The sequence below is a fragment of the Quercus lobata genome, chromosome 9 (genome assembly GCF_001633185.2).
Source record: "Quercus lobata isolate SW786 chromosome 9, ValleyOak3.0 Primary Assembly, whole genome shotgun sequence".
In the NCBI taxonomy this organism is placed as follows: domain Eukaryota; kingdom Viridiplantae; phylum Streptophyta; class Magnoliopsida; order Fagales; family Fagaceae; genus Quercus; species Quercus lobata.
This window is the reverse complement of record NC_044912.1, coordinates 35,688,854-35,757,150: the sequence shown is the minus strand read 5'-3', so window position 1 is coordinate 35,757,150 and position 68,297 is coordinate 35,688,854. Positions and strand designations below refer to the sequence as shown.

At 35.1% G+C, this 68,297-nt stretch overlaps 3 protein-coding genes across 3 annotated transcripts; all 3 read left to right on the top strand.

Annotated features, from left to right (window-relative positions):
• The first annotated feature begins 9,057 nt into the window (after positions 1-9,057).
• Positions 9,058-10,861, top strand: LOC115960622 (inorganic phosphate transporter 1-4-like). Its single transcript, XM_031079559.1, has one exon. It carries the CDS (start codon positions 9,124-9,126, stop codon positions 10,693-10,695), a length of 1,572 nt encoding a protein of 523 aa, XP_030935419.1. The 5' UTR covers positions 9,058-9,123; the 3' UTR covers positions 10,696-10,861.
• An 11,102-nt stretch (positions 10,862-21,963) lies between these two features.
• Positions 21,964-23,613, top strand: LOC115961658. Its single transcript, XM_031080596.1, has 4 exons — positions 21,964-22,459; positions 22,733-23,142; positions 23,200-23,415; positions 23,473-23,613. Exons 1-4 carry the CDS (start codon positions 21,964-21,966, stop codon positions 23,611-23,613), a joined length of 1,263 nt encoding a protein of 420 aa, XP_030936456.1.
• A 39,823-nt stretch (positions 23,614-63,436) lies between these two features.
• On the top strand, positions 63,437-66,145 carry LOC115960900. Its single transcript, XM_031079903.1, has 3 exons — positions 63,437-64,703; positions 65,432-65,660; positions 65,776-66,145. The coding sequence occupies exons 1-3, from the start codon at positions 63,718-63,720 to the stop codon at positions 65,938-65,940; spliced, it is 1,380 nt and encodes a 459-aa protein (XP_030935763.1). The 5' UTR covers positions 63,437-63,717; the 3' UTR covers positions 65,941-66,145.
• The last annotated feature ends 2,152 nt before the right edge of the window (positions 66,146-68,297 follow it).

The window sequence follows — 68,297 nt, the reverse complement described above, 5'->3', positions numbered from 1 at the left end:
AGTTTCTGTTACTGAGGCCCTCTATCGCTGAAGTGATAGATAATAGCGAAGATTTCCAGCAGTAGAAAATCTCCAGCAATAAGAGGGGTTTCTACTGCTGAGGCCCTTGGTTGCTGGAATAATAAATAATCGAGCAGATCTCCAGCTGCAAAAGGGGTTTCTACTGTTGAGGCCCTTTGTGGCTGGAATGACAAATAATTGCGAAGATCTCTAGTGAAAATAGGGGATTCTGTTGTTAAGGCCCTCTATAGCTGGAAGAAGATCTCCAACGGTAAGAGGGGTTTTTGCTATTAAGACCCTCTGTGGCTGGAATGACAGATAATAGTGAATATCTCTTGTGGCAAAAAGGGATTTTGTGGATAATGCCCTCTAAGGCTGGAATGACAGATAATGGTGATGATCTCTAGCGGTGAGAAGTGTTCCTGCTGCTGAGGCCCTCTATGGCTGGAATGACAGATAATAGCGAAGATCTTTAGCGATAAGAGGGGTTTCTGTTGCTGAGGCCCTCTGTTGCTAGAATGACAGATAATAGCAAAGATCTCCAGCAGTAATAGGGGTTTCTGCTGTTGAGGTCCTCTGTGATTGGAATGACTGATAATAGCTGAGATCTTCAGCATTAAGAGGGGTTTCTGCAGTTAAGGCCCTTTGTGGCTGGAATGACAGATAATAGCAAAAATCTCCAATGATAAGAGGGTTTTCTACTATTGAGGCCCTTTATGGCTAGAATGATGAAAGAGCTTCTTTTATAGGGTCAATAATATCGTAACAAGCATGTTGTAGCCTTGGAGTTGCTTGAATGGTAGAGAGAGACATGTGGAATATCATCTTCTTGAATAAATATGAGGTAATATTGTTGTGACTCAGTGTCGTGAGTTGCTAGATCAAGAGATTTTGAGTATTTGGAGTTGAGTTCCCCTTTATGATATGTGATTCTAGACTTTGGAGGCATGATATGGCGATACATGCAACTCCCCAGCAGAGTCGCAAAATGTTTGAGGGCCTTTTTTCGTTGCTCAGCCACATGTTGTCCATTAGAGGGGTGACCTTGCTAGACCCGAATATGTTTGGAGAGTTGCATCTGGAACTCAACATCGGGCCACGTAGTCCAATGGTTACCGGCGTATTTTTAGGCCTACAAAATGGGTAAAGCCCAAAGGCAAAGAATCATGATAATGGTTAAATAATAAATAATGTGTGTTTGATATGATAACTTTGATTAATAGTTGTAATAGTAGTTGAAATAAAATAATATGTATTTAAAGGTGAAATAATCATGTATTCAATAATGTAAATTTAGAGATATGGAAGCAGAGTCACTTATCTTTGTATGGTTTGTAGCTACAGCTATATAGCATCAGTGAGTTGATATCATTCCAGCAAAATGACTCCAATGATAGAGAGGTAGTATGCCATGATAACTTCAAGATTGAAAGGGAAAAAATGGGTGCAACTAGAGGGAGAGAGAGAGTACATCCAACTGTGTGTAGAGGCTGGTTAAGTTCGTCCCCTTTATCATGCACTTAAATGAATTTCCCCTTGACAATGCTCTTTTTGTTATTGGGAAGCTATGAATAGTATTGCCTTCCATGGGAAAGGCTTTTGTAAGATAGGTTTGTGCCTTCCATGAGAAGGATTTTATGTGAGATAGATTTGTACCTTCTATGAGAAGGGCTTTGATATGAGATCTTGGTGCCTTCTAGGAAAAGGGTTAAAGCATTAGAAGTTTGTCTTTCATGAGATGGGCTTTTATGAGAGAGGTGGAGAAGAGTATTGAGATGCGTTTATGGGCAATAAAACAATAGAATTTCAAAGTGAAGGAGTGTGAGAGAGGATTTTAGAAGAGTTGTGATATGTTATATGTAATGGTGTAGTAAGTGTGTATGAGATTATGTAAGAAAAATGGAGAAAGAGGTGTTTAGAGATATGGATAGCAAGATAGATGTATTTTTTGAATATAGAGAGTGAGAGAATGAGTATGAGAGAGTAATGGTGTTGTAATCAATGTAATGTGTTTAGCAATGCTGCTGGAATTTTCTACTAGATGATGGGTAAAGGCTTATGAAGGGCAGTTATGAGCTAAGGGCTGAAGAGTTTAGTTCCTAATTTGGAAACTAAAAACTCAGAAGTTCAAAACTTCATTAAGAGCTTAAGAAGATAATTAGGGAGAGAGAGAATAGAGAAGTTTATGAGAAAGTTGTTCCTCTCTATTGGTGTGTTGATGAGGGGTTCTATTTATAGCTGAGTTTAAGGTATTATTTAACAAAGAATCTCAGCCAAAATCTGTCCCAATTAGCAATAAATCTTTAGAAAACTATTCCTAGAATTTGGCCAAAAATGGTATATTTAGCTTTAAGGTGTTCTTACTGTTTTGGGTAATAGGGTGGAGGAAAGAGTAACAAAAAAGGAAAGTATTTTAGCAAGAAAAAGATAGTTTCTTTAGTTGATTTTGGTATTTAGCCAAATAAGGAAATTCAACAATGTTAAGGTTGCTAGGTCAGCTGTCATAGTTGTTTTGAAAAAGTTGTCCCAACTATCAGGAAAGGCTATCATAGCTATCATAAGATAGCTATTACTTGGGGCAGAAGTAGATGAGGTTAGTTGGATGATGTCAAGCTGCTGGACAGAATATTTAGCATTTATTTCATGGGTTTGGCTAAAAATGATAAGATCTCTTTTAAGGGTATCTTGCCATTTTGGGTATAGCAGCTAGCTGCTAGGATTTGAGCATTCAATGGCCGGTGATGTCAGTTTCAGCCAGGTGTCAAGTGCTGAACACACTACTAGTGTTCTGCTAGAAATGTTTCCCTTTTTAGGTGTTTGTATTTTTGGTCCAAGATTCTATTACAACACATTTTTAGTAAGTAATAGAATGACTGATTGATAGTTAATGAAGCTTTAGAAATCTAGTCAAAGTCTCATTGTGTTGTGACTTAATCTTACTGAGCAAGAAAAACATTTAATGTTCTACTTTAGCAGCTAGCAGAAGAATATTTGGTCTGATTATGGCAGATGGCAGTTGGGTATTAGAGATATCATGAATATTTTATATATTTGGAGATTAAAGATAGCCAATCAGATTAGGTCATATGTTTGAGTTGGATTTTATCTAAAAGTAGCAATGTAGTTTATGTGAAATAATATGATTGGGTTTCCAAATTCATATAGGAACAACTAAAGATTGAATGAATAGTTATTTGTTCAGCATTTAGATGGTTGAAGTTTTTGAGTGTTTGTCATATGATGAATATTAAATTTTAGGAAAAGAGCAATGAAGAGTTTTATCATCTTAAGTGCTATACGATAAGAGAGGCTTACCATATCTTACATGCTACACACAGACTCATCAAAGTTCAGGGAGTTGGAGAAGACACGCTAAGCAACATGTTTCTTTTATCAACTTTAAACCACTGAAGTTTTACTGAATATACCTCTTGGCCCTCCAAACTACGACTCCCAAAGTTTCCCCAACGAGACTCATAAGCTTAGATCATAAGTCGAAGATGAGATAACGTACCTTGGGTTTTGTTGTCATTTTGTGTAAATATGGGCTTTTTGTTGGAAAAGCTACTTTCCATGAATATGAGAGAAGTAATATGGACCGTGAGTTTTGATTCATTGCTTGAGCCCGATTCATATGTTGATGTTGATGATATCATGGGTTATGATCCCAACTGATGAAGAGGAAATGTGGACCATGAATCTGCCTCTTGAAGTAAAGATCTCGTGGGCCATCACTACAACAAAATGTAACTATAGTAACAAATTTTAGTGAGGAAAATTTTTTTGTCACAAAAAAGTACCATTTAGTGAAGAAATTTATATTTTGTCACCATATATAAAAAAATAGTAACATTTAGTGACGAAATTTAGATTTTGTCACTATAAGGTGTGATAAATTCAGGGCGCCAAACAAAAGTGGAGGCGGGAAACCAAATTGATCTATAGTGATGAATTTTTTTCGTCGCTAAAAGTTTAAGTTTTTTGTGATGAATAATTTCGTCACTAAAAGGTGCTACTGGTCATGCTATTAGTGTTGAAACCCGTTTCGTCACTGAATGTCACATTCAGTGACGAAAATAAATCATCGCTGAATGGAAAACGGTGGCCCTTAGTTTTATTTTTTGCGACGAACTCGACTTCATCACTAAAGGCATAAAACAGTGACAAAATCAAATCATCACTAAAGGTGAGGTATATATATAACACTTTAGCTCCTTTTTTTTTTTTTTTTTCACACATCAGGCCCTTAATCCGAAACTCTCTCAAGTTGTCCCTCACACTCTCTCAAGCTAGCCGATGCCAACCGAGCTCGACGACACCGACCCAAGCTTCCGCCGGCGACACCGACCTCAAACCCATTAAACCCATCGCGACGCTTCAACACCGATTTCTCCGTTTGGCGATGCTTCAACACCGATTTCTCCGTTTCGCGACAATTCAGACGCCGATCATGACGCTTCAGCTCCATCCGGCGATGCTTCAGTTTGCTCCATCTGGCGACGCTTCAGTTTGATCCATCCGGCGACGCTTCAATTCGCTCCATCCGGCGACGCTTCAGTTCACGACGCTGTCGTTGACGCTTCATTTTGCAACGCTTCTGGTGACCCTTCGCCTTCCACCCAGCCAGCGACCCTTCGCCTCCTAAACATGTAATGGGTATTTTTCTTTTTTTTCCCTTTTGAGTTAATTTTTTTTGTTAATTTTTGTTTAATGATTCTAAATGCTCAATGTTAATTTTTCTGCCTTGTCTGTGGTGTTCGTGTGAGAAATCTAGTTTTTTTTTTTTTTTTTTTTTTTTTTTTTTTTTTTTTTTTTTTTTTTTTTTTGGGATTTGTTCTCTGTTTGTCTAAGTTGTGAATCCCATATAGAAACCGTTCTCATTTTGTACAGATTGTTTTGGATGAGGCCTATGCTATTGTTGTTTGTGAACTGGAATGGTGGTTGTGGTTGTGGAATGGTGATTGTTATAGCATTTTGTTGACTTTGATGGTACCCTTTTTGGGTTAGCTGAAATTGTTGTGAAATGTTTTTGGGTCTCAGTTTTGGGTCTTCACTTTGATAAAGCCAGAGATGTTTACTCTAAACTTATTAGAGCTTTGGGTCTTCAAATGGGTAATATTTGGTGTAATATTTGAGCTGTGTTTAGATTCTGAGAAATTTTTGTTTGGTTTAGGTGAGGAATTTGATTGAGAAATGATGATAGGTAGTTGTCGTTGTGAATAAGAGGAGAAATTATATGGGTTCTGAGAAAAAAATTGTTTGCTATGATGCTTGTGTTAGAATTATGGGAAAATTTTGTGGTTTAGTTAGTTATTTATTTATTTGATTTCTCTCTGTTTTATGGTTTAGTTAGTTATTTATTTTTTTGATTTCTCTCTGTTTTATGGTTTAGTTAGTTATTTTAGATTATTGTCTGTGTTCCTCAATTTTCAATTTTATTTCTCTTTCTGCAGGAAAGCATTTCAACAGTAAGTGTCCCTTTGGCAACAACTAGTGATTGATCACTCCTGGCCTGGTGTCTTCGCTTCTTCTTTTTATTATGAGAGGATCATTTTCAAGAGTGAAGTATTTATAAATTTAACTTTTCTTTTGCAGGCTAAATACACATTGTTTGCAATAACTTTGGATTTTTTCTGAAAGTTGTAAGCTTAGCTTGAGAAAAGTAAGTAAATTTTAGTTAAAAACTTATAAAACTTTATACTTATGATGTTGGAAATTGGATTTGTGGTGGTATGTTTTGTTGGAGCAAGCGGGTGGCTTGCATGGTGTTATAAGGTGGTTTAAATACATATTGGGAGTGTTTTTTAAATTCTTGCAAATGTGAATGAGTATTGTTAATTATATGTGATGAATATTACTTTATTAGATTTCAATACTTGTAAACTCTATACTTGTGATGTTGGAAATTGGATTTGTGGTGGTATGTTGTGTTAGAGCAAGCAGGTGGCTTGCATGGTGTTATAAGGTGGTTTAAATACATATTGGGAGTGTTTTTTAAATTCTTGCAAATGTGAATAAGTATAGTTAATTAGATGTGATGAATATTACTTTATTAGATTTCAATCTTGTAAACTCTATACTTGTGATGTTGGAAATTGAATTTGTGATGGTATGTTGTATTGGAGCAAGCGGGTTGCTTGCATAGTGTTATAAGGTGGTTTAAATATATATTGGGAGTGTTTTTTAAATTCTTGCAAATGTAAATGAGTATTGTTAATTACATGTGATGAATATTACTTTATTAGATTTCAATACTTGTAAACTTTATACTTGTGATGTTGGAAATTAAATTTGTGGTGATATGTTGTGTTGGAGCAAGCGGGGCTTGCATGGTGTTATAAGGTGGTTTAAATACATATTGGGAGTGTTTTTTAAATTATTGCAAATGTGAATGAGTATTGTTAATTAGATGTGATGGATATTACTTTATTAGATTTCAATACTTGTAAACTCTATACTTGTGATGTTGGAAATTGGATTTGTGGTGGGTTGTGTTGGAGCAAGCAGGTGGCTTGCATGGTGTTATAAGGTGGTTTAAATTCATATTGGAATTTTTTTTAGTTTCTTGCAGATGTGAATGGATCTTATTGATTAGATATGATAAATATTACTTTAATTGATTTCAATAGCTTATAGCCTTAGACTTAGATGTTAGAATACATTATGCATGAGTTGTCCTTATTTTACTAAAGTAGTATTCATCTTGTAATTGTAGTCAAACATGGATAAAAGTTGGATGACAATGGATAAGACACCTGATGACAGATTAAGACACCCGATGGTAGATAAAAGTTGGATGACATTAAGAGTTGTGATTTTAATTTATTGGTGTGGTTACTTTTAATGCATTGTTAGAAATGTTTCTTATAACATAGATAATGCTTTTACTTTACGATTTTAACGAAGTATTGTTTTTATATTTGTGCAGATTTCTTATTGGTGGTTTTTAGGGGATTTACTTTTGGCATTACTTGAAAACATATGAGGACATCTTCCGTTAGTTCTAAAATAGGGTTTAGGTAGAGTTATTGTATGTATTGCAAACAATTATTGTCTGGAAGGAGTTTGAATTTGATACTTGTTTTATTTTTTACTTGTGGAATGTATGGATCTTGTTTTATAAATGTGTTGTTGAAATAAATGTGTTATTCAAATGTGAGGTTTTAATAATGTAATGACAGGTTACAGGTTAATATCAAAGCCATGAAAAAAATAAAAACAGAAAATAAGTTTTAGTGACGAATTTTTTCGTCACAAATATAGCAACAAAAAATTGTTTTAGTGACGAAATGTTTTAGTGACGAAAATTTCGTCACTAAATATAGCAAAATTTTGTAAGAAATGGTTTTTGTGACGAAAATTTTCGTCACTATATGTGCTTGGATTTTCTTAAAAATAGTTTTAGTGACGAATTTTTTCGTTACTATATGTACCCGAACATAGTTTTAGTAACGAAATTATTTGTCACTAAATATGATTCAGTAAACTAAAGTGTTTTTAGTGACGAAATATTTTCGTTATTGAATAGTGTTTTTAGTGAGGAAAACATTTAGTGACGAAACGTTTTCGTCACTAAAAGTTTTTTTTTTTTTTTTTTTAAATCAAATCGAACTTTTAGTGACGAAATTTTTCGTCACCAGGACTTTTAGTGACGTGGTTACAGTGACGAAATGAGTTTCGTCACTAAAGGTCCTTAGTGACGAAAAACTGGACTTTTAGTGACGAATTTTTTCATCACTGAAAATACATTTTGTTGTAGTTCATGTTTGCCCAATCCATGTATTTGAATTAGATATGAGCTTATTTTGGACTTTAAAGAGATTTGCCAAAAAACTCAATAATATGTTGATGTGGCGTGAGTTGCCAATAAAGTAGTGTCATGTGGGGCAAAAAAAAAGTCCTCAACAATGGGTAAATAGAGTTAGAGAAAGAGAGAGAGATCTTGAGACAAATTTATTTTGAAAAAAAAAAAAAAGCTGATAAATTTATTTAAGAGTAGTTTTGTAAACTTATATATTTTTATAAAGCAGACAATAGTATAAATGATGTTTCCTTAGAAAGATTGACTTTTCAAATAGGACAGATAAATTGGGACAGAGAGAGTACTCATAGTTGAGATGGCAAAAGTTTATGAAGTACAAAATATCAAACATCTTCCGTTTTATATTATATAGATATATCATATAAATAGAATATAGATTATTATAGATTTAAGGAATTTCACAAATTCATTATATTATGAATGTAATCATTATATTATGTATATACAATATTATGATAGTTAGTATAAAGTATAAAGTTTTAACTGTTTTTCTAGTTGTTATAATAATTTTATAATAGGTAATTAATTGTTTGTAATAATTTGTGTGTAACAAATACCATCATTCTATAATATTTGAATTTTTTTTTCTTTACAGGAAATGTTTTATTAATAATTAATAGTAAAAATAAGAATAATAAAAATGACTCCACAAGTTTTAAGTGCTTGTGTGATTTGGAGAGTAAGGATCGGATTTCAAGTTTTTAGAATAAAGTTTCACACATATATACACTTAGATTAAGATAGAGTAGAGTTTCTATCTTGTATAAAAATAAATAAATAAATAATAATTAATAATAATAAAAGTAACCTAATTATTATTGTTATACATGAACGTTGTGTCAGTAAGGATTTTTTTACTTTCTTTTTTGAACTTGGTCAATCAAGATTTTTAGTGAGACTATTTTTTTTGGAGACTTAAATAATTAAAATTAGATTCAGAGGGTGACAGGGTGTAGCTTATAGATGATTTTAAAAAAAATTTAAAATTTAAAATTTATTTATCAAGTAAACCATTTTCTTTTTTAAAAACTAGAAAAGGATAGAGAAAACTAATTTAAAATTGATAAACTTAAAAATTTAAATGATATATTCTCGGAAGTCAAGTAACTTAGAAGTTTATTCTTAGATATACTCCACAGTCAAGTAGATTTCTACTAACTCTTTTTATTCTCAGTGATTCACGTATTCTGTTAAGATTTTAAACACTCTGCCTTGGTTTCATTTCTCATATAAACAAACACACACCTCCCAACTAGTCTCAGATTCAAAGTAATTTCAGAGAAAACTTTTGAGTCACAGCCATGGCCAGAGACCAACTTCAAGTTCTTAGCCTTGTGGATCAAGCAAAAACTCAGCTATACCACTTTACTGCAGTGGTAATAGCTGGGATGGGGTTCTTTACTGATTCCTATGATCTCTTCTGCATTTCTCTTGTCACCAAGCTTCTTGGTCGCTTATATTACCAGGTTGAAGGTTCATCAAAACCCGGTAGTCTTCCTCCTAATGTTGCTTCTGCTGTAAATGGAGTCGCATTCTGTGGAACTTTAGCTGGGCAACTCTTCTTCGGGTGGCTTGGTGACAAGATGGGTCGAAAGCGAGTCTATGGCATAACTTTGATGCTTATGGTTGGTTGCTCTATTGCATCGGGTCTTTCCTTTGGTCACTCACCTGAGGCAGTGGTGGCTACGCTATGCTTCTTCAGGTTTTGGCTTGGGTTTGGTATTGGTGGAGATTATCCACTCTCTGCAACAATCATGGCTGAGTACTCTAACAAGAAAACTAGGGGTTCTTTTATAGCTGCAGTATTTGCCATGCAAGGGTTTGGAATTCTTGCTGGTGGTGCTGTGGCTATATTAGTCTCTTTCGTCTTTCGGAATTTTTTCCATCCCCCACCTTTTGCTGTAAGCGCCATTGGATCTGTTCCTCCTCAGGCTGATTATGTGTGGAGGATTATTCTTATGTTTGGTGCAGTTCCGGCCGGATTGACGTATTATTGGCGCATGAAGATGCCAGAGACTCCTCGTTACACTGCATTGGTTGCTAAGGATGAAACAAAAGCTTGCCAAGACATGGCTAAGGTGTTGCAGATTGAAATTCAAGAAGCAAAAGATGAGCAGATAGTGATTACCCAAGAAAGAAACACTTTCGGATTGTGGTCTAAAGAGTTTCGTAGTCGACATGGGCTTCACTTGTTGGGAACAACAACCACTTGGTTCTTGCTTGACATTGCTTATTATAGTCAGAATTTGTTCCAAAAGGACATTTTCAGTGCAGTTGGTTGGATTCCTAATGCGAAATACATGAGTGCCATTGATGAGGTTTACATGATTGCAAGGGCTCAAACACTCATTGCTCTTTGTGGCACAGTACCTGGTTATTGGGCCACAGTCCTTCTCATCGATCGTATTGGACGGTTTGCCATTCAGTTAATTGGGTTTTTCTGCATGACAGGTTTCATGTTAGCTCTTGCAATTCCTTACCAGCACTGGAAAAGTCAGGCTAATCCTATCGGCTTTGTGGTCATGTATGGCCTAACCTTCTTCTTTGCCAATTTCGGGCCTAATAGCACCACATTCATTGTGCCAGCAGAAATTTTCCCAGCAAGGCTTCGATCAACTTGTCATGGTATCTCGGCAGCTTCGGGCAAGGCGGGTGCAATAGTTGGAGCTTTCGGGTTCTTATATGCCTCACAGAACCAGGACAAATCAAAGGCTGATCCAGGCTACCCTGCTGGGATTGGTATGAGAAATTCTCTCCTTGCGCTTGCTGTGATTTGTGGGTTTGGTTTCTTTTTCACATTGTTAGTGCCGGATGCCAAGGGGAAATCGCTGGAGGAGATGTCAAAGGAGATTGATGAAGAAGGTGAAGAGTAATTCTAGCTGTTTCTGGTTATCACATAAATTTATTATGTTTTCTTAATTAGTAGTTCAACAAGTACATACCTTGCTTGTTTTGTTTATTTTGTTTCTTTATCATCGGAGGATGCTTACTTTGTTTTTCATGCTGTAATGGATGGTTATTCAGTTAATCATTTTTTTATGTTGTATTTTGCCATTTGAGATTAATTGCATGAATGGTTATGAATTCATTATATCTGGTTACTTTTATTAATGAAACATTTTCGGAAGCTGGGAAACACACACGTACTGTTTTCAAGCCTTGTAACAAGGGAGCTTCAAAGCTAGCATATCCCTAGCTCTCCAAATTAAAGCTCTAACATGTAAAGTGTGGCTCGAGGAAACCCCTCCTGGCTTGTAGAATGTGCTCTAACTACTCATTTACTGAGATATTAATTTTGTGTACATCGTGTGTTTGCTATCAGGGTTGGCTTCATATAATTTGAGGCATTTTTTTAAAAAAAAAAAAAATTCAAAAACCATTCTTCAAAATGCAATATTATTCAAAAGTTTTTGTATAAATAGATAGGATTTGCTAACATTTCTTTTTTCAAATTACAATCAATAATTTGTTAATTTTTGAAATTTGAAATTTGGAGTTTTAATTTTGTTACTTTTGAAAACAAAGTGTTTCGATCATGACAATCACTAATTTGCTAACATCTCTTTTTCAAATGATAATCACTAATTTGTTACTTTTTTGAAATTTGGGTTTTTAATTTTTATACTTTTTGAATTCCCTAAACTATATAAGGTTTGAAATGTACTCCCACTGTCCTAATTTGTTTGTCTTATTTTTAAAATCAAACTTTTTAAAATAATATTATTTATTATCTTATCTGTCTTTAAAAAATGTATAAATTTTCAAAACTACCCTTAAATAAATTTATCAAAAAATAGGAATATTAAATCTTAAATTACAAGCACAAAAATCTACTCCTTACCAGTATTAGCATTTTTGAAATTACACCGCACAAATTGTAACTTATCCTCTTGATCAAATTTGAAAAATCTACAACACAATACAAAAACTATTGGGTATTGGCTCCAAGCAATTTTGGATTACTTCAAATACAAATTCTTGTTTATCTTTTTAATTAATATTGATTTTTTAAAATATTTGTTGGTTATCTTTTCAAATGGTTTTGGAAATAAAGTAGAGGCATTATAGGAACATTAGTAAATTAATTAATTCTAATTTTAGAAACAGTACAATATTTTGAAACATCCTAAAATGGAATAGAGGACGAACAAAGTGGGACGGAGGGAGTAATTTTTTCTTATTTTTCACCAAAAAATTAATTTAATATTTCAATCGACTTTTGTTTTAGAAGAATATTTCAATTGACTTAGATTTTTATAGTCCCATGATAAAACAAAACAAGAAAAAAAAAAAAATTTGCAGACCCAATAATTTAGGAGCCTTCTTAGAGGTGGGAGAAAAAATGTACACTGTACAACTCACTTATTTACTTCTTTTTATTTTTTAACAATTATTGTAGTAAAAATTTGGGACCTTTTTAATTCTAGAAAAAAAATTTGGGTCCTTCTATATATTTATTTATGGGTAATGGGGGCCATGGGAGCTTTGATAGTCTATAGTACTTACCAAAAAAAAAAAAAGAGAGAGGATATTTTTCACTCTTTTTGCTGACTAAAAGTGACCTATCTCTACTCCCATTTGTATTATCTTTTCATTTCAAAAGATAGTTTTTAGTGCCTGCAAATATATATATCTCCCTTCAAAGAATGTCTTTAATACAGGTGACAATGGTTCACACCGTGGCCTTAGAGATAAATCTTTTACCTCAAACAAATATAAGAGATCATGCATGATCGCCTCTTTTTCATAAAAGGATGATCACCTTAAGCATATACAATAATTGCTAAAAGGGATGATTTCTTTTCGCCTTTTCGAGAATCCTACGGAATGATTAATGTTTATATGTCAAAAATTGTTCGGATTATTATCAGTTGGAAGCACGGAAGTTGAGAAAGAATAATGGTTAACAGAAAGTAAGCAACCAAAAAAGTGTGAAGCGCAATAAATTACATCTATGATCTATTCCTGCAACTATATATACTTCCGGGATAAGGAATTGCTCAAACTCTTATTAAATTTTATCAATCATAACTTAAAATTGTACTCTTTAACATCATGTTTTAGGACTAGGATTTTCTAAATTACCACACTAAATTATACTATTGATTACATTTTACACCTTAAAATTTTTGAATACATATTTTACACTCTAAACTATGATCCTTATTACACTTTACACCCGAGTCACCTGACATCAAGTTTGTTGTTAACTTGTATGGAAAAATATGGTACCATGTAAAAAGTCTTTATTGCCTCTCATCTCAATGCCTTTAAAATAAATGAGAAATTACATATTATCACCCTAAATTTACTCATAATTACATTTTGCACTTTAAATTTTGAATTTTAATTCAAGTTAATAGTAAACTTAACATTGGAATGTAAAGTGCAAAACGTCCATTCGAAGAGTTTATGGTACAAAGTATAATACAGATATAATTTAGGGTGATAAAGTATAATTTCTCCAATTTTTTAGAACAATTTCATCATTGAATTTTTAAAATTTTATCCATCTACTTTAAAATGAGTTGATTGGATTTAAACAATTATCAATAATTAAAATAAATATCAAAATAGTTATAATAACAATTTAAAAAAAAAAATGGATGATAATAAAATCTTATCGTTTCAAAATAAATGATAAGATTTTTATAAACTCTACGATTGAACTTGCCCTAGAAACTCTAGAAATCTTTATTGTTTCACATTTTTAGAGTCACCATTTGTTTTGACAAAAAAAAAAAATATATATATATATATAAATTCGTTTCTAGGAATCTTTATTGTTTCACTTTTTTAGAGTTACCATTTGTTTTGAAAATATATATATATATATATATATATAAATATATATATTTTCTAGAAAACTGACTTGTTTTTTTGGTGTTTATTTCCAATATTACAAATGAGTTAGTAAATGTTGTTTAGTATTTGGTATGCATAGAAAGTCAATAATTTTTTTAACAATCCAAACAGTTATAGGGATCAAAAGTTTCATTTATAACATAAATATAATGCAAACCGTGTACTTAATCAAACTAAAATAATTCACAGTCCTTAAAAAAAGAAATACAAGAATTATTAATCATCCAAAGACAATAAAGGAGAAAAGTCAGCGGTGGCAGCCAGCAGTGACGGCAACAGCTTTCCTCAAAGCACTTTTCCAAACATTAAACCAAGCAAGTTTGACTCTTACATTTTAAATTCTACTCTAATTACTTTTGCAAGCTCAATTTTAAGTCTTTCTTCAGAAGACATATTATCCCGATGAAAATACTACAATAAACATATTTCAAAAATATTAGAGAATATCAAATCCCTTCAGATCTTAAAAAGGATGAGTAAATTAATGTGAAATCAACATAAAATATTGTTTAATGCAGGTATCAATAAGGTTTTTATTTATTTATTTTTTGACGTAGAGGCATCAATAAGTTTTATTGGGCTTCTTTGAAAAAACAGGTTCATATTGGGCTTTGTTTAAGAACATGCACTTTCCAAAGGATGGGATGAAAAAAAAAATGCTGCATAGTTGATAACAATAATATAAGGTTGAGTTGATTCTCAACAAATATATATATATATATATATATATATATTAATAGTTTGCATTTAGCTTTTTTGACGTATGAATTATGAAAGCATGCAAGAAATAAACCTCAAAAAGGTCCTTTGTATTTGGATGCTAATTGTGTTACTGCAGTACAAGTCATTTGCTTCTTAATTTTAAAAACTAGTCATTAATCCGTGCAATGTACGGAAAAATTAATAACTAAGTTCTAAAATAGTGTTATTTATTTATTTTTAATAATGTTAAATAATACATGAGTATTTATAAAAGTTCAAATATCTTAAAACACTATACTAATATGAGAAATTCGATTGCTTTATTCTACCCAAATACAAAGTTAAAAACAACATCTAACTTTGTATAACTTATTTGTACCTTTAGTAAACAACCTCAAACTACTAGTAGGCATCTTACGTCTATTATCAGTTGCATCCTTTCTTTCATGAACTTTAAGGTCTCTATCATTTTTTTAACATAATCCCTTCTATTATTTAATCTATTTGCAAAATCCTGGTAATCCTGGTTGTTTATTCCTTGTTCTTGTCATCATCAATGTTGCTTAAAAAATCACATTTAGGAGTATCATTTGTAAAGTCATATATGGTGCAATTAGTAAATAGTAGAAAGGGAGCACAACATGCAAACACAAGAATGCTTAACATATCTTTATATAAACTACATCCATTTAAATAAATAAATAAATAACATATTAAAAGAAAAACATTAAGGACCTTGAACTTGGTGAACTAAAGTTATAATGTTATTACATATAATGTTATTCATTAGCCCTGTCTCAGTCTTGTGTGCACTGCAAGCATCCAATTGTTCAGTAGTAGAAACTCCATCTCGTGTAAACCAGGCATTATAAAAGTATACATCCTCAGTCTCGTGCCCTTTGAAAGGTAAGAGAAATGCAAAAGAAACTCACCAATGCAACCCTTTTCACCTTAACTATCAAAAGAATAAAAGTTAGACAACCTTAAACTAAACTCTCTCAATCAAAAAAGGGGAAACATCGATGTGATATTCCTTTTTGTTAAAAGGAGAATAAACAGAATAAATATTCCAAAGTAAAAATTAACCTCAAAGATTCCATGCCATTGATAAGTAGTATAATTAGTCTAGTTCATCACCAATCAAAATGAAAAGCCATCTTTCTCCTTAAAATTCATAAGCTGCAATAAAGGAGTTGTTATACATTCTCTAAATCCTGTATATTATAATCTATTGTATATTGGAAAGAGATATATTCTCCTGGAGATTCAAGATATGATGAGAGGGAAAACTATTATCAAATTTGATGGAAATGAAAAAGAATATCATAACATTCTTAGGTAAAACTAAAACATACAGTTTTTTGGATAGAAATTTCATGGTGTAAAATTTCATCAACAAATTCAGAACTATTGATTCAGAACTTAACGATAATCATTCATGTTGACTTCTAAAAGTTCTACAAAATGACAATGTTAAAATAGCAAAAAAAGAAGCAATGTCAATAAAAAAAATGTTCAACCTTAAACGAATTACCATTTGAAACAAAAATAAGATCATCACTATACTTATACTCCTATAACTGAAAATCTCCAAAACAAAGTAAGCCTAGAGTCATATTTATTTCAATATTTTTTTTTTTTTTTTTTTTTTTGCATCAGTGTCAGATTGCTAACCTTGCTATAAAAGATAGATGAAGAAAAAATAAAATTGAAGTCATATGGACTTACCCCTCCATGTGCAAGAGCAATGGCTGTGATAGTTGCAGTTGACCACATATATGAGACGAATAACTTTTCATTAAGCAATACCCATCAAGGTTTGCAGCAAATTGAAGAAATTTCGTTCAACATGAAGCAAGAACCATCCAAAATTACAATGAAAGAAGTCCTCAACTCAGAGATAAATAGCAGTACAGAAACCCCACTTACTTTGCTTTGAAATAATCTTTCATTAAGACCAAGCCATATGTAAGTGATAGTAACACCAAAGGCCAACTGAGCATAAAATATACCAAACAAATGAGGGTTCCTTTTTCATGAAAAATGTTACTTAAGGCTTCCAATTCAAACAAACATTTGGCACTAAAGAACAATACTTTTTACCAGCCAAATTACTTTTGACTACCTAATTGAAATATGTGAATAAAATACACAAAAGAGAAAATAAATGAAACACATTTATTTTGCTTTCTAATGATTTACAATCAGAAAACAAAATTGTTGGAAGCAAGCCACAATACATGTAAATAGGGAAAATATAAAGAACATAAGAGAAACTATACTTAACATAGAATTGCACATTTCCATCATAATGCAAATCACCTTACTGAATTGTTTATCAAATCCATTATTTCACTATGTTCGAAGTAAAGACATATATAGTCTCTAAAACATAAAATAGGTCAAATTACAACAAATCCATTATTTTTTCTCTATTTTTTTTTCTTTTTTGGTTCTAAATTGATGAATCAGAGAGAATATGGTATTATTTGAGTTCAATAGGTTCAATTATAGGCTTCTAAATATTTTCAAGTTATTTTGGATTTGAATTGTAACATGGAACTAATAAATTTGGGAGAATTGGATTATGCAGTAGACTCTAGCTTCATTATTTTCCTCCAATTTTCATGATATTATGCAAATTTGAAAGTAATTTTAAGGTATAGGATTCAGAGAACTTTGCTTCATATTACATGAATGATATTATAGGTGGGTTATATGGTAATTTCAAAGTAAATTTAGCATTTGATGGATTAAACCTTCATTGCAACAAATTTGCTTGTAGTTTGTCTTAAATGAGTAATTTCAAGATGATATTTTTCTTCCTTATTTTTGGATTTTGGTAGCAAAATTTGACCCTATCTGGATTTTATTGGTTAATAAACATTCTTTCATCTAAAGAAGAGATTTAATATCAATTCATGTGTGTATGCATGTATTTTTCACGGTACTATTCTACATACCCATAAAAATTAGATAAAGAAGTAATAAAAACAATGGTAAACTTGAGATCAAATAATAATTAAACAAAACATAAAACCAAGCTTGACCATAACCCAGAAACTTAAATTAAATCCAAACACAAACAAATGACTCACAAAAACATCAAGGGCATGCCAAGGATGCTTGTCTAATAAAAGGACTGGAAATATCATTACTGTCCCAAAAGATGAGCATCAAGTATAGTATAAACCTTATCTTGTATTATTCATTCAAGCCATCACCTTTTTTTGGGTGCAAAACTCCTTACACAAAACACAACAAAGGGGGAAATAAAGAATTGCTAACTCTGACTTACCGCATCTTGCTCACTCAATTCAACAACAGATTCTGGCTTCATTCCTGTAGCCAAAAGCTCAATCCAGTAGCAGCCCAAATAAATCTTATCATAAAACATAAAACTAAAATTGACCCTAGTATGTTATCAATCCAATGAATCAAACCCATATAAGCCATTCAAACAATCAAATCCAACACAGTGGTTACTTTCATACTTTAAAAATAATCACTTTTCCACTAAGTAACCCCTGAACATATAACTGAAATTAATAAAACCCACTACGGACTCCAAACCCATCAATCTAAACTAATCATTCAAAAGAAACACTCCTAAACGAAACCCTAAATCATATTTAACAACCAAAAGAAGGCTGGTTTTGTATTTATCGGGTTTTGGAAAAGATTTTTTTTGCATTTTTTTTTTTTTTTTGGGTTCCAGAAAAGTTTTTTTTTTTGTTTTTTTTTTTTTAAATATTATGCTGACGTGGAAAATTGTGGGAGTTTAAAAGCTTCGGTTATATATATATATATATATATATATATATAGATAAATAATATTTTATTTCTCAATTATTTTGACTTCAATAAGTTCCTTTCCCAATCTGTGATAACTTTCTTTGTTACTCCGATCGAAATTCTTTTTAAAATTTTCTTTGTTTGACATATTTGCAAATTAAACTATTAATTATCTCTTGACAATGAATAACTTCTCCTGAAAAAGAAGAAAGGTTAATTTAAAAAATTTCACGTAATTTTGCAGAACTAGCTAAAATAGTATTATGTACATTGAGTCATTGACAAGTATTGATAGATGCCAATCATATAGCATATCAATTGTGATTAATTTGTGCCTCATCTATATATTTGTACTAGCTTGTAATCTTGTGTATATGTATGGATATATTTAAAAATATACAATTAGATGCATAGTATAATTTCTACTTAAGTTAAGTACAGTTCATGGTCATTCTTATATTTTGTAATAAGAATATTCTTTGGAAGAAAATGAAAATTGTTCATGCTTGTTTATTTTATTTTAGGAAAAAAAAATATTTGTTACTTCTTAACTTAATTTTGTTAATTAATGTGGTATAATAAATTTATTTCATTTGTGCATTTTTCAAATAAGATATGAGCTACCGATTTTTAAAATGTGGTATAATCTCATTTCATTTCATTTCACTTGTTTTTAGACTACTGCAGTTTGGTCTTTGTTGTAGTATTATTTTATTATGTTTACTTTATCACTTTGGATGTTATGTCTTAGAGTTAGATTTATAAGATATGGTTTTAATCGTTATATTATAATAATTTAATAAAAAAATTATTCTTGATGAGGGTTTTGGGGGAAAAAAAAAGCAAGAATTCAATTTTTTAGAGGCTAACAAATTTTTTTTTTTTAAATCAAATTATATCCTTAAAGTTTAATTTTATCCTTAAATTATTGGTTATGTTGATTGTATTAAAAATTTAAGGGCCCCTTTTATTTTTTTTATTTTTTTAAGTTGTCAAATTTTCTTAAAATAAATGAAAACTTTATAACTTAAATTTCAATTTGCAATAAGATTCTTATATTTAAGAAAGAAGAAAAAAAATTCTTATTAAAGTAGTATTATGCATGTGCGATGCACGGTTTAATAAAAAAAATCATATGTGAATTAAATGTCTTAGATAAAAAATCATATATAAAGTAAAATATATATTTTTATGTTAAATATAGATTATAAAAAATAAAAAATTATTTTAATTAGAATTGAATGTAAAAAAAAGGGGGGTTTATTTATGAAATACTCTACTAATTAAGTAGTGAGAAACTTGAAACTCTAAATTAATTATCCTAATACATAATATATGTAGTGTGTTTGAATAAAATATATTGTACATCATTAGGTAACAACCACAACATGTGTGTATTTCTCTCTCTCTCTCTCTCTCTCTCTCTCTCTCTCTCTCTCTCTCTCTCTCTCTTATATATATATATATATATGTGTGTGTGTGTGTGTGTGTGTGTGTGCAAGGATTCAATTTGTAATGACCCAAAATGATATTGGGTTCGCACGTAAAAAGGCCCAAACAATATCATTTGTAGAGCATGGGTTTGAAAGGCTAGGCCTTGGTCACCGGACGGTGGTTAGTCGTGGTGTTCATACAGAATTAAACCGTGTTCGCTCGAGGAGTCTCTCTCCTTGAGGCGGTCTGGGAGGCTCTGGTTCTTAGCCCTTTTTTTCCCAGCCCCCTTTTTGGCGCATCAGTCTTTACATTATATAGCCCCTCTTAGCTGATCCTGACCCTCTACCTGTTGATCAGGCAGGTGCCTATTCAAGTATCTGTCCCATCAGCCGCCTCCTTGTACTTTTTGTTAGTTGCAATAACCGAAACCACATTGTTCAGGCGCCTTTTCTCATTAATATAGTTAGGACGTTTGTGGACGCATTCAATGCGGAGGGGACGTATTTACCTTGAATCACCTCCACACCGTACCCCCACGTGGGTCCCATTCTACTCGCCTCTTCTCCTGGGGTTCTTTTGGAGGCTGCCTTTGATGGCATGTCACTCTTCCCTTCGAAGTCTCGGGATGCCGAGGACAGGGTCATCCTCAGCTGCGTCTCTATGCTATTTGGTCTTTTCCTACTCGTCCTCGACAACTACCCTCCTCGGCACTGGCCCTGGGCCCTAGTGGAAAGTGGGTCGGGTCGTAAGTTCTCTGGCCCCACAATAGCCCCTCAAAATCCTGCTATCCGGCTCCTCGGACGGATAGGAGGGTTTTGATGACATCAGACGTCTGTTAATGCTTGTCAATCCTTATCACCTATCGGTTTCCGAGACTTTTCGCCTGCCCGAGACACGTTCTTAGAGCATTTGGAAGGTGAAACGTGTCCTCATTAAATGCGGGCGACTCTGTGCTTCCCCCGTTCAACGGCATGATGGAGATCTAACGGTGGAGATTTCCTGGCCTTTATGGGCGGGAAAATTCGTGCAGTCACTTTCGATGGGAGGCATAAATGATTTTTGGAACTGATTTGTCTCTTCAATTTTGCACTTAAGAGTTCTAGTGCATGTACCCTGGACTCATCTGAACTTTCGTCCAAATTCAAGTCTATCTCCAGCACAAAAAGCCTGTCCGAGACACCTTTCCTCTTTTCTGTAAGTTCTCTGCCTCCATTAACTCGTGTTTTTTCTTTTCTGGGTTTATTTTTCTCTTGTTCCCTTCCTTCTCCCATAGTTGGTTGAGTCTGTTTAGTAGTTCTTAGAGATGGTTAAAATGAGACTGAGGAAATTGGTTGAGACCGAAGAGGCGATGGAAAAGTTCATCGCCGATTATAGAATTCCCCCCAACATGAGTTTGAGGCATTGTAAGATGGGGGAGTGGCATATTCTGAGAAGTACAGGCGAGGTGGTAATTCCTGTTATCGCCTTCGTAGAGGGGGGTATGAGAATCCCCATATGGCTAGTAACGAAGAATTACCTTAGGCATTTCCGGTTAGCTCCCACCTAGTGCGCCGCCAATATGTTTAGGATTTTGGGTTGTGTGGATGCCCTAAATGAGAAAATGAGGCTAAGACTAACCCATCATGACGTGAATTGGTGCTACAATCTCCAAAAATTAAAGGACAAAGTCTATTATATGAAGACCAGAGACAAAAGGGTTCGGTTAATTCAGTGCCTCCCCGACTCCAGCAAGGTGTTGAACAAAGACTTTCTTATTGTATTTGGGGAATGGCACGACGGCGTTCCATGCCCAATGGTGGAAGGAAAACCAGGTGGGGTATAGAGAGTGGAAGGGTACTGATCTTTTGCACCATTTTAATTTGACGTGGTTCGGTTACTAACCATGTGCATGTCTTTTTCTTGTAGATCCCAACGCCTTTCATCAGCACTTTCACCTAGTTAACCGGGTGGACTTGGAGACTGTTCTTTAGGCGGCAGTTTTCGTAAATGACAAAGATGGTCAAGTCAGAGCCGCTCACAAAATCTTAGGGTACGCTCCCCTTCAGAAGTCGTTTGCCGACCCAAAGCACGTGATTAGCGCTAACCGTCCTTGGCTTCCAAAAATTAAAGCAGTTGAACAAGGGTTTTTGATCTCCGAAGGATCTCCTGTCCCAGAGGGCATCCCATTGGTGGGCTCTTCGTCGCTTCATCGCGCAGCGGAGGACGAAGATAATTTGGATCCGTCCGAGGAGGGTTTTGGGGCATTTGATCAAGCCGGCCCATTCGAGGATCCTTCTGGCGATCTAGGGGACCTAGACTTGTCCGAAGCGGAGCTATTGTCAACCGCTACATCCTCCTGAGCCAAGATGGGAATTAAGAGAAAGCCCCCAACCAGCTTATTTGACCTCCTCGAGGGTCAAATGGGGAAGGGTGCGCAAGGAACACCGCAGTCCAGTGCTCCCTCTCCACCACCTCAACCCCAGACCATCCAGACCAGGTCATCCTCCACCAAGTCGCAGCCACAATCTCCCCGCCCCAAACTTCCTGCTCCTCCCCAACCAGCTCTGCCTCCTCGGCCGGAGCCCACTGACTCAAAGAGAAAAAGGAGTCCCAAGGAAAAGGAAGCCATGGACGGGGAAAAATCCCAATCTTCTAAGGAGAGGGATGAAGCCCCGCGTGTGAAACAATTAAAGATTGGGCACCAAAGCAAGGGTAAAGAGACTGAAGCCCAATCCGCCCAAAGCAAAGGGAAGGGGATCGAAGCCCAATCCTTGCCAAGCGCCTGGCTTCCCGCCCCAATGCTCCACGGGGGGCCACTGTTGGAAACCGCATCCATGAGGGACCTTGGAGATGGCGAGGGCGGTTATGTGGCAGACGCATTAGGGAGAACCATGCTACTTCCCACCGACGTGGATGAGTTGAAGAAAATGAGGATGCAGGAGGTCTTCCTCAGTACGAAGAGGTACTTGGGCATGGTAAGCTCTTGAAACCTAAAACTTTATTAACTCTTGCTCCCGGTCTGTCACTCACGATGTATTTATCTCACTTGACAGGCTCTCCAGGCCATCGATAGGATGGCAGAGGAAGTTAACAAGTAGAGTAAGGACGCCGAGAATGAACGCTCCAAATGCATAGACGCCACGCGGACTCTCAAAACTTCCAAGGACGACCTCGCAAAGGCCAAGGATGCCTTAAAGGAGGCTATCCGAGAGAGGGATAACACCTCGGCGGGTTTAGATGGTGCCCAAAAACAGGCTGAGGAACAGACTAAACGTCTACTCGAAGCCAAGGATCAGTTGCAAATAGCCAAGGAGCAGATCAATGATTTGAAGAAAAGACTGATCACGGCAGAGAATGCTAAAGGTGTGGCGGAGTATGCCCGAGACGAAACCTTGAGGGCCAAGCAGGAGGCTAAGTTTGCCAGAAACGAGGCCGAAGCTGCTAGGGACAAGGCCAAGGATGAGGGTTACAATACGGGGGTAGCTGAAACCCAAGCCTCCCTTAAAGCCCAAATTCCCGGGGTGTGCAGGCTATACTGCTCCCAGGTTTGGGAAGAGGCTTTAAAGCGAGCTGGGGTGGATGCTTCGTCTGATTTGTGGAAGGCGGAGAGCATATTTTACCCTCCAGCCATCCGTGAGGCCGCCTCTGCCAGCTCCGAGGCTGTGAGCGATCAACACGAGGCAGGGGTTACTCAGTCAGAGGCTGCACAGATCAGCGTCCCTCCTAGCGAGTCCCTTAAAGGGGGAGAGCTTCATGATGTGATAGAAGCACCTGAAAGTATGGATCCCGAGGTGCCCAAAGAGGACGCCGAGCCTATGGTCAACGCTTAGATCCCTGATGCCGAAGAGCCAGCCATACTTGCCCAGCCCCTACAGGCAATTCCCCTCACTGAGGTCCCCAAGAGTATTGACACCGATCCTGCTCAGTCTTCCCCAGAAGGGACTGTCCTCCAGGGCGTCGAAGTTGGTCCTGTTCTGCCTTCCCAGGATGTGGCCGACACAGAATTGAAGAAGTAGAAACCCCGGCCAGCCTCCGTATTTGTTTTTAGTTTAATGATTAACTAGTTTCTTTTTTATTTTGAAAACTTTGTAGTCTGCTTTTAGTTTGAACCTATTGAACACATATATGAAATTTTTTTCTTCCTCTTTCCTTTTGATTACTTGTTAGTTGCCCTCGTCGATACTTACTATTGTTTATGATTTTTGAACTAATTGTCTTAACATGTATGAATGGTTGTGCATGCGATATATTTAGAATCATGTTTCGGAACGTTAGCTTACCCGCACCTATAGAGCCTTGAACTCGTGTCTGAACCTCCTTCAATGGAGATATAGGCATCATCCGAGATGTCCCATGTATTGTTAGGTCCAACTTAGTATCCAGATTTCCTTTAAATAGTTGGCTTTCCCATAGGTTTGAGTCCGAGGACCATGCAGTACCTTGGTTCTATCCAAAACTCGGTTTTTAAGTAGTTGGTTTCCCCATAGGTTTGAGTCCGAGGACCATGCAATACCTTAGTTCTGTCCAAAACTCAGTTTTTAAGTAGTTGGTTTCCCTATAGGTTTAAGTCCGAGGACCATGCAATACCTTGGTTCTGTCCAAAACTTGATTTTTAAGTAGTTGGTTTCCCCATAGGTTTGAGTCCGAGGACCATGCAATACCTTGGTTCTGTCCAAAATTCAGTTTTTAAGTAGTTGGTTTCCCCATAGGTTTGAGTCCGAGGACTATACAATACCTTGGTTCTATCCAAAACTTGATTTTTAAGTAGTTGGTTTCCTCATAGGTTTGAGTCCGAGGACCATGCAATACCTTGGTTCTGTCCAAAACTTAGATTTCTTTAAATTTGGGGAGATTAGCCCCTCGGCCAAGCCCCTAGGACCCTCCGCTCTACTGACGTTTCGAAGCATAGCCCCTAATGAAAAAGCATAACCCCTAATGGAACTCTGTGCTAGAGCACTATGACAGGCCATTGGAAGTGACGGGGGGATTTTCTCTACCCACCGCCTGTGCCAACACATAAGCCTTCCCATAGACGACGCCAATTGTGAGGACTCAATTTGTAACGACCCAAAATGATATTGGGTTCACACGTAAAAAGGCCCAAACAATATCATTTATAGAGCGTGGGTTTGAAAGGCTAGGCCTTGGTCACTGGATGGTGGTTAGTCGTGGTGTTCATACAGAATTAAACCATGTTCGCTCGAGGAGTCTTTCTCCTTGAGGCGGTCTGGAAGGCTCTGGTTCTTGGCCCTTTTTTTCCCAACCCCCTTTTTGGCGCATCAGTCTTCACATTATATAGCCCCTCTTGGCTGATCCTGACCCTCCACCTGTTGATCAGGCAGGTGCCTATTCAAGTATCTGTCCCATCAGCCGCCTCCCCTTGCATTTTGTTAGTTGCAATAACCGAAAACACACTGTTCAAGCGTCTTTTCTCATTAATATGGTTAGGACGTTTCTGGACGCATTCAATGCGGAGGGGACGTATATACCTTGAACCACCTCCACACCGTACCCCCACATGGGTCCCATTCTACTCGCCTCTTCTCCTGGGGGTCTTTTGGAGGCTGCCTTTGATGGCATGTCACTCTTCCCTTCGAAGTCTCGGGATGCCGAGGATAGGGTCATCCTCGGCTGCGTCTCTATGCTATTTGGTCTTTTCCTACTCGTCCTCGGCAACTACCCTCCTCGGCACTGGCCCTGGGCCCTAGTGGAAAGTGAGTCGGGTCGTAAGTTCTCTGGCCCCACAATATATATGTGAGAATTATTTATCCAAAAAAAATAACTCATGATTTAGAAAGTAAGCCAACATATGAATCTACCTTTCTTAAAAGAGTTTAAAAATTTGTCCTTCCAAATTCATAAAATGCAAATTCTAGGTTTCTAACTCATAATAAGAGTAAGACAACACAAAGTATAGAAAGAAAAAGGTCCTATAAACAATATAAGACATTATATATATATATATATATATATATACACACGTACCAAAGACACACACTCGTAGAAAATAACATTTATAGATTTACCTAAAGACTCTATTTATAATTATCATTGAATTTATTGCTCCTTACTCATGAATTAGAATGCAGCTTTGTGAAAAGAAAATGGAAAAGAAAAGAAATGCATACCTTTGTAGCTAGAGGAAGAGGTGTTTCCCTAGGGATTCGAGGATTCACAATATGATGTGATTTTTATTCCACGAAGAAGATATATAACAAAAGGAGAATAAAAGAATATAGAAATACTTATTTTATATAGAACACTATTTATGTAATTATATTTTTTTTTCCTGATTAAATTATATCTGTGGTAGTAGTGTTATATATTTGTGGTAGTAGTGTTACATAATTATCTCTAAAAAAAAATTTCATATCCACAATTAAGCTTTTGTATTTATCTAAAAAATTAATAAAACAATAGAGAAAAATTTGATAAGAATAACTGTATAATTAGGGGTTTCTTTTAATGTAGTTTAGGTCCTTTAGGATAGTTATAAAGCAATCCCATAAAAAGAACTATATTTATACACGTGAAAAGAGGGGGGAAATTTTGATATCTATAATTTGAATTGTAATCAAATTAAGATTTTTATTAACTTAAAAATTATAGGAGAAAAAAATTATAAATTTTTTTTTTAAAATCTAAAAACATTTCTGCAATATAATGAAGTCATTTGGCACAACCACGACATCTGAGCTCAACTTTTAATTAAAAAAAAATTATATATAAATTTTAAAATATATATTTTTTGATAATATAATCAAATCTAATTAGAAAATGGTAAAAATATTTTTAAAAATTAAGTTACATGGAAATTGTATATTATGTAACTTTTTTTTTTTTTTTTGGCAAAAAAGATATTATAAAATATTTTAAAAATTATGATAAATTTTTATGGAACCAGAGAATTTGTGACCCTGGCCCACTTTACATTAGGGCCCAAGGCCCGAACCGAGGAAAGGCATTGCCGAGGACGTATAATGAAAGTCCAAATTGCCTTGAGGCACAGCTGAGGATGATTCTGTCCTCGGCATCCCGTAGTGCCCCTAAAAGAAAAGGCGAGCACAGTGCAGGAGTGGCCCAAGTAAAAGGCTGCCAATACTACAATAAAGAACTCTGCACCTGATAGGTCCATGCTCTTCACCATGCCCTTCAGTTTTTACAACCACCCCCAACCACTCTAGGTATGGGTTGATGGGACAAGTCTCAACCCCAGAAAGTTGAGCTCACACTTGGACACTGGAGAGAGGGTAAATGCTAGTATAAAAAGGAAAGAGAAACAATACAGAAGGGGGGGACAAATCGTCTCCCGAACCATAAAGTCCTAAAAAAGGGAAGGATAGTAAGAGCACGGAGCTCCATAAATTCCTCAGACAAGGTTCAATGACTGGAACCACCTTAGCCGCACCGAGAAAGGGCCTACTTCGACCAACCAACAAGGAACCTTAAGCTACATGGACAAGATCCATGGACAACTTTAGCTCGTCCCTATGTAACCGCCATGAGTACCACGACTAGCCTCATTCCGGTGACCAAGGCCTAGCCTTTCAAGTCCACGCTCTACAAATTATATTGTTTGGGCCCTTAACGTGCGAACCTAATATCATTTTGGGGTCGTTACCAACTGAGTCCTTACAATTGGCGCCGTCTGTAGGAAAGGCCTGGGCGTTGGCACTCCATCACTTCCAGCGGACAGTTGTTGTGCCCTAACATAAAGTCCCACTAGGGGCTATGCTTCGAAGTGTCAGTAGCGCGGACGGTTCTAGGGGTTTCCAACCTCAGATCAACGTCCTGCACCTTGGCCGAGGGGCTAATCCCCCCAAACTTAAAAAAGCTAAGTTTTGGACAGAACTAAGGTATTGCATGGTCCTCGAACTCAAACCTATGGGGAAACCAACTACTTAAAAAAGCTAAGTTTTGGACAGAACCAAGGTATTGCATGGTTCTCGGACTCAAACCTATGGGGAAACCAACTACTTAAAAAAGTTAAGTTTTGGACAGAACTAAGGTATTGCATGGTCCTCGAACTCAAACCTATGGGGAAACCAACTACTTAAAAAAGCTAAGTTTTGGATAGAACTAAGGTATTGTATGGTCCTCGGACTCAAACCTATGGGGAAACCAACTACTTAAAAAAGCTAAGTTTTGGACAGAACCAAGGTATTGCATGGTCCTCGAACTCAAACCTATGGGGAAACCAACTACTTAAAAAAGCTAAGTTTTAGACAAAACCAAGGTATTGTATGGTCCTCGGACTCAAACCTATGGGGAAACCAACTACTTAAAAAAGCTAAGTTTTGGACAGAACCAAGGTATATCATGGTCCTCGGACTCAAACTTATGGGGGAACCAACTACTTAAAAAAGCTAAGTTTTGGACATAACCAAGGTATTGCATGGTCCTCGGACTCAAACCTATGGGGAAACAAACTACTTAAGGAAATTCTAAGTTTTGGACAGAACCAAGGTATTGTATGGTCCTCGGACTCAAACCTATGGGGAAACCGACTACTTAAAAAAGCTAAGTTTTGGACAGAACCAAGGTATTGCATGGTCCTCGGACTCAAACCTATGGGGAAACCAACTACTTAAAAAAAGCTAAGTTTTGGACAGAGTGGAAATCCTGTCCTGTTCTCGGATTCCCAGCACTAGAGAAACTAATGTAAACAAGTATTTTGGCCCGGTACGATTATTCCTTGGTCCTCGGACCGAATGCCGAAAAGGGTTAAATCTATGAATGTTGTTAGGAACGTGCAAAGCATCCTTCTCCTCGGCGGCTCTCTCTCCGATAGTTCATTTTTGGGTTACCCATCCTCGGATGATCGCCTCATACACAATACACAGCATTCAACTGTTATCTCGGTTAGTCTTGTACGTATAACCTTTTTCTAGGTGGCATTATCATGCCTGTTAATCTCAATGAATTCCAAATAGTAGCTTTTTATTAACAAGGGTTACGGCTCTAAGTATCGTTCAAAATAAAAAAAATATACCACATCCATTCACGGTATAACTATTGCAGAAAAGAAAGAATTCGTAGAATAAAATAAAGTCATCTTTTATTAACACAAAGAAATAGTACAGCGTACAATGAGGGGCTTAAACAAGCCTACACCAGAAGCTAATTACAAAAGCAAAAAGAAAAGCAAAAATAAAAAGATACAAGGAAACGACAAATCCTTCTAAACTCTGCTCTAGTAGCGGTTATGTATGACAGGATGACCCTATTGATGGAAGGGAAGGAGAAGAAGAAAAAGAAGTAAAAGCATCAGGATGGACCCGGTGATGGGAAAGAAGAAGAAGCGGAGGTAAAAGGAGGCATCAGTGAAGGAAGAGAGGAATAAGCAGGGATGCTTAATTCCCGCTTTAGCCCTGACTCCTAACACGCAGGTGCCATATTAGCTATGCTCGAAAGAGAGCAGATGGTACTGATGATGAGCAACCCCAGTTCCGTTGCACCAAAAATTTGATGCGACTAACACCTGCTTCAAATTTTGGTTGAAGGAAGAGGAAAAATATCTTGAGTCTCTGTCTACCTTGCCCTGACCGAGCCATCTTGAGTCTCGGAGAGACCCAATGCTTTTGAAGAGGGTGTGGTCTCTTCACCCTCACCTTTGCCTCAAACATATCATGCTCTAAGGTTTGATTGCACTGGTAATGAAAACCTTGAGCGTAGCTGGAGGTTTAGGACTTTGGAGAGACTAAAGGGTCTGTACATAAAGGAAGTGACCTCCTACCTTGCTTCTTATATGGAAGGCAAGTTTGGTGGCATTTAATCTACATAGATTTCCAAGAAGAGCTGCAAACAAGATAATTTCTACTCAACTTCCAACGCCGTCTACAACCGTTGGATTTGAGTGGCCTCGTAAAGTGAATTTATTAAAGACGCGCCTCGTACACTGAAACGGCAAGAGCGTGGTGTGCGTAAATCTAAAGGAATGTCCCATAACCTGATGCATCTCCTAGGCAAATGAAGAGACACCGACATTAATGAAGGGCAAAGCTGGGCAAGCCATGGTATAGGCCCAACATCATCAAAACCCTCCTCCCCAACCAAGAGGTCGGGCAGCAGGATTTTGAGGGGCTTTTGTGGGGCCAAAGAATTTGTGACCCTAGCTCACTTTACATTAGGGCCCAAGGCCCGAGCCGAGGAAAGGCATTGCCGAGGACATATAATGAAAGTCCAAATTGCCTTGAGGCACAGTTGAGGATGATTCTGTCTTCGGCATCCCGTAGTGCCCCTAAAAGAAAGGGCGAGCACAGTGCAGGGGTGGCCTAAGTAAAAGGCTGCCAATACTGCAATAAAGAACTCTGCACCTGACAGGTCCATGCTCTTCAGCTTTTACAACCACCCCCAACCACTCTAGGTATGAGTTAATGGGACAAGTCTCAACCCCAGAAAGTTGAGCTCACACGTGGACACTGGAGAGAGGGTAAATGCTAGTATAAAAAGGAAAGAGAAACAATACAGAAGGGGGGGACAAATCGTCTCCCGAACCATAAAGTCCTAAAAAAGGGAAGGATAGTAAGAGCACGGAGCTCCATAAACTCCTCGGACGAGGTTCAATGACCGGAACCACCTTAGCCGCACCGGGAAAGGGCCTACTTCGACCAACCAATAAGGAACCTTAAGCTACATGGACAAGATCCATGGACAACTTTAGCTCGTCCCTACGTAGCCACCATGAGTACCACGACTAGTCTCATTCCGATGACCAAGGTCTGGCCTTTTAAGCCCACGCTCTACAAATTATATTGTTTGGGCCCTTAACATGCAAACCCAATATCATTTTGGGGTCGTTACCAACTAAGTCCTTACAATTTTAAATTTCTAAAAGCTCTTAGTAGTAAAATTGTAATTTTATATATATATAACACTTGAAAATATTTCCATTATACTTGCTAACATTCATGCATAGTAGCAAAAGTGCTAATCATATATAAATTTCTTGTATAAATGACCAAAAACAAATTCCATAAATTTCAAAATTATAAGTATTTAGATTTCAATGTAAATGTTTACCTATAAATTACCAGTCATAGCCATTTTAATGTTGCCATAAGTGATGAAATAATTTTCCTAGTCAATTAAGAACACCAAATCGAAAAATTATATCAATAATCAAGTTGAATTGCATTATCTAAAATTAAAAAAAAAAATCATATAATTCAAGAAATTATTAAATAGATACTAAAAAAAAAAATGAAGATATATCTTCTCACATAAATCTCCTAATTTCATATGGTAGATGAGTTTCATCCCTAATAGATTCAGTGAAAATTTTTTGACCAAAATAAAAATTCCATAAATTAAAAGATATTCATCATTACTGATGCCAAGAGATAGCAAACTGGATGCTACTTTCTGTGGAAGTACAGTAAATCTAAAAGAATCTAATATACTTACCATGAGACGATGACATACTCTCTAATGACAGCTAAAAATCAAGCTTCAAATCATTTACAAAAACACCTCCAATTCTGCAGATGCGTGTGACTAAAGATCCCAAAAGTAAATACATCATCCACTGGGGCTTCCAGTCTTCTATGCCAATGTTTAACAAATATAAATAATACTAATAATTAATTCTTAAATAGTAGAGTAGCGTAGACTTAGTAGAGTTTTAGTTTAACTCAATTTCTCTTGGATTCAAACTTAATTTGTGGAGGTGTAAAAAATAATCACGTTAACTCAATTAAGGTATAGTAATTTAAATGGGAAAAAAAAAAAAGGATTAGATGAAGATGAAGATTTTGGATTGTAATCAAATTAAAAGAAATAGAGATAAAGAAAAGAATTTGGATTGTAGTTAAATTAAGATTTTTATCAACTTAGAAATAATAGGAGAAGAATATAAGGAAAAAATATATATCCATTTAGTAGACATAGAGTTTTAGTTTAATTCAATTTCTCTTGGATTCAACTTTTCAATGAAATTTCTTTAGTTTGGCGCTGCCACTTAGCGCAACCACGACGTCTAAACCCAACTTTTATTATATATAATATAATATAATATAATATGATATGATGTGGTGTTACATTTCAATTAACTCTTTTTTTTTTTTTGCAATAAATAGTAAATATCTCACCAAAATTAAGAAATTTAATTGACACATGACACAAAATTAAAACTTAATTGAAATCTAATTGATTTTTCTCTCAACTTTGCTTTTAGCCACAAAATTAAATTGAAAGCAATTCACTCTAATTTCTATGAAAAATAAGAGTGCAATATATATATATATATATATATATACACATATATATTTGCAAGGTCAATTACTTTCTTTTATTTATTTTATTTAATATGTTTATGCATTCGTTTGATTAGACTATATTTGCTAGATTCTTAAGGGTGATTGTGTAATCTACGTGGAATACAAACTATGCTGATAGATAATAGTATACATATTAATAGTTTTGGAAACATCAAAATCAATTATAATTATTATAATGATTCTCCCAAAAAAAAATTATAAGTATTATAATGAATAAATATCAATGCAACAACATTACTTTATCACCCAAGCCAAAAGCAAGGATAGATTAAATAGTTTATGCCTTTATGGTATAAGAAAGATAGTGTCATGGTTGTCGTCACTCAAATTTTACTGAGCACAAAAGCAGAGCCATCTCACACAAGCTATCAAAGATCGAGCTTTAATCTACAACATAGAAAAAAAATATGTGAATCAAGTGCGCGTACAATGAGTGGCTAAATTCAAACATATTCTTCATCAGAACAAAGCAAAACAATTTCACTTCCTAAATCAAAAGGAATTATACTTTCTTTCTCTTCTTTTCTCTTTTTTATTTGATGGTTTTTAGACCCCTTAAAACCCAATTAATTTAACCTAGGTAATTAGCCAAGTGATTACTTAGTCAAATTAACAGATCTAGGTTAACACAAATATATCATATCAATATATAGCAACGGAAAATAAATAACACAACGATATGATAACCCAGGAAACTAAACCGGTAAAAACCTGGGGAGGATTTGATCTAACTATCCTCAAGGTAAACTTGAATCCATTGTCTTGAAAGAATCGAAGTTCATACAATAATACTTACAAGCCCCCACACTCGACTTCTTATTGCTACCAACTAATAGAACTTACTGACATGACCGCGTGCAAGCTCCGAATCCACAGACTCCTTCTTTCTTGGATTCACCACCAGATACAAGCACATCCGCTTGTGTTTTCTTTAAGTTTCAATGACAGCAACTGAATTGATCATCAAGGCATAGATAAATCTTCTCATTGAAAACCCTAAGTTTGTATAAAGGAAAGCTCCTCTAGATCTCACAAGAAATTTTACACAAACCGCAATTATGAGCAACACTAAAACGTGGCTAGGGTTTGCCTTTTATACTTAGGACAAATAAAAAACCCTAAAAACGTTTTAAAAACACTTAGGTCTGAGTTGGAAAAATCTGCAGAAAAACATTCTGCCCGAGCTTTGATCGATCGAGCCTGTCTTTCGATCAATCGAGCCAGGCCGAAAGGTACAATTCTTTCCTGCTTTAACTCGATTCCAACTTTACATAGATGCACAACTTTGAGCTAGACTTAAACACTTCTAAACACATTGTTTTGATCATGGTTTGCCAACAATACAAATTAGAGTTCTAAATACATAAATCCTAAGTCTTTAGAACCTAACATTATTTATTTATTTATTTTTAGATTCTCTCTTCTTCTTCTTTGTCTTAGCTAGGCCTGCCATTTTACTTTGAGGCTCTTCATACTACATTGATATCTCCATCAACACTTTGTTTCTTTTCATTATGAAAAATATTCTTAGATTCTCCTATTTTAACATCAAGCATCTCAACATCATTTGTTCTTGTAAGGCATCTCACCAAATAAGGATGATTCGTTCGATAAAATTTGATAGACCAAGAATGTATTTACCCTTTAAGATAAATAACCAATTGATTTAGCCAAATTAATTAATTAATTCAATTAACATGCAAAATGCGTGGTAACACAAACAAATCACCAATTAACTAAAGTGCAGTGGAAATTAAATTGACACAGTGATTTATTTACAAATAAGGAAAACCTATATGGCAAAAACCCCACCGGGTGATTTTAAGGTCACCACTTCTAAGAATCCACTATTATCAAAACAAGCGGTTACAAGTAAGGAATCCCAGTACCTTATACCAACTTACAGTTGAACCCTTACCCTAATATCCAATTGGTCTTGTTTTGTAGTGACAATCTTTCCTTTTCAATGCATAGCTTTCAATACGTGACTAACCAATAGATGCGCGGATCCCAGTACGCAACTTAATCACAAACTTGAGAAATATGTTTACTGTAAAATTCTTTAGTTCATCACACGATGAAGATTATGAAGCTCCTTGGTCACAAAACCCTAAGGTGTACAAACACAGCAGTTTCTTCAAGAGATAGATGAACTATGGCAAATTTTGTCTCAAATTACAATTTGCATGAACACAACTTTGCTTCACACTTGTGCAACCTATTACGGCCCTTAAAATAATCCTTATATATGTTTAAGGTTGTGAGAAAAGAAAGTCGAAACACATACTCATGAATTGGAGTGAAATCAGTTCTAAAAAACTGAATTTCATAAACCTCAACAGATAGGATATCTATCGAGCTAGCTATCGAGTTTTAAAATCCAGCACTTTCTCACTTGTTTCTTGTACAAACTTGCATGGATTTAATACTTGAACTTGAAACCTTGTTCTTTGAAGCATTAAACATATCCTAGATCTACCCAAGTAAAAGTAAAGTGCATTTTGTCAAAAGATTAGCCAATTTTAAATTGACATATGTTCCTAACATCAAATCACATATGTCCTAATAAAATTAATACTAATAACAGTTGACTTAGGATGTCCAATATACATTATAAAATCTAACAAAACTCATAAGATGATTATTTTTTTTTTTTTAGAGAGACTTTCAACCTATGGTATCGACTCTTGATGATAGCTATTTATTATCATACCAAGACACCAATTGGTTTCTAGTGTAGACGAGGATTGAACCCCATATCTCTTATTCAACCATCAGAGACTTTACCAGTTGAGCTAACTAAAACCTACCATAAAATGAGTATTTAGAGCACTAACATCCAAGGATGCAAAAAAGTTCTATTTTTCACCCTAAAAATCTAATTTATCTATTTTACTATCTCATTTTACAACTCATTCTACATCTCAATTTTTATATTTAGATACAACTTATTAAAATAATATAAATTATACCAACAAATAATATAAAAATAAAAATAAAACTCCCTTATTTAGATACAACTTATTAAAATAATATAAATTATACCAACAAATAATATAAAAATAAAAATAAAACTCCCTTCTCTCTCTCTCTCTCTCTCTCTCTCTCTCTCTCTCTCTCTCTCTCTCTCTCTCTCTCTCTCTCTCTCTCTCTCTCTCTCTCTCTCTCTCTCTCTCTCTCATGACCAGTAATCACCACTACCACTAGCAACCACCTACCACTGAAACTCAACCCAATCACCAAAAGCTAGCCATCACCACCACCATCACTGAGACACCACAAAATCCTAAATTTTTAGGAATACCCACATGAAAAAAAAAACACATTCGATACGAACCACATTAACACAGTCCACAGACATCTTACAATGAAAATCACACCCAAAAAAAAAAAAAAAAACAAAACAAAACAAAAACATGTTAGTAGCTCAGATCTAAACCCAAAGATAGTAAATAATAATAATAAAAGACAAACCCATAGGCATCGATCAACCCAAGCCAACATCGATCAACCTCAGCCACCACACCCACGCTTGTAGTAACCCACAACCACCGAGAAAGCCACCGATTTGAACCCACCGAAATCGCCGCCACACACCCACGCAACCCGATTTAAACCCACCAATTTTAACCCAAGCCACCACACCCACGCCACTCGCCACCAATTCAAGCCCCAACCCCGAAACCAAAGTCCAATGCCACCGAGAGAGAGAGAGAGATAAAATAAAATAAGGAAAAAATTTAGCTACAAAATTGGTTGTATTACATATTTTAAAAATCTAACCATTGGATTGCATGCTCTTTATGTTCTTAATACACATGTCAAATTTTGTGCCAATCGGACATTATTTACAACATAATCTATAAGATTATATTTTATGCATAATTTTAAATTACAAAAACTAGCAATTTAAACAATTTATTAATGACATAGCTATTGATCTTTAATTTTCTAGAAATTTTATAAGCATGGAGGATATAAGAAAAAAATGTAATCCAATTGTGGATTTGTCAAAATTCACCTCTAATAAAAAGATATTGAGTAAGGTTGTAGTTTAAAGCTACAACCAATTTTGTAGCTAAACTTTGTCCATAAATTAACATTATTTTTTTTACATCCTATTCTACCCTTGGTTCTATATATAAGAACCAATTGTTCACAGGTTCTAAAAATTTAACAAAACCCATACCCGGATAGAGCATCTTTTTTGAGCTTTTGATTGTAAAATAGGAATTAGGGGTTGTAAACACCCCCCCCCCCCCAAATGCTAGTGCTCATAGGCTCAAACTAACAAAAGACTAAAAATGAGTTGGAATTAATGGAGGTATAAGGTGAGTATTTATAGGCTCAAGCAAGGGGTTGTTGGAGGATTCTAGAGCACCCTAGACAATTAGGCATCCCCCCTTTCAAGATTGAACCATTTTGGAGCAAATATTTTTTAGGAAGAAGGGGGGGGGGGGGAAGGGGGGAAGGAATAGGGCCTCTACATAGGGCTAGCCCAAGTGTTTCGAAGGCCTAAGGTGAAACCTTCAAATGGGGCTTTTATGTTATCACTTAAATAATATTTAAGTAGCATTTTATATAATAATTTTTTTAAAATCCATTCTTTTTACTTTTTAATATGATTTTTTTTTTTTTTGAGAAAGTGCTAAAGTTATAATAAATTTTACTACAAACTGGTGCTGTAATGAATGTGATCAATGACATGAGGCTTACAAAAATACTAAAAATATTATAAAATTTACAACATGAGAATTACAAAGATATATCACCAATCACAAATATTCATTCAAAAATGCATTCAATAGTTTGTTGAAATCTACCTATCATATTCATTGTCACATCAAATTATAAAAGTTATAAAGACCACCACACACCCTTGGTGCAATGATCACTTCACAAGTATAAGTTCTTGTGGGGTGTGGGGGACAATGGCCGAGATTTAAGCCTCTAAAAGAGAGTTTCACACACATATACACTTAGATTAGGCTAGAATAGATTTTTTATCTTGTATAAAAATAATTAAATAAATAAAATTTATGTATTAAAATTTATAGTATTTTTAACATTTTCCTATTTGAATTACTTGTGATTAGTAACACGTCTATTTGTAAGACCTATTTATTTAAATTTATCTTATCTCTATCTGTAGCATTACTTGATTCTTTGAGCCTTCTTAATAGTGGAAAAAAAAAAATATATATATATATATATATAAACTAAAATGTTTTAACATCTCTCAAAAATATTTATAGATAAAAAATAAATAAATAAATTTGCCCCCAAATTTGGGGCATATTCTCTAGTAAGGGGGCCCTAGGCAATGACCTAATTGGCCTAAGCCTAGAGCCGGCCCTGCCTCTACAACAATAATGCCTTTAATAAAATGTGTTTTACACTTTAATTTTTTTATATATTCATGTCATATTATAAATAGTGTTTATTTTATTTGTAAATATTTTTTAATTACAAATGTATACTAGAAAATATCAATTTTTATATGAAAGGCTTCACACACAATGAGAGAAAGAAGAAGAAGAAGAAGAAGAAGAAATCTAAAATAGAATCTAGAGATAAATTTATTACTAGTGTAAAAAAAAAAAATATAGTAGAATGTTTAGATTTAAAAAAAAAATGCTAAAATGCAAAATTCATCCTCTATGTTTCACCAAAATTCATTTTAATCCTCTAACTTTACTTTTGTTCATTTCAATTCTCTAACTTTTAAGTTTATTCAATTAAGGTTTTTTCCATCAAATTTTATTATATGTTATGGTTAATTTTCCAGTCTTTTAAATTAAAAAATTCAATTAATGATTGAAAAATATTTTCTAGATTATCTTTTTTCAAAAAAAAAAAAAAAATTAACAAAAGTTAACAGAAAAACCTTAATTTAATAAATCTAAAACTCATATGATTGAAATGAACGAAAGCAAAATTAGAGGATCGAAATGAATTATGAAGAAACTTAGAAGGTGAATTCTGCATTTTAGCCAAAAAATAAATAAATAAATAAATGAACAAGAATTCCATAAATCAAAAGATAACAATTAAAGATATCATAATAATGTTCAAACATGAAATACAAAAATTATTGATTATTTAAAAAGAATTTTTTTGTGGATTCTGGTTAACTCAACTGGTAAAGTCTTTGAGTGTTATATAAGAGATCCGGGGTTCAATCCCCTCTTATACCAAAAACTGATTAGTGTCTTGGTTTGATAATAAAGGGCTATCATCAAGAGCGGACGTCATAAGTTGAAACTCTCTAAAAAAAAAAAAAAAAAAAAAATCTCAAATATGAATCTCTTAAAAAAAATTTACTCAAATAATTGTTGAAGGGGATTTTCCCCCGCAAGCCGTTTGTCCTCTTTGGGGAGCCAGGCCCGCAAGGATTTGTTCTCGTCCCCGAGTGTGGTGTTTGGGATTTTCACCTCAGGCACTTTGGCCGATATTGGCTTGACACCCTAGTCCCACATCGGTTAGAGATGCGCCATACTCATGGTTTATAAGCTTCTGGAGCGACCATGAGTGTACCACTACTCAACACATGTGCTTAGTAGTGGTACACTCATGGTCGCTCCAGAAGCTTATAAAGTGCTGAGTAGTGGTACACTCATGGTCGCTCCAGAAGCTTATAAACCATGAGTGGGGCGCATCTCTAACCGATGTGGGACTAGAGTGTCAAGCCAATATCGGCCAAAGTGCCTGACCCAAACACCACACTCGGGGACGAGAACAAATCCTTGCGGGCCTGGCTCTCCAAAGAGGACAAACGGCTTGCGGGGGAAAATCCCCTACAATTGTTATAGTTGCTTTTACATAAATAAGTTCACTAAAATTAAAACTAATTTTTTTTTAACTTAAGATCGATTATTTCACAAGAAGATTATATGGATTGACTATAATCATTTGAAAAAGAGATGAGAGTAAAACCTAAATATAAAAACTTAATTAGTAATGTTGCATCTTAAAATATAAGAATAATTGCTTTCAAATATAAATTTAAGTTTAGTTATATTTAATTAATATTTAAATTATTTAGGGAAAAAAACTACACTTAAATTTATTGTATATGATTAGAATTCTAAGTTCGAAGTTCAACATTAATATAACCAAACCCTTTATCGTTACTTTAAAAAGAAAGAAATTAACAAAACATTTGTTAAAATGAATTTTAATGAGCAAGTGTGGACAAACAAACAAACAAGATTACAGAACTGGCATCTGGGTCCTCATGCCTCACATTACTTGCTTAACATGTCTTTACAAATTTGTTCGATCCTTCCAAAGATAATCCAACTCTCTTGTTTGGAGCATTGTAGCATGTAAAAAGACAAAATTTATGCTGTTAATATATATGTACTAAAATCTGACAAACATTCGCCATAGTTTTAGTTATCAGCTTGCACTTGATCACCTATATATAGTATCTATATAACTCTCTCCACAAAGCATTCAAAATTCTGATTAAAATAAATAAAGGAACAATGAACAATCAAGATCAAGTTTGTCGTCATATAACTACATGTTATGGAACATATGCTAACTACAACTTCTATAATTTTTTATTTTAATCAATTTGTTTTTGATAAACTTCAAGACAGATACCTTAAGTTATTATTTTGCATCACACGCAATTTGTCTGTTTAAAAAAAGAATAACATGTTACATGTGATTGCATCTGGTTCATTTTCATTAGTCTATTAAGTTAAATTTGTGCAGTAAATCTCTAACATGGGAGCCTATTGGTGCTGACACAAATCCTGTCCAAGATAAAGCTGCTTAAGAAGAATAGTTCACTATGCATTGTTCAATGTACCAAGCAGTGGCAAAGGGAGGAGAAGCCATTTGAAATTAATTTAAATATTTTTCTCAATAAGGATCTGTTAGTGGGACATCTCATCTGTGGAGTTTTTTAAAATTACGTTTAGATTGGATTGGTTATCCCATGTCATCAAGGTTTAAACTTTAAACAAGCTTTAACTAGCACTATTTTAGTATCTATTTAAATAATTGGTCGATGATGTTGTAAAATCCAGTATATTCATTCACAATGGATGAGTAGAATTTTAAGAAATCTACGCTGAAATTAATTATGAACTCTAATGAATTTTAAAATATGGATGTTTGATTAAGAAGTTAACTATGTTCAATGTACCAAATAGTGGAAAAGGGAGAAGCTTGGAGCATTTTAAATAATTTTCTCAATGGAGATGTTTGGTTAGGATCAGTTTGAAGGATATCTCTCATCTATGGGAGTTTTAAAAATTATGTTTAAATTGGATTTGTCATATCATCAAATTTTGACTAGCGCAATTTTAGTATCTATATAATAAATAAATAATGATGTTGAAAAGTCTATTCTATTCATTCAAATGGATGAGTAGGATTTAAAAAAAATCTATGGTACGTCGAATTACTTATGAGCTCCAATGAATCCTAATCGTGCGTACTTTACACTATTTTTACATTCGTAAATTATGAATGGTGAACTTTTGTTTTTTAGAATCCATTATCTCCTTTATTTGTATAACTTCTCACAAATTTAATTGTAGTGCAACATTCCGTATTTCTTTTCTTTTTCTTTTTTAAATTTTAAAATTGTTCTATTTTTATTAGAGAATCAAGATTCAAATCCCTCTTGTTGCAACTTGCAACTATCAAATTTTATATATATTGTAAGGTTGAATTTAATCAACCATTTTGTTGGCTTTGTTCTGTGCCAATTTGCTTGTAATTCAGCATTTAGAAACCCTGTATTTAGATGGGAATCATGTAAGGGTAGTGTGTGAGAAAGTATGAAGAAATGCTCAAGAATGTGCACTAAAGCAGGAACTCGCAACCGGATCTCGCGGGTAGCTCACAACTGGCAAGCCGCTAGATGATGCACACGAGTGAGCATGCAGAGAAGCTGAACCGTCATACCAGCTACAGCACTACAGGACAAAAAGTCTAGAGTGGCCATTCAGTTAACTCGCGGCTTGGACTCACAACTCAGTTAAGTCACGAGGCCAAGTCTCCAGTCCACTCTATTTTGGAAAAATTGACTCTTCGCATTCCTTTCTTACTCTAATATAAATACCCCTTATACCCACGAAATATTGAGAGCTTCTAGAGAGAATTTTGAGAGAGAAACTCTAGAGAAAAACAATATTGACTCATCCACAATCTTTACATAGTGACTCTTCAAATTTCTCAACTCTCACCCTCTCCATTGTTAAATCCTTGAGAGGTACATTAGTCAAAACATTTTCTCACTATACCCATATCTGTGAGAAGGCTATTTGATACTTAGGAAGCAGTCAGGAAATGACCAATTGATATTGGTTGATACTATGGGTTATAGCGGAATCCGGTAAGCTAGAAAAGGCAAAGATTCGGCGTAACCTCGTTGGAGTAGGAGCTTGGAGGGCTTAGGTACACTGGGTAGATTAAGCTTGGAGGGTCTTCTACTATTCATGTATCCCAACTTGATTTTCTAGTGGATTATTGACCGCTTGAAGGGTAGCGGAGAGGATTTACGCCGAGGGCTTCAGTTTCCTTTTCGATAACATATCGTTGTGTTGTCCTTGTGTTTGCATCTCTCTTTCCTTAATCTTTGCCATTTAATTTCTGCTATGGATGTGATTTTATTTGGTTTAGATTGTTTATCAATTCTGTTCTAAGCTTATGTTCATATTCCGCACATACATTGTTTGATAATAAGCTTGAATTGATAATTTGTAATTTGGGGGTCTAAACATTCATAATGTTTTATATGCTATTTGAACATTCATATATCATACATATAAAAGAGCTGTGTACCACGGAATTCTCCATTATTGATATATTTAGACAATCATTTAAACATATATATATATAGGGGTAAAAAAAATTAAAATTTTGATTAACATTAAAGTAAAAGGTTTTATACATTTACTCATATTTATGCAGTAAATAGTATGGCATATACAACCTTAATATCCTCGTCACTTTTAATAGTTAAGGAGAGACATTGAAACAGATGAATAATTACTAATGTCAAATTACAATCTACCATTTTATTGTTTTATTATTAATTTTTGTTATTTTTAATCACCTTACAATTGCCACAACACAATATTGTGGCAAATTACAATCCACAATTGTGTAGTGGCAATGGTAAAGATAAAAAAAAAATAAAAAAATAAATAAATAAATAAATAAATAAATAAATAAAATAAATAAAAAAATTAAATAAATAACAAAAAACACCAAAATGTGAATTGTAATTTGTTATAGGACAAAATTTGGCAACAAACTTGATTGTAACCTAATCCTACAATTCCACTCAATATCTTTTTATTGGTTGTGAATTTTGATTAATCCACCATTATATATATATATATATATATATTTTATATCCTTCATGCTTGCCAAATTTCCAGAAAATAAAATATCAATAGTTATATCATCAATCAAATATTTAAATTTCATGTTTTTATAGTTTAAAATTATACATAAAAATAAGTTTATGAATCAAATGGTAAATAACATCTAATTGACACGAAATTTAATACGTGTGTTAAGAACATACAATTCAATGGTTAGATTTTCAAAATATGTAGTCATATATGTTAACTTTTTTTAGTGAAAGTTGTAGTTTTAGATTACAACTAAATTTGTAGCCAAATTTTGTCCCATTAAGTATTAATAGTAACAAGATCCCTTTTTTAACTATAACCAAATGACAAGAATACTAATATCAGGTTAATGTGAATCTAGACACAAAATTTCTTTGAAAATAATAATTAAATTTTTCATTAAGCTAACAAAAAATGGTAACGTATGGGACACGGTGCTTATTATGATTTTATTTTATTTTTTGATAAATAACAGTGATGGCAGCAGCAACTTTGGGTGATAAGTGCAATGTTAATATACCTCCTCCTAGGTTACCGCCTCAAGGTGTAAAGACTAATGAAAAAAAAAAATTGTGAATAGTACACAAAACTTCTACTTTTGTAAAATTTAAGAAAAATATCATTAAAGGTGTATATAAAAATAACAAAAAGATAAATAATAATTAAAATAAAATTTTAATGAAAGTAAGAAAATACTACTGCAATAAAGAGTTTGACGCAGGTGTATATTAAAAAAGTTGACTAATTTTTTTTTAATATAAGTGACTTCTTAATTATAATTAAGCTACAAATTTTGCATAGTATAACATGAATGTTGTACTATGATGTTATTTGTAAATTTTTTTTTTTTTTTTTTTTTTTCTCTCTGTAAGTACACATAAATTAGTAATTTTGAATGATGAAAAGTAGTTAGTGCGAGTACATGGAGATATTCAGAATCTCAGATAGCCAACTGTCGAAGGGAGTGACCAATTTAGGAAGTGTGGCTGATGGGATTATATCGATGTTTTAGGAAGCTTTGCCTGGTTTGAGATAAAAGACTTAATATGTTCATCTTAATTTTTTGTTCAATGTGATTCATGAAATGTTCCATCCCTTTCCCTTTAAAGTATTGTGACCTAGCTGTTTCCAAAAAAAAAAAGTTTTGTGACCTATAACAATGACACATAAAGTTTAAATTCTATCTCCTTGTCACAAAAGTTGGGCTCTCTAACTTCTCTTAAGCGGTAGAAGTTTTCTGTCCCTTTTTAGAAGGAGAGTTTTGTTCTCTTGAACATAGTTTTGAAACCCGGATCGTTCATTGAACCGTAAAAGAGAGAGGTTCAAGGTTTTTGAGGTCGAACCGAGGTTGAACCGGGGTCGAACTGTGATGACGTCATAATTAATTTAATAATTATTTTAAATATAAAATTAATATAAATACAAAATTTGACTAAAATAATCCCTAAATAAATATAAAAATCTATATTTCAAATGTATTTTTTATATCATAACTTTCCATAAGATTAATAATAATAAAAAATTAAATTCAAAGCAGACATAATAAATAAACAAATATATAATTAAATGCATAACAATGTCAAGGTTGATTTGCTGATTATAAAAAATGTAGTTAATATACTTAAATCACTAACCAAACCAAATAGTAAACCATTGCTATCAATTTTAAATCTAATACAAAATATTATTAAAATATTAAAGAGGATAGTTGATGAAGCTTAAGCTACTGTGGTAGTAGTGCTATTGTGGTAATAGTGCTATATCAATCTCATAAAAAAGAAATGAATAAATAAATATATTAATACTTATGCGATTTGACGTTTGTAGTACACAATGGGCGAGTGTTTTACTAATTATAAGTGATTAATTGACATTGGTTCAAATTTGAACCTAATATTAAGATTATTTTTTTGCTTCAATAATAACAATCAGTAACAATTTACCATTTAAAATTTATTATAAAAAGTTATGAAAATACTGTGGATATCTCATTTCTCTTTTAAATTTCTTATACTTTTCAAAGAGAAGTCCACAACATTTTTACAACAAATTCTAAGTGGCAGGTTGTTACTGGTTGTTATTGTTGGGTTGAAAAAGGTAATCTCAGTGCTAAATTTAAATTTGAACTAATAACAACTAATCACCTGTGATTTGTTATAAAAATATTGTAAAAATATTGTGGATATAGCACTTTTAAATTGCCTAAGTACATCCTTTTTCCTTTTTCTGTTTCTTTTATTTTTTCTTCCTTTTTTCTCAACCATTTGATTGATTGATTTATCTCCACCATCGTTTATAATTCTACATCTTTATCTCTTTCTTTTTTTTTACTAGTGTCTTAAATTTTTCTCATCCACCCATTTAAAAATCTTACCTTCCCAATGTCTCTTTTACTTTCCCAATGCCTAGTTGCCTACACGTTTCTACAGGGAACTCTTTCTCTTTTGTGATGAACACTATTCTCTCTTTCTTCTTCACAAATCTCCTCAGTCCTCACAAAACTCTTCATCTGCTTCTTCTCAATCTCACTCGCGGAAACAATCATGGGTTTTGTTTTTTTGGTCAAAAACTCTTGCAGAGCATTGTGTTGTCACCGTGCAGTGGCTGCTCCTTTCTTCTTCTTTTCTTTCTTTTTTTTTTTTTTTTTTTTTCAAAAAAATTTCATAGAAGCACTCATTGCCAAAAAGAAATTTTCGCCTAAAACTATCCAGAACATTGATGCGAGTTCAATGTTTGACAGAATGTTATAGTTGAAGCTTCAACAATGGTGATTTGGTGCTGTGAGTCTGTAATGTTTTTATTTTTTAAATAAAAATAACTTTGACTTAAACCGTGAAAACTGCTCACAGTTCTCAAACCTGGGCGATTCAACCGCAGTTTGAACGGTTCCCTGCTTTTTTTATTTAGAACGATTTCTAGGGATAAAAGAACCATAATAGTGAGAGGTTCACGGTTTTCCCGGTCGGACCGTGTGGTCCGGTCCAAGTTTCAAAACCTTGCTCTTGAAGCAACAATTTTGCTTCTTGAGCTTGTGGGTTTTTTTCTTTCTTTCTTTTTTTTTTTTTTTTTTTTTTTTTTTTTTTTTTTTTTTTGTGTTTCGAGGTTAGGCAAACAATTTTTCTTTCAATTTTTTCAAATTAGTTGCTTATCAAATGGAAGACTTGACAAATATATGGAATAATCTATCTCTCTCTAAGAGGGAGAATACTGGGCTTGTCCTTCAAAATGATCAAAGGACTGGTGAGTTCATTCTAGTGGCAAAATTCTTAACAACTCGTTTTTGAATATGGAAGTGATGGCCCAAACGTTTAAGCAACTCTAGCAATCAACAAACAGCTTCAAAATATGACATTTGGGAAGCCACAAAGTTCTGTTCGTATTTGACAATTTAGCAGATATGGACAGAATTCTGTAGAATCAACCATGGGATTTTGATAAACATCTCATGGTCCTGCAGAGGTACGATACTAATACTCCAGTTCATACCTTGATTTTCAATAAAGTTCCTTTTTGGGTGAAAGTCTGCAATATCCCTATCCGATATTGTAGATACCGCATTTTGTACCCCTTACGACTCGGGCCCTCGTTCCCCAATGATGTTGAATTCTAAGATTCAAGGTTGGTTTAGGGCCCAATCAGAAGTTAAATTGACTTAAGAAGTGTTAAAATGAAAAATATAACTTTTAATAAGTAGATAAATCTATTTTGAAAAAAAAAGGTCAAAGGAAACCCTCGCTATGCACATGCAAGAATGAGCCTGTACACGCAGTTTTCTGCATGTGTACACAGGCCCGATCTTGCGCAAGCATAGCGATTTCCAGAAACTATATAAGGCAAGTTTTCTGCATCTATGTTAAGGTTTGGAACGAATCCCACATTGTCTGGGAGTCATTCCAAACCCAATTTTTTCACACTATAAAGTGCCTTTCTTGGTATATTTTCAAAACACATAGAAATCTCATGGGAAAACACTAAGATTCACTAGAAATAGTGAATCAAAAAGGGAGTTTTTCACAAAACATCCTCAAATCAATTTTCTTTTAATTAGGGCCTTTTCAAGCCTTGATCTTTGAGTTTAATATTACTAATCACTCTCTTATTGGTTTATGAATAGATTTGATTGAGGGAAACAGTCAAAAATCAAGCTTGGAAAGCTTTTGTTGAGGTATTAAGTTTTAAACCTTTCTTGTTTCCTTTTCTTTTATTTTCTGCTTTTAAATTTTCTATTTGTCTTGTTTTCTTGTTCCTATATGCTAATATGTTTATCTAGATTAGGTTTATGTAGTTGTATGTTTTAGAAGCATGTTAGTCTTGAAGTTTTATTGCATCTGTTGTGTTTTTAGGGTTTTCTGGGCAAGACTTGCACATGCATAATCTTGCCTACAAACGCAGGCTTGATTATACGCATGCAGGCTTGTTCATGCATGCGCAGGCCGCTATCTAAAAACCCTAATTTAGGTTTCTACTTTGTTTTATTTGCTTATTTCACTTGTAATGCTTCTGTTTTAAGTCCCTTTTTGTAGCTTTTAAGCCTCTGTTTCACATGATTATTTGTTCATTTGCCTTCACATGTTAGAATTAGGGTTTTATTATTTCAATGATATGAACATTCATTCACATGTTTATGCATAATGCCATAGGTGCTGAGTTGCTGCAAGGTAAGTAAAGGATAAGTCATGCATTTGTAATGAACATGCATTTGTGATATGATCTTGCTTAGGTTTGATGATAATTGTGATCTTAATGCCTTAGATGATTACATGATGTGCTTGTTGCCTATATCATTGCTTTGATTTTATGTTACATGCTTCTGCCTTGTTTGGCAAGGATATTCCATGATTAGATGAATGTTAGGATAATGTGATGAGATATGTTATGATTTGTGAAGAAGCATGTTTAGATGTATTATGATTAGGGCTTGTGATATGATGAGATGCTATGCTAGATGAATGTTAGGACCTTTGATATGTGATGCCATGATTAGATGTATGGTAGGCTTTGTTTGTGAGCATGATAGATGTATAGTTAGGGATGTTTGATGCCACGTTGATTGCTAGATGTATGTTAGTGTGTGTGTGAGTTAGAATAACAATAGGGTTAAGACATAAGACACAATGATGGGAAGCCAATCTTAGGGTAGGGCGGTTTGGGTGCCTAACACCTTCCCAAGACTATACCTTAACTTCGAACCTATATTTTTAGTAGTAAGATCAAAAGGTCCTTTCTCGAGAAGACGCTATATATATGGTCCCTAGACCATTGCAAAAACTAGGTGGTGACTCCATTGAGAATAGTGAGTTTAATTCCTATGTGCCCTATGTCTTAACCTTAATAAAGGCTTATTCAATATTTGTTTGCACACACATTCACTTGGTTCTTTTATCCCTTAACCTCGGTTAGTGATGAGTGGGAAGATGGAGGGCTCCATTTGGGCCCAAGTCTTTCGAAGTTCATCCCACCAACTCACAATGTGTGCCATTACCTATGATGGGCTTTGAGTACGTTAACAGTTTGCCACCAATCCACAAAGGTCCACTTAGACCCTCGGTTGGAATCATAGCCCACCTAGTTGTCAGTGATCTACTTATCTATCCCTTTAGCCTTAGGAAGGCCTACCAACACTTAAAGAGTCCTAGATCCTATCAAAAGAGGATACCATTTATATATCTCTTGTTTGTTCAACCATATATCTTGTGCTCACCTAATTCTAAAGGACAAATAAAAGATGTAAAAAGTTGAAGGATGACCCTAAAATTATGACATACCCTAAGACAATGGGGACAAAAAAGAAGAAGTTTTCACATATAAAAGGCTTGTCCATAAATCTTAAGGGTATATCTTAACTTGAAAGGTTCATAAGACCATAACCTAATTGCTATAATAAGTCTAAATCAAAAGGCCATTTTGAAAAAGAGGACATTGGGCTAACAAGTATGCTACGGACTTAGCATCCCAAAATCCTACAAAGTCAATATGGGTTTCCCTAATCTTGGGCCTCTTTGTTGCATGCCTAAGCCCAAAATAATGAGAACTTTATGGACCTTGAGAGGAAGACTAGAATGTATTCTAGCTAATGGGCTACTTCAAAAAAGAATGATGATAATGAAATGAAAAAAAAAAGAACCCGAAGGTGATGAATATATTGTAAGCCCATGTTTGAGACAAAGGGTTGAAAAACTCAAAGTACATTCTAATGAAAGCCCATAAGAGTAAGATGAGAGCATTATTGTAAATGGACCAAAGCCTAATGAAACAAAGGGCAAGGCTCATAAGAGAAAAGGGAGTGACTTTGTAATTGGGCCTTCATTAAAATGGACTTAAAGATTTTCTAACACCTAAAAATGAAAAGGGACCTTTTAATTGGGACATGAACTTAATAAAAATGGGACTTCTTTTCAGGCACCATTGCACCACCAAGGTTAAGAAAACACATCCCCACTCCAATTCAAGTCCAATAGAAGGCAAGACATTCAAAGAGGAAGCCCCCAAGAGGAAAGGATGGACGCTTCAAGTGAAAAGGCCCTCATGCAAGAAACTCGAGTGGGTGGATGTGCTAGTTGAAGTTCTTAAGAAGATAATAAGCCACCTCTCTGAGATAGAAGAAGAAGAGGATAGGGCTAGCTATAGGCAAAGCAAGCTGACTCAAGAAGACATCGATCGCATAATGATAGAAGGGAAGGTTCGCCTACTTCTACCCAACTTCATGCCACAATTGAAGAGCACTCCTAGACCATGAACTTTCAAGAGGGCCCATGTCAATGACTTCTCTAAATCGGGAGACAAGGGATCTAAGGAAGACCATGATTGGCCAGAGTGGACCTTGAAGGTGGATACAACTCAAGTCACCCCAGCTTGCTTTATGCTTGAGTGCAAAATAGACCCTTCTTCCGACAACGATTAATACCTCGTACTGACTCAAAATGAAGAAGAAGAAGAAGGAGATGATGAAGTGATCAGCTATTGGAGTGAAGAAGACGGCGATTGGTTCTTCGACGAGGTGGGAAAAGACTTCCCCAATGAGGTTAAGGTTCTGTAGGACATAACCAAAGCTATGCACATGTGGAAACCTCTAGAAGAGGAGGACTGGTCCGTTGAGCTAAAAGAGGGCGAGAAGAAGAACGACGAGTCTTAAAGAGGAAAGAAGACAGAATTCATCATGCATGTTGTGGGGCAACTTAATAATTGGACTTGGATTGGGTTTTCTAGAAAATTTGGGAAAGAAAATATGTAATGCAAGTCTCAATGTACTTTTCAACATTTTTAATAAGATGAATTTTGATGTGTCACATAATATTCTACACTTAAATGACTCAAATGAATTTGAAAATGAAATTAATAAACAATTGGAAAAAAAAATTAAACCAATGGAACCAACTTTTGAAACTCTTAATTTGGGCAATGATGAGAATCCACGTTTAATTAAAATTGACTCAACCTTAAATGAAAAGGAAAGTAAAGATCTTAAAGAGTTGCTCACCGAATGTTCAAGAGGTGTTTGCATGGTCCTATGAAAATATGCTCAGTATTGATCTCGAGATAGCTCAACATCACATTGACACTCATGCTCACATGGTGCTCGTCAAGCAAAAGTTGAGGCGTATGAGAACTGAATGGCTTCTAAAGATCAAAGAAGAGGTTACCAGGCAATTGAAGGTAGGGTTCATTAAACCCATACACCAAGCTAAGTGGATAGTCAATGTTGTGCCTATACCCAAGAAAGATGGAAAGGTAAGAATTTGTGTGGATTTTAGAGATTTGAACAAAGCTTGCCTTAAGGATGAATTCCCTCTCCCTCACATAGATGACTTAGTGGATAACACAGCCGGTAGTGCCTTGATGTCTTTCTTGGATAGTTTTTCGGAATACAACCAAATCAAGATGGCTCCTAGGGATATGACCAAAACTACCTTCACCAAAAAATGGGGAATTTATTGCTACACCATGATGCTATTTGGGCTCAAGAATGCAGGTGCGACCTACCAAAGAATGGCCACAACTTTGTTACATGATATGATGCACAATGAGGTTGAAGTGTATGTTGATGATATGATTGTGAAATCCAAAGAGAGGGAAGGTCACATCGTTAACTTGAGGAAGTTCTTCAAAAGAATCAAGGAGTATAGGCTGAGATTGAACCCACAGAAATGCACCTTCGGGGTAACCACAAGAAAGTTGTTAGGCTTTTTGGTAAGTGATAGAGGAATAGAAGTTGACCCATCAAAGATCAAAGCCATATTATAAATGCCTCTACCCAAAAGTAAAAAGGAGATAAGGGGATTTTGGGGCCAATTACAATACATTAGTCGATTCATTGCCAAACTCACTTCCACTTAGGAGCTCATCTTCAAGCTCCTAAGGAAGAATGAACCTCATGAATGGAATGATGAATGTCAGAAAGTTTTCAAGCTCATTAAGGAGTATCTCCTCCATCCACCTATCTTGATACCCTCAATGCATAAGACCATTACTCTATCTCTCTATCATAGAGGATGTGGTTAAAAGTATGCTTGCACAGGAAGACGATGATAAGAATGAGAGGGTCATATATTATTTGAGCAAGAGGTTCCATGACTACAAGACTAGATAGACACCTATAGAAAAATCGTGCTTTGCTCTCATATGAGTTATATAGAAGTTGAGACACATCATCTTACCTTTCTAGATATAAGTAGTAGCCTAGATGGATCCATTGAAGTACTTGTTTAAGAAGCCCGCTTTGAGTGGAAAACTATCGAGATAATTGATCCTATTAGTGGAATTTGATTTAAAGTATGTGGCAAGGAAAACCATCAAAGGGAGTATCGTATCAGATTTTTGTGCTAAGAACCTCATGGAAGGAAAGGATGATAGAGAAGACTTTCCGGATGAGGATATTTTGGATATTGAGCTAGGGGCATGGAAGATGTATTTCAATGGAGCCATGAACCAATATGGAAATGGGATAAGAGTACTCTTGATCACTCCCGAAGGATCTCACATACCCTTAGTAGTTAAGTTGAACTTCAAGGCAGCCAATAACATGGTAGAAGATGAGGCTTGTATCACCAGAATGGAAGCTCTCCGAGAGTTTGGGGTAGAAGAGGCCGAGGTCTTTAAAGATTGGACTTTGGTTATAGCTCAAGCACAAATGTTGTGGAAAGTGAAGGAAGAGCACTTAAAGCCCTATCAGTAGTATCTAGAGGATTTGACCAAAACTTTTGACAAAATCAAGTACATGATCATCCCTAAAGCTCAGAATCAGTTTTCAGACACCTTGGCTACTTTGGCTTCCATGGTTGAAATACCCGAAGGAGTATGGACACGACCCTTAGAGATTGAACAAAGTTATGGGATGGTACACAAAGAGAAGGCCAAAAAGCTTTAGTCTTGGTTATAGAAGAGGAAGGGGTTCCTTGGTATTATGACATCGTGAAATTCTTAGAATTGAGGGTATATTCGGACGGTGTCGACAAGAGAGAGCATTGTTCGATTAGGATGATGGCAATGCAATACATCTTATACGAAGGTCAGCTCTATAGGAGATCCTATGATGGTATACACCTTTGTTGTCTAAAGAAAGAAGAAGCCAAGAAAGTTATGGAAGAAATATATCAAGGGATGTGTGGTCCTCATATGAATGGGAGAATGCTAGCCAAGACGATCTTAAGGATAGGGTATTATTGGAACACGATGGAGACCGATTGTGTAGACTTTGTGAAGAGTTGCCATGATTGCCAAACATATGCAAATTTGAATCATGTACCATCTAGTGAGCTATACAGCACGACCTCTCCATGGCCTTTCTCAGTTTGGGGCATAGATGTGATTGGAAGAATAGCCCCAAAGGCCTCGAAGGGAGACGAATACATCATAGTGGCAATTGACTACTTCACCAAGTAGGTGGAAGCTACCTCTTACTTCGTGTTAACAGCCAAGCATGTGGCTCAATTCATAGAGAATAACATCATTTGTCAATATGGGGTGCCCTAAGAGATTATCTCCAATAATGGTTCTCATTTTGAGGGAGAGGTTAGAACAATCATGGAACTGTACAACATTGAGCATCACAAGTCTTTACCATATCGACCACAGACCAATAGGGCTGTAGAAGTAGCTAATAAGAACATCAAGAACATCCTAACTAAGATGGTAGTGACATACAAAGATTGAGCTAATAAAACTTATGGGGTTACAGAACTTCTATCCGTGCATCAACTGTGGCAACCCCTTACTTTTTGGTCTACGGTAGTGAAAATGATTAGTGGCACAAACAACCAGAGGAGATTGGAAGGATTTTGGTCAAATACTATGATGAGCTTTTCAAAACTCAAACTCGTGGGGCCCTTTGATTGCCACTAGATTTCATCCCTCAAATTGTAACTAATGACATGAATGCTCAACTAGTTGGGACTTTTCAAGAGTGGGAAATGGTGGATGAACTTAAACAAATAGCTCCACTCAAAGCCCTAAGTCCGAATGGAATGCCTCCTATTTTTTATCAGCACTTTTGGCAAGTGGTGGATCAAGAGTTAATTCATTTAATTTTATCTTGGCTAAGTATTGGCAGATTACCATACCCTGTTAATCATACCTTTATAATCCTTATCCTTAAGATTACAAGCCTTGAACATGTGCATCAATTTCACCCTATTAGTTTATGCAACATTCTATATAAGATTTTTTCTAAACTCTTAGCATATAGATTAAAAAAAATTCTTGCTATAACTCATCTCTAAACACCAAACAACATTTGCTAAAGATCGTCTTATTACTGATAACATTATGGTTGCTTTTAAGACTCTCCACTATATGAAAAATCACAAGGTAAGTACCAATGGTTTTATGGCAGTCAAGTTAGACATGAGTAAAACTTATGACCGTGTAGAGTGGGACTTCTTGGAGAACTTGATGAGAAAAATAGGTTTTTGCACGAGATTGATTAATTTGATGATGGAGTGTGTGAAAACTGTTTCTTATTCTATACTGTTGAATGAGGAACCTTAGGGATTGATCCAACCATCTAGAGAACTACGGCAAGGAGACCCATTATCTCCCTTCCTCTTCCTCTTTTGCACTAATGGGCTACATGGGCTTATAAAGAAAGCCGCTAGAGCAGGTGATATTAGAGGTTTCTCCTTATGCAAAAGAGGACCTAAACTAACTCATTTGTTTTTTGCAAATAATAGTCTTCTTTTTTTTACGGCAATCCCGGAGGAGTGTAACAAGGTCTTAAAAATTCTCTTTGATTATGAAGCTTTATCTGGTCAGAAAATTAATAAAGAAACAGCAACTCTTTTCTTTAGCAAATTAACCCAGATGCATCAAGAAATACTAACAAGGGAATGTTCAGAGTACAAAAAATCAAGTTCTATGAGAAATACCTCGACCTCCCTTCTCTTGTAGGGAGAGGAAAGAAGGCTAGTTTCAATTACATAAAAGAACACATTTGGAGGAAATTACAAGGGTGGGAAGGTAAACTCTTATCTCAAGCCAGAAGAGAAGTTCTTATTAAAGCTGTGATCCAAGTCATCCCCACCTATGCTATGGGTTGTTTCAAACTGCCATTGGGCCTTGTTAATGAAATTGAAGCAATGATAAAAAAGTTTTGGTGGGGGCAATGAAGAGATAGAAGAAAAATACATTGGCTATAGTGGGAAGAGATGACAAAAGCTAAAACAGTGGGTGGAATGGGTTTTCGTGATTTAGCTCTTTTCAATGATTCTTTGTTGGCCAAACAAGCATGGAGATTGCTGCATGATAAAGATACCCTCTTCTACCGGGTCTTTAAAGCCAATTTTTTTCACATTGCTCCATTTTGGAAGCAAAATCCTCAAACACTAGCTCATATGCTTAGCGGAGCATTTTATAGGGGAGAGATGCCATACAAAGAGGATCTCGCTGGCTAGTTGGCAATGGAAAATCTATTAAGGTTTGGCAGCACCATTGGCTCCCAATTAAACATCCAACTGTGATTGAATCTTCAATGATAGAATCAATGGAGGATGCAACTATGGACTCTTTGATTAATGCCGAGAATAGAAGTTGCGATACAAGCATGATTCATGGCATTTTCACACCATAGGAGGCTTCGGCAATCAAAAAAAATTCCCTTGGGCCATAGGGAATCAAAGGATAAGATTGTCTGGGCAATGTTAAATGATGGGAGGTATACTTGCAAGTTAGGATACAGATTTCTGAAGGAGGAAACAAAGTGGGATAGACAAGAGTTTAATCAAAACCAAGACAAAGACTCGCGAAAATGAGTTTGGGGGTTGCTAACTCCAAATAAGCTCATAAATTTCATTTGGAAGGCCTGCAGAAACACTTTACCACCAAAGAAAAATCTGGTTCGACGTACCATCATCACAGATCCCACATGTGACTGATGCTCCTTAGCCCCGGGAGTGATATTAGGTCAGGTTGGGTCGGGTTCACTGTGACCCACAAACCGACCTGATAGAAATTGGGTTTACATATCTAAAACCCGACCTGAAAATTTGAGTCTATAATTGGGTCAATTTATCAGGTCTCAGGTTGGATAGTTTTTTTTTTTTTTTTAGTAGTTGTTTGGGGCCTCTTTTTGGGATTTTTCCTCCCATGTTGTTTTGGGCCACTTTTTGTTTTGGTGTATTTTTTTTTGTAGAATCTGGATTCATTCCTTAAATTAGCCATACCTAACTGGCCTTTTCATTAGAGAAAGGCACATTAATCATGCAAGGTGCCATGAAACCTTCTCATTGGAGAAAGACACATTAATCATGCAAAAGGCACATTAATCATGCAAGATGCCATGAAAATGCATATATGAACCATCTGTATAATAATAAATAAATAAACAAAAAACTAGGAATGGTAGCTTGTTTTTTCACGTCAGCTACTTGGAAAGATACAATTAACAACTTTCCAACTCTCCTGTATTGACATCCATAGCCCACATAATTTCTATGAAATTTTCACCATTCATCATGGTTGTTAATTTGCTAAGGTTTTGGCCAAATTAAAGGAAGACAGAGTACAAACTCTGTTAACTACATATATTTATAACCATGTAAACATAATTAATAAACATGGCTTTGGCATCCAAAAAGAAGTTCCAAAAATAGATCATTGCTACTGAACCATTACTTAATAATAATAACTAAACACATACTCAGATTTTAACAATACCATTTCCTAATGATCTTATTCTTGCTTCCACAAATCTATCCATACAATTGACTACTTAAAGGGGTTTTTTCTTTTGATAATAACATTTGTGGAATACGGCAATAATAATGTAACTCTTTTAAACTTCAGTCATATGAAGATTGAGAGAGACCAATTCATTTTTGTGATTAAGGAGACATTAAGTTGTTGCACTCCACAACCATGATAGAGACCTATAACACATTCTAAATTTTACATAAGCATAAAAACAAGGTCTCAATTCCAAATTTTCATATGGACTAGGGTAGTTTGTTAGACAGGCATTCCATAAGCAAAGGCAGTCAAATTTGTGCATTTAACTGACTTGCTAAAAGCTCATTACTAATTAACTATAACAAAAAATGAATTAATCTACACAAACTCCCGCCCAATTCATTATATAAGACCAACCCTATGACAAATTAAATACCTACTCCAAAGTAATTATTTGTTTTACCAAGTATGAAAAAGTCAGTACTAAAGTTCAAAGGTAAAGTCATTCTTCCTTGAACTTTCTTAGGCATACAGTTGGAGAAATAAAAGACAAACACAATCTAATATAAAATTCATAGATTCAAGTAGACAAGAAGTAATAAATATCATTCAATTTGAGAAGTTCATTGTGAGTTTTTAGACCCCTTAAAATACAATTGGATTAACCTAGTTAATTAGCCAAGTTATTTACTTAGTCCAAATTTCAAATCTAGGTTATCACAATCAAACAATCATATCATGCATAGCAGCGAAAATATAAATAACACAATGATATGATGACCCAGGAAACCAAACCGGTAAAAACCTAGGGATGATTTAACCTAACTATCCTCAAGGTAAACCTGAATCCACTATGAAAGAATCGAAGTTTTACAATAGGACTTAGACTACTAACATCCTATTTTTACCCACCAGTAGAAACTTACTGACACAACCATGTGCAAGCTTCGAGACCACGGACTCCTTCTTTCTTGGATTCTCCAGCAAGTACAAGCACACCCCGCTTGTGTTTCTTTAAGCTTTTATTGCAGCAACTGAATGATCATCAAACTCTCAATAAAATCTCCTTCTTGATAATCCTAAGCATTTGTGAAGGAAACCACCTCTAGATCTCACAAGAGATTCACACACACAGCAAATAGAGCAACCTAAAAAACGTGGCTAGGGTTTGCCTTTTATACTTAGGGCAAAATATAAAACCCTACACGTTTTAATAGGCTAAGGCTGAGTTGGAAAAATCTGCAGAAAAAACATTCTGCCCGAGATTCGATCGATTGAGCCTGTTCTTCAATCGATCAAGCCAGGCCGAAAGTCACTAATACTTCTGCAGCCATTCGATTCCAACTTTACATATAATGCACACATTTTGAGCAAGTCTAAACAAGACTAACAACTGTTTTGATCATGGTTTGCCAACATTACACATTAGAGTTCTAAATACATTAGTTCCTAAGTCTTTAGAACCTAACATTCATTACAAAACTCAAACTTTACTAAATCAGACAACTTGCTCCAACTTGATTAACCAGAATATTAGACAACATTTTATCTTACTAATATGTTGTCATATTTAACAAATCAGCAAAGTGACCATATGATTACTCATTCATTGTAAGCCCAACTAAAAATAAACAAAACTACTTCAACCTCTTTCATAGCCATCTTACATTCAAGAGATAGAATTAGTCATGATATATTAACATTTATTGATGTATATGCATAAATAATTGTGAGAGTGCACTTTTTGTGACACTCAAGCCCAAGGATCCCGGGCCTAAATAAAAAGGTTTGGTGAACCGAGCCTTGACTCACCGCAACTAACGAGCTGTTTAAGACTCAAGTGGGATACAGGGGATGTTCCTGACAATATAAAAAATGACAAGCAAGGATATTCGTATCGAGTGCCAAAAATTAGCAAGGTAAATTCAGAAGGAAAGAAACAGGATTAGCAAAGCGATAAAAAATTAATGCTGAAGGGATCCTGGGAAAATATGAAGCATGTTTCATTAATACATTATCTGTTTGATTACAGAAAGCTCACTAGGACGTGATACAAGGTTCAATCAAACTCAAAAATTACAGTCTTGAATGGCAATTTCAGCCTTCAAAACTTGCAAAGTTTGATTCTCGTTGAATCCGAGTATGTGCAATAGTGGCTTTTACAGGATACCGGGAAGCAATGTTTGTTTTTCCCTTAGTATTTTTTTCTTCACCACAGATTTTTCTGATAGTTTTTCTAGAAAATCTCTTTTTTCTTGTGTTTCTCTCTTTTTTCGCTACCCTTTTCTTCACAACCCATCCCTTCCTTTTATAATGGAGTTTTTTGGTCTTCCCGGGGAACCGTTAGTTCCCCTGTTTTACCCTTTTGTAAACAGAGCACGTCCTGTTCCCATCATCTCGGTAAGTCCCATTTCCGTTTTTTTCTCATTCTTTCCTTCTTTCAGCTCTGATTCTTTTGAAAGTTCCTGGTTGGCTATCTTCTTTGGGATGTGCTGAGGTATGCCCTTCTCGGCATCCCCGTCTCTAGCGTTTTTCCACTTTTCCCTTTTCTTTCCCATCTGGGCGGAATCCTGTTCTGCCAACTTGAAAGCCGCTTGTTATCATTCTTTTTTTTGTGCTTCCCTGTTCTGGTTCCCCGAGGCTTTTTCTGTCTGTGCCATGAGAGGTCGTTGGGTTCGCGTTCTTTTTGCTTTTGTTTCTTGTTTCCTTCTTCTGTCTTTTTTCTTTCGAGCTGTCCTAGTCTTCCTTTGTCTTTGTGCCTGAAGGGATCCGCGCCTCTTGATGGTTCCTGAGGATCCTTGCTTCTTATCCCTTGCCGTGGTCCTCTTTTTTTGGATGCTTCTTTTTCTGGGCTTCAGGATCCTCTGGCCCTTTCTTTTATTCCCTCATGGGTCTCCTGTATCTGCTACTTTGGGCTTTAGCTTGATTTTTCCTTTTGGGCTTGACTCATTCTTTTTGGGCTTCCTTCACTATGATCCCTTTTAGACCTCAACAATAATTAACCTGCTCAAAGAGTTATAATCATGATGTTAGCAAATCAAGTCGTTTTTCACTTCATTAGAGAACTTAGCTAGATTCTCTCCTTTTGGTTTAGCCCCTTAAGCCTATTCATTAACTTATCAAATGAAAACCTTTTTATTTGAAAGACTTTACACATTTCTTTGTAACCTTTTTATTTGAAATGCTTTATACACATGATATCTATAAGAACTTAAACGTGAACCTAGATCAACAAATACCCAAAAAAATAATCTAGGTATTTCCTATTCTCCTTGTAGATCATTTATCAGTATTACATAAGCAACCCCATTTGAGTAAGATTCACGCCAAACCAGATCACAAAATGCAAGAAAATAAAGCCCAAATAGGATATTCACATAAAATAAAATAAAATAAAAAATCAAACCCATGACAGAATCAGAAACAACCTCATTTGAGTAAGATTCACACCAAACCCAGATCACAAAACGCAAGAAAATAAAACCTAAACAGGATATTCACATAAAAAAAAAAAAAAAAATCAAACCCAAGACAAAATCAGAAGCAACCCCATTTGAGTAAAAACAATTATACCTTAGAATCCAATCTATTAAAGATCTTACTGAAACCAAATTGCTTTCCTCTTTGAGATAAATAAATCAATGAGATATCAAATAAGTTTGTGTTGAAAAAAAAAAATCCAAAATTAGAGACTAAGAGAAGGAAATTGAGAAGGGAAAAAAAAAAAAACCCAACAAAGAGAAGGATGACTTACACATGTAGAGAGAGAACTTGGTGAGAGAGGTGGAGGAGCACCACCAAATTGTGATGGTGATTCAAGAGCTGAAAGAGGCAGAGAGACTAAGAAAGAGCTGATGCTTAAGAGAGGCGAAGAGAGAGCTTAGGGTTTTTTTCTAAAAAAATTTCGGGTCTAAAAGGTATATTTATATGAACCCAAACCCAACCCAACACCAACCCAAAACAGAAAAAAATCCGATCTTCAAACCTGAAACCCGACCCGAATATTCTCATACCCACCCAAAACCCATTGGGTTGGGTCGGGTCCCTGCTCAGCCTTACCCGAAAGATCCTTTGCACGCTTTATGGACCTGCACAAAACTGGATGTTGTTTGGGCCGACTCCGAGCTTGAGGATTTTAGGAGCCAAATTCAGTTCCAAGATTTCAAGCAACTCCAGGCTTAGGTGCTTATGCATGCCAAAAATCCAGAACTGTTCGCCACTATTGCTTAGGCTATCTAGAACCAAAGAAACCAAATTTGTCTTCAATGAAAGTTCTGCACCACAAAACAGCTTTTACAACTAGCTAAGGATCACTTCGAGGAATTTAAGGCCATTTCCCCAAAACGTACACCTCCTTCACAATAGACCTGAGTTACCTGGAAACCACCTTTATTAAATTCTTTCAAAATAAATTATGATGGAGCCATTTTCACTGAGGATAATAAATCTGGGATCGGTGTTATTATTTGCGATAATCAAGGGATGATAATTGCTACTCTAACCCAACAACTTCCTTAAGCATACTAGGTAGCAGAGATTGAAGCAATGGCAGTAATACGAGCTCTTGAGTTTGGGACAGAAATGGGTGTTAGCAATGTCATTGTCGAGGGTGACTCTAAGTTAGTGGTGAAGGCTTTGCAACATGATAATCCAAGTTTGGCCTCACATGAATTACTATTAAAGGATGCTGGTCTTTTTACTTGTTCTTACTCTAAATTGCTCTACTCTCACACAAAGAAGAGGGCAACAAAGTTGCGCATAGTTTGGCTAAATTAGCTTCCAATTATTCAGGCTATGTTGTGTGGATGGAGGTGTGGATGGAGGATGTTCCACCACTTGTTCTTTCTGTACTTCAAGCCAATATGGCTATTCAATTTCAATAATATGAGTGTCTTCTTTCTCAAAAAAAAAAAAAAAAAAAAAGTTGTTCAATGTGAAAATATCATTAGGTTGATTTTCATACAAGCCGGTTGATTCTAGTTATTTGATTTCTTTCCTTCACTCCATTTTTCTTTGTATTGTTAAAGTATCAGAGCCTATTTGGTTTAGAGCAGTTTTGGATCATATCACTCAAAACTCATAATTGAGTTCTCAAAACACGTGGGACTCACACAATTTTTTTTGTTTGGCTTGATTTTCACATTGTGTTTCCATCACTCAAAACTCAAAAATTTTGAGTTAGAGTGATGGAAATAGGAAACAGCTAACTGGTGTTTTCAAAAACTAAGATACAAAACTCAGTGGCACTAAGGTAAATTTTCGAACTTTGTGGGGCCCATTTCTTCTGTGTTGTCATGTCCGTTTAGAGGTTGTTTGATATTACTGTTGCAAGCACCACCACAACAAACCTAGCGCTGCCAACAACCACCGTGAAATTGAAACTCAACCACCGCCAAAACACCAAAATCAACCCACAAAACCAACTGCCAATCCACACCACCAAAACACAAAACCAGCCCCAATCGATTTAACTCAGCCCCAACCGATTCAAGCCACGCCTCCACCATAAGAACTGAGACAGAGAAACAACTGAAACCCAAAAACCCAATCTCAAACCCGATCTCCACCGTGACCCATAACCCGATCTCCACCATGAAATCCAGCCAACACCCAAATGACCACCACCGAAACCCACCATCACCAATCTGAACCTAGCAACCACTGAAACAACCCACCACTTTAAACCCAATAACCACCAATTCAAACCAACCAAAAACAGCTGAGAAAGAAATAGAGAAGAGAGAAAAAAAAATCAAAGGAGATACAGAGAAACCACCACAAGCAACCACCGTCACCATCATGAGCAACCACCATGAGCCACTATGAGATCAGTTCAAGCTCAGCCTAGATCGATTCATCTCTGTGTCTAATTTCATGATTTGGGTCTCCGATCTAAGGATTCTGAGTTTGGGTTTGTTATGTTTGTGGTTTGGGTTTGCTATGCATTCTTTTGGATTTTTTCTTTTTTCTTTTTTTTGGTGGCATCAGAGAGAGAGCAAGGATTTTTTTTTGTGTGGCACCCTATCTAAGGATTCTTTTGGTTTGGGTTTGCTGTGTTAATGTGGGAGGCAAGGGAAGAAAAGAAAAGAAGTGGTTTTTTGATGGGATGAAATGAAGGAGAGGAAAAAAGAAAAGAAAAGAACCTGGACACGCCGGTAGGAAATGGTTTCACCACTGTGTAGTATCAATTGGTGGGGTCCACAGCTTTAGCAAAAAGTTGACTTAAAAAGATGAGTTATGTGATTGGGTTTTTAAACCAAACAGGAGTTTTGGGATTTTTCAGTGAAAGTGGGATTTGAGAACTGAGTGATAAGTTTTAGAAACCGAGTTAAGAAAATTGAGTGATGGGGAAACCAAACGGGCCCTTAATAACTAAAAAGAAAGAGACAAAGAGGGTGAGAGAGGAAAAGATGCTCACGAGATTCTGTAATGGGTACTCGAATTTCTTTTCCATTCTTATTTAGATTGATTAATTGCCAAAAGAAAATTATAGGAAAAGAAAAAGATATTTTCTAAAGAAATTAAGAGGGGAAAAAAAATAGAGCTGAAGAAATTTAGCCCCCCAAAAAAAAAGATTATAGGATTTTAACCAAAAAAAATTATTTAATAATTAATTTGATAGTTGGGGTAATGAAGAATTTAAACTCTAATAAATCATAAATGTCTTTTTGTACCTATTCTCTCTTAAATGTTACTATTAACTTACTATAACTTTTGAGCAAAATTTGTAATGTGGTTTTGTTAAAACCTCATTTCTTTTACAGTTCTACTTAATGTGTGTGTGTGTGTGTGTGTTTTTTTTTTTTTTTAATCTAAATGTCTTCGTTAAGAAGGTAATATATATATATATATATATATCAATTGAGTTACTAAAAATATCAATTGAATTTCTCAACAATAAGCTTTGAGTAATATTATAAGCACAAGTTATTTTGTAACATTTTTACAAATTATTAATGTGGCAAATTCTTACTAGTTTTTATTTTATTTTTTTTTTTTTGAGAAAAAGGTAAGCGAAATTTTATTAAAAAATTAAACAAAATCATACTGGAATACATCCTCCAAATCACCAGGCAGTTCTTCTACCCATACATTAGTGTCAGCAGATAAAACTGCTCTTCTAACTAGGCCATAAGCCAGCCTATTCCCCTCTCGATGGACCTTACTGGTTTTCATTTAGGTCTATTACTAACATCATTTTTTTACTTACTAATAATTACTCATCACATCAATAGTTTGTAAAAATATTTGTAAAATAGCCTTTAACTTTAACATTTTCCAAAAGATATTAGCAATAAACTAAATAAATTGATGCTAAAACCTCTTTGATAAGCAAAGATTTAAGTTATTTCTTTTTTCACCAAATGAAAAAAAAAAAAAAATACGGAATTGAAGAAACTTTCAATGAAGCCAATACACATTTCACTCAAAAATTGCTGGCCTTTACTTAAATCACATTTACCATATCTCCTTTTTTTTTTTTTTTTTTTTTTTTTATCCCCATAAATTTTATGTGGTGCTTTTTGAGGTTAGACACATGGAAACTTTCATTACTTCCATTTGAACAAGCAAGAATCTTTACCCATCAACCCAAATCTCTGTTTCCTTTATTTCCTATCCACCTCCCAATCAAACGGTGATCGAAGCCCTTATAGTAGATTTACAAGATATGATGAGTAGTATAGACTACAGAAGAGAGTCCAATTCCAAAAAAAAAAAAAAACGGAAGAGAGTCCAATTTTTATTGTACTCCTCTCCGGCTACTAATTAATTAATTAAAGAATTGTATCGGCACGTGCCGGCCTGCTACAGTAAAGCAAAAGTGTAGGAATCTAATCAAGATCCCACGACCCTATCCGTCTATCTGCCCGTCTAGACCGGCATAAAAAATCAAACGGCTCTAAACCAATCACAAATATCTATCATTGATCCTCATCAAACGGTCCACATTGAATCTCTCTCCCTCTACCTATTACCCAACTATAAATCTTCAACAAAACCCGGTCCAAAATCAAACGCACACACAGATTCACACTGATTCTCTCGCTCTCTCTCTCTCTCTCCCTCTCCCTCTTGGAAAAAACAAAAAACCTTTCTATTTCTATTTCTGCTAATGTACGCTTCCCGAGTTGAGTGACTGACAGTGCCTTATCCTGCGCACCCTGAGATGTCTCCGGCGACATCAAGAGTGATAATAAGAATCTCACGGTACAGGAGGGCCCACTGACTAGGGTGATATTTTTGATTTTTTGATCAGACGGTGGGGATTGGTTGGTTTAATCAGAGGAAGGAAGAAGAAATGGACGGCCAGAAAAGCCAGCAGGCGAAGCTCACGAGGACACAGTCCTCACTCCTTCGTTCATCACCCACCATCCGATCATCCATTCACAGCCTCTCCTCCATCACCGAGGGTGACGCTATCACACCCCATCACCACCAGCACCAGCACCAGCACCAGCACGACGAAGACGATGATGATGAAGAAGAGAAGCTGTTGAAGACGAAGACAAAGACGAAGACGAAGAAGAAACCGATAAAACCCGGTTCGAGCTCATCTCCTCGACCCGGTTCGAACCCGGTTCTCGCCATAACCTCGCTCTCATTCTTCACCATCTTCTCCTTCTCTTCCCTCTTCTACTACTACTTCTTCTACCTTAGAAACGAAGAAATACCCACCTCGGAAAACCTCCTCTTCGCCCTTATCTTCATCGCGGTTACGCTTTTCTTCGCGTCCAAACACAAGGGTCTGATCCACCAAATCGTAATTGTACTGAAACACTCGTGGGACGAGAACGCAAAACGACTTGGGTTTTCGAGAACAAGCTCGAGACCGGTCCAATGGTTCATCGGTGGGGACCACCACCAAAATAGCATGGAAAAAACTCAGAGAATCAACAGCAGCAATAAGAAGATTACAAGGGAAGGCGTGGAGTTTTATAGCAATGGGGATTTCTATGAGGGCGAGTTTCACAAAGGGAGGTGTAATGGGAGTGGGGTTTATAACTATTTTGTGAATGGAAGATATGAAGGGGATTGGATTGATGGGAGGTATGATGGGTATGGAATAGAGAGCTGGGCTAGAGGGAGTAGATATAAGGGTCAGTATAGACAAGGTTTGAGACATGGGTTTGGGGTTTATAGGTTCTATACAGGTGATTCTTATGCTGGAGAATGGTGTAATGGGCAGAGTCATGGGATTGGAGTTCAAACTTGCTCTGATGCTAGCTGCTATGTTGGTCAGTTCAAGTGTGGGGTCAAGCATGCCCTTGGTTGCTACCACTTCAGGTGATTTTTTATTTTGAAATTTTGGTGTTACTTACTTATATATGGTATTTTAATTATTGGGTTTTTTTTTTTTATTTTATGTTTGGTTTGAACTGTTACATGATTAATAGAACAGTGGAGGTTTTTTTTTTAAAAAAATAAAATAAATAAATTGTGTGTGATTTTGGTTCAAAGATTGAATCTTTATGATTTTCTTGAAGGTACGTAGGTTAAGGGTAATGGGTGTTTTTTGGATTTTGAAACGACCTGATAGAAAGTTAAAAACTGACTCTGCAAATGTATGCCCAGACTTTGATTCCTGTTTTCTTCAAATTTATTGTGATTCTAAGTTTTAACTGGTAACCGTTTGGTGGTCCATTATTTTTGCTTTGTTGAATATTCCTGCGATCCGTGTGGTTTGGTTTTTGTGAAATTTTCAATTTTTGCTCTTTCTGGTTGTAGAACTGTTCATTATGGAGGTAATTCAGATTCTGCTGTTCTCTGACTCTGTTACTCAGTGAAACTTTAATATGCATTTATTTTGGTCAAGATTTATTTGTAGTTTTTGTATTGGTGCTGAATTGGTTGGTACTGTCCTGGTACAAGATACTTATCTGTTGGAGATTTATTTATCAATCAATCATTTTTCTTTTTAAAATGTTGTTGTTATTTATTACTATTGTCATTGTGATTTTTATTTATGTTTTCTATTTAGAGTGACATTGACAATGAATGTGATTGTGATGTAGGAATGGAGATAGATATGCTGGAGAATATTTTGGAGACAAGATCCATGGATTTGGTGTCTATCACTTTGCTAATGGTCATTGTTATGAGGGGTCATGGCATGAAGGTCGAAAGCAAGGCTACGGTATGTATACCTTCCGAAATGGAGAACGAAGATGTGGTGAATGGGATGGTGGTACCCTTAAGCATCCACTGCCCCCACTAACCGATACAGTCCTTCGAGCAGTCCAGGTATTTATTGACATTAATTTCCTATTGATGCATTGTTGTCATGTTCATTGTTATCAAGCCTTGCTCATACTATAACACGCTTTCTCACTCTTCAATTTATGTGATGAAATTGCAGGCTGCGAGAAAAACTGCAGAGAATGCTATTAACCTTCCCCGAGTAGATGAACCAGTAAACAAGGCAGTCATGGCTGCAAATAGGGCCGCCACTGCTGCTAGAGTTGCTGCTGTGAAAGCTGTTCAGAACCGGATGGACGGGAAATTTTGCGATACAAATGTTTAAGAGACTGGCTTTGTTTGGAACTTGAAATTGTAAATTTCTCTAATTTTTAGTATTTTAATGATGTCACCCCGATGAGCAAAAAGCTCATAGGAGGTTGAGAGAGAGAGAGAGAGAGAGAGTCTGTTTGAGGTTTTGTCAAACACAATGTAACTTGTATATACATCATGTACATGAGCATCAATGGAAGATGAATTTTGAAGATCAAGATCTTTCTAACTTTTATTTTCCCCACTTTTGCAATCTTCCCGAACTTAGTGATTTCTTGTGGGGTACTTGATGCATGAAGCTCCATTATTGTGTTTTTTTACTGTAATAAAGAAGCGTAGGTATGATTGCCAGCTTGTCTAGCATCTATCCAATCAAAGACAACAACAACACGAGCCTTATCTAAATTGGGGCCTAAAGTTGCATCTTTGGATTAAGGAGAACTGTACCTACCTGCCATTTGATTCGTAAGTTGTATGCTTAACTCTCCAAACCCACCCCGTGTGTGGAGGTGGCAATTTTTGGTGTTTGCTTTACCCATTTTTTACAAAGAACCTCCCACACACACACACACACACAAACACAAAGCTTTCCACATGACTTGTATGAGAAAACAGAATTCTTTTTATATATAGGTCAGCTGATAGATTTGTCTCCAAAAATATTTGCAATTTATCTAATCATCCAGATACCATATCAAGTGTAGTTTTAAGTGCAAAGTTCGTTAAAACTGTAAAAGAAAAGAAGCCATGTGGCCAGATATGTTTGGGACTTGTCATTATTATTACACACTGAACATGATCTGGTACTGGAAGTGGTGGGTGGGGTACTTGTCTTGGTAAAAATAAAAAATAAAAACAAAAATAATCTATAGCTTTTCATGCATGCTGGATCCACACAAGCTGTATTTTATTTATTCATTTTATTAAAAGCATAAAAAAGATTTTTATTTTTATTTTTTATTAAAAAAACTGTCACAACCATGTAAGATATACTTTTATTTGCTTCTACTTACTTTAATCCCTACCAGATTGACAGATTCAAATCCAAATCCCTCCCTAGTTTTAAACTTTCAACCACTTCACATGTCTTTCACAAAAGTCCAACAAGAAAAAAGGGTTTGTTTACTAAGATCTTAAGGGATTTTGATGAGAAATTGATTCTGCCATTGACTAATCCTTCAGATGGGTTTGGTTAAAAAAGGGAATACCTCAGCCTTGACAAGATCAACATGCTACTGCTACTCTAATTACTAAAATTATTAATAGAGATAGAGAGCCATTTTAATTTATTCTTGTTTTTTTTTTTTTTTTTTTTTTTTGGTGCATAATGTTTGTTTTAGCATGTTCTTACCGTTACTATAATAATGATATAATAGACATCCACTAATAAATAAATTATTATATATGTTATGATGTGGCTGTGGCTTCATAATTGAAAGTTTTTCTTCATTTTGGTTACCTTGGGAAACGTCATTATCCGGCCATTGTAGGAGGAGCTTCAATTTAATATTTATTGGTATTTGTTTCTTACCTCTAGACCTTTAGATCTGGTCAAATTTCTTGAGGACAACCCCAAATAAAAAATACTAGTATTTGCTAAGAACAAAGCTGCAAGATTAGGATTTACTTCTACCCATTAAAAGTTATATAGATACCAACAAACTGAACAAAGATTGCATAACCTTTTCGTTTGATAAAAGAGTGATGTTAGTGTAATATACAGGTTGTATTATGATTACTCATAATTTTTTTTTTTTTTTGAGTAAATGATTACTCATAAATTGACATTATCATTTATATATAATAGGTAAAGTGACCCTATGTGGTTTTCATTTAGAAAATTAATTCTTTTTAAAAAAAAGAATTATTTTTTGAGAAGATAAATTGACACCATTTCAACCTGAAGCTAGTGAAATGGTAAAATTGCTGTTTCCAACAAACTTACTTTAATATGCCACCATCCTCCCATCAAAAAAGAAAAAACTAAAAAAATGCCACCATCCATCTTAATATGACAAGTCATAAACAACTCAAATCCTAATATCAAAGTACACGATTAAAAATTATGCTAAAATATTGCAAATTTTATAAATTGATTTGTAAACAATTATAAAAGTAATTTAAATATTTATTATATTATTTAAATGGTACTAATCATATTCTTGATACATCAATTTGTAAGTTTTTTTTAATAAAAGGCAATTATTATGAAGTGGATATTATAGGTTAAAAAAATACAACGTGTATAAAACTTGCAAGCTAATGTATCACCAATTACAAAAACTTAATTCAAATATTCATTTATTATGTTGTTTAGACACCAATAATATTTCTTTTTGACACATCAATTTGTAATTTTTTTATAATAAA

Excerpts from the sequence above, each read along its gene's own strand:
- LOC115961658 (XM_031080596.1), top strand. The coding sequence starts at position 21,964 with ATGGGAATTAAGAGAAAGCCCCCAACCAGCTTATTTGACCTCCTCGAG. Across the intron at positions 22,460-22,732 it reads CCTTGGAGATGGCGAGGGCG|ACGCCACGCGGACTCTCAAA; the intron begins GTTATGTGGCAG and ends CCAAATGCATAG. Across the intron at positions 23,143-23,199 it reads GCAGGCTATACTGCTCCCAG|GCGGAGAGCATATTTTACCC; the intron begins GTTTGGGAAGAG and ends GATTTGTGGAAG.
- LOC115960622 (XM_031079559.1), top strand. The coding sequence starts at position 9,124 with ATGGCCAGAGACCAACTTCAAGTTCTTAGCCTTGTGGATCAAGCAAAA.
- LOC115960900 (XM_031079903.1), top strand. The coding sequence starts at position 63,718 with ATGGACGGCCAGAAAAGCCAGCAGGCGAAGCTCACGAGGACACAGTCC. Across the intron at positions 64,704-65,431 it reads CTTGGTTGCTACCACTTCAG|GAATGGAGATAGATATGCTG; the intron begins GTGATTTTTTAT and ends ATTGTGATGTAG. Across the intron at positions 65,661-65,775 it reads CAGTCCTTCGAGCAGTCCAG|GCTGCGAGAAAAACTGCAGA; the intron begins GTATTTATTGAC and ends ATGAAATTGCAG.